The sequence below is a fragment of the Choloepus didactylus genome, chromosome 12 (genome assembly GCF_015220235.1).
Source record: "Choloepus didactylus isolate mChoDid1 chromosome 12, mChoDid1.pri, whole genome shotgun sequence".
Lineage (NCBI taxonomy): Eukaryota > Metazoa > Chordata > Mammalia > Pilosa > Megalonychidae > Choloepus > Choloepus didactylus.
This window is the reverse complement of record NC_051318.1, coordinates 43,854,853-43,926,941: the sequence shown is the minus strand read 5'-3', so window position 1 is coordinate 43,926,941 and position 72,089 is coordinate 43,854,853.

The following is a 72,089-nucleotide window of genomic DNA, read 5'->3' as shown; positions in this document are numbered from 1 at the left end:
TAACAGAGTTGAGTAAACTAGTAAACTATTATCTTAAAATTCTTTAATTTTCTCTGTATTTGTTATTTTTCCTTTCTCATTTCTAATGTTTTTATGTTTTGAGTGCATTTTCTCCTTTTCTCATGAATGGGCAAGTCAGTGGTTCAATTTTTCCCTCTCATAATGTTATTAACAGTCTTACATTTTCTGTTCTCTGATTTCTTTTTGCTACCATCGTCATTAATTTTTTTCTTCTATATTCTTTGGGTTCGCTGTGTTGTTTTTCATAATTCATGGATTTGAATATTGAATTTACTATTTTCATTCGCAGGAAAAATATTTGAGGTCATGTTATTTTTATTTTAGATACTCTGCAATTGTGGGTTTTTTTTTTTTTTTTCTTTTCATTCCTATTACCCCAAGCATACTATAGAAAAGAATAGCATTAAAATGTCAAATGCTTGGGGCGGGGGGGTGGGGGGGTTGTTTCCAATTTTGACATTATTTTTCACTTTATTAGATTGTGGTTTGAGACTATGATCTGAAGTTCTTTTCCTCTTTGGAATTGAATGAGTGTTTCTCTTTGGCTAATATATGATCATTTATTTAAACAGATTTAAACATTTAATGGTTCCAGAGACCATTAAAAAGAAAGAATGTTCTCCCTTTGCAGATTATAGCTTTTAGTATAAGTTTATTTATTGAATAGAATAGATGATATTTCATATATTATTTGGATTTTTATATAGAGATTACTTTTATATACATGATATTTCAGGAGCAGAAAAATGATTTCTTTAATTCTCTCCCTTCTGTTGCTGTTCCATCTGTTTCTCATTTCAATTCTTGCAAGATGCAAAGACCCTGAGATTTAAAAAAGTCTCTTCCTGTCATCTTTATACATGAAAACTGTGTGAATGGACTAGATATAAGTTACTGGAAAAAAGTCTTTTCTCCTCATGACTCCAAAGTGTCCACTGTTTCCTTTTCTTGAATAGTACTCTGTGGAAGTCTCAGACCAGAGTGGATTTTCCCCTATATGTGATTGTTCCTTTTTCGGAACACTTTATATTATTCTTTCCTTAACATTAGAGTTCAGAATCTTCATTAAGTTATGTCTCTGTCCACTCTTATCTATTAATTCTTCATGAATTCTTACTATACTTTTAGTAACCCCTATCAACATTTGTGGCAGATTGTGTTTTCCAAAATAGCCACAGAAAAATCATCCATCCACATGCTCTTCTTAAAATGTTCCATTGTCCCTCTTTAAGAGGTAGCGTGTTTGTTCCCTCCCGTGAAATGTGGCCAGACTTGAGATGATGAAAGAAGTTTCTCTAAGGGACTTTGAAAAGTGGGTTTTAAAGCCCTATGTACTTCTGCCCTGTTCTCTTAAAATACTAGCTCTGGAAGCCTTCAGTCCCCAGATAGGAAATCCAAATTCCCCAAGGTCCTCCCTCACTGAGGAGACCCAAACTAGCCCATGTTGTGAGGCCACAGGGAGAGACCCTAGAACCTTTCCATGTTAAGAAAGAGATGCCAGGCCAGCCCCAGGTATTCAGGCCTCCCCGCCTGCTGTTCCAGCTCTAGCTTCCATACGTGTGTCTCTGAGTCAGAACTACCCAGGAAATCATGAGAGATGAAAAAAAAAATCATTATTTTAAAGCCTTTCAGTTTTGGGGTGATTTCTTATACATCATCAGATAACTGATAAAATATGCATATTCAAATATTCCTTTATTTTTGCAAAATTTTCTTCTGTATTTCATCAAATATTTTTTTCTAATAAAATTTGTTGAGTTCTCTTCCTGAGCAATTCTGATCACCCATATATTGTATACATATTGCAGTTCACACATACGATCATCTTTCTAAACATATTTTGTCTTATAATTTTTCTTTTTGCAGTGTATGTGATCTTATTTATTCTACCCCTCCCCATATCACTTCCTTGCCTTTTAAGTGGTTGTAGTTGTTGTGCATGTTCCGACTTTTACTGCACTAGTTCTTCTAGTTTCTTCTAGTGAGGTTTTAAAGTATTTTCATGTAAATCATCCCTCTGTATCTCAGGTTGGAGAACTAAATGCTGTGTGTTTGCTTCTCTGCTTTACTCTTTTTTTAAAAATGTTTTTATTAGAGAAGTTGTGGGTTTACAGAACAATGGTGCATAAAATACAGGATTTCCATACATCATCTCAACTCTAACACTTTGCATTTGTGTGGAGCATTTGTTACAATTGATGATAGCAGTTTTTATAATTGTACTTTTTTTTTAACAGTAGCAGCTTATGAGTGTTGGAAGTGATGAATGCCTTGAGACAGCAAGTAAGGAATGCCTTGAGACAGCAAGCAGCTAATGTATGGACTTTCATATCTCAGTTCCAAATCTGTTCTATTCTCTGCTACAGAAGCTGTGGCCAATCCCTTGGGATAAGATAGCAGCCTTCAACTGTCGGTCATTACATTTACCAGTTCCTCCAGAAACTATCTTCTCAGACATCTTACTGTGCTTTCCCCAACACCTTTCCACTTTTTGCTTCCTCTACAATAAAATTTGACACCAGGCCACCTCTCTGTTTAGGAAGCCTAGGTAGAGTTATGATGACACAGCTTCTCAATACCTCCTTCAGGGCCAATTCCATGCTCTCCCAGAAAATGGGAATAGACCTCAAACAGAGTTCCCCTCAGAACATTTAACTTTTGGCTCCCCATTATTCCAGACCTTGTCCTTCCAAAATGAGGACTACTGGCAGGATGATTCACAGCTCCAAAATGACTTTAAACGACACCATATTTGCCATCTAGGAATAACTGTTGAATCTCAGACTATTCTTTCATTTTTTTCCTTTCCGTGTATCTGGAAGATATGCATGGGGTTATGTAAGATCCATGAATATATTATATTTTAGCTTTCCCCTCTTTTCATATATTGTGCATATTCTGAAAAATTTCAGGAAAGAGCTATGCCAGTGTTCAGTAACTCTTCCATTGTACTCCTCAAAATGAATCAGCCCTTTTTAATATGACATATTTGTGATTATTTCTTGCTTCTATATTCACATATGCTGCCAAGGAGCTCACAAGCTTCCAGAATTTTTATTAAGAATTTCAGATATTCCAGCAAGGAAATTTATCTCTGCTAACAAGATCAAGTGAATAACTGGAACTAACCATGCCTCATTTCATGCTAGATTGCTTCCTCTGTAGATAAATGTGAAACATCCCTTTTTGGACAGAAGTGTGATTCAATGGAATTGTGTTGCCTCAATTCTTTAAGTGCTTTGTGAGTGGCAACCAGGGAGAGTAAACCTTTCCTGATTGATGTATGTCAACTGTCATGAGCTCTATGGATGTGTGCAGTGATAAAGAAAGTGACAGTTGAGACTCATGCACAAAAGCATCTTCTATAGAGTCTAGTGCAATAGATGCAGTGTTTACCCTTCTGAGCTGTGGCCTGTCTCTGGCCTTAAGATCCTGCATTAAGACAGGCTGTCAAAGATAAGACAGGATGCTAGAGAAGCCCTGTTACAGGGCACCTCAGGTAAGGTTTTAATGGCTATCTGTTCTGGAATAAGAATCCTCCTGAGGCCTAGTTTTTCCTCCTAGTACCATGAAGTAATATCTCCACATTTCTTAAATGACACTTCCATCCAGGAGAAATTATAGTTCAATGTACTAATTGATACCAATTTCTCATGGAACAATTTTATGCAAAGTTGTTTGCTCTGATTTTCTAGACACATAAAAAATGATGTAACTGTTCCTGTTTCACCAGATAAAGAGTTGTCTTTCTATGTAGTTATGACAACAAGAAGAAAACAACCTTGGATTCTATACAATTAACAGGATGTGTGTGAACAGTTAAGGTGAATGTACCAGTTTGGATATATTATGTCCCCCAAGAAAAAGCCATGATCTTTTAATCCAATCTCCTGGGATATTGGGATTAGGTTGTCTCCATGGAGATGTGACCCACCCAACTGTGAGTGACACTTTTGGCTAGGGTGTGACCTCTGATTGAATGTTTCCATGGAGATGGGGTCCCGCTCATTCAGCATGGGTCTTGATTAGTTTACTGGAGTACTTTATTTATTTATTTATTTTTAATAATTCAATTTTATTGAGATATATTCACATACCATACAGTCATACAAAGCGTACAATCAATTATCCACAGCACCACCATATAGCTGTGCATCCATGACCAAAATTAATTTTTGAACATTTTCATTACCACACACACAAAAGTAATAAGAATAAAAATTAAAGTGAAAAAGAACAATTAAAGTAAAAAAGGTCACTGGTCACTTTTTTTTTTTTTTGCCCCCATTTTTCTACTCATCCATCCATACACTGGACAATGGGAAGTGTGGTCCATATGGCTTTCCCAATCACACTGTCACCCCTCATAAGCTACATTGTTATACAATCGTCCTCAAGACTCATGGGTTCTGGGTTGTAGTTTGATAGTTTCAGGTATTTACTGCTAGCTATTCCAATTCATTACAACCTAAAAAGGGTTACCTATATTGTGCATAAGAGTGCCCACCAGAATGACCTCTCGGCTCCTTTTGGAGTACTTTAAAAAAAGCCACGCAAGCCCAGATGCTGGCTGCAGGTGAGACAGACGTTTTGAAGATGGCTGTTGAAAGCTGATGCTGACATTTTGGAGAATTCCATTTTGAAACCTGGGAGTAAGCAGACACCAGTTGTGTGCCTTCTCAGCTAAAAGAGGTTTTCTGGATGCCAATGGCCTGTCTCCAGTGAAGGTACCCTACTGTTGATGCCTTACCTTGGACAATTAATGGCCTTAAGACTGTAACTTTGTAACCAAATACACCTCCTTTATAAAAGCCAATCCATTTCTGATGTTTTGCAAAACGGCAGCATTAGCAAACAGGAACAGTGAACAATCAATGTTCCCTCTTGTTTGCAAACATATTCAGTTGGTGCCACTGAAATAAAATACATGCCACTGCATTAAACTAATGCAATAATTTGTGCCAAGCAAACAGGTGATGGATAGAGTGAGACAGATTAGGAAGATAATAGATGGATGATAAATTATAAGATAAATAGACTGATGGGATGGAAGTTTCCATTTTTTATTTTTCTTCCTTTCCCCGAATATCCCCATATGTTTTTCTATACAGCACAATAATATTCTTTTCAATATAATATTGAGTATATATACATATCTGCTCAGAACCATTTTTTATTTTACATTGCTCAGTCTTGATCTATATCTCAGTGGTGTCCCAAGGATTATCAGTGAGGCACAAATGTTCACTGAACACACAGTATGTGTGTTGAGAACCATAGCATTCATTTTGATTTGGTTCAGAGAAAGCAGGATATCCAGCTCTAGCCCCAGATCTAAAACATAAGAACAAAAACAGAGAGATGAAATACGATATGACAAAGAAAATTATTTGTGAAAATTTCCAAAGGCTCACTCCAGGTTTCTCTTCCTTCTCTCTCCCTGCCTCATAGGGATTTCATCTACTTATGTAGGCATTTCATTTTATTCATTATTCAAATATGTACTGAGTGCCTTTAATGTGTCATATATTGGGCTGGGAGCCAAGAATGCAAAGAATACCTACCCTCTGTCCTCAAAGAGTTTGCAGTATAGTGGAAGAGATGACCAAATTGATGATATATAGTAAGTATCATTGTAAAGTATGTTTAATAACAAGCATATGAGGCATGGAATAAGGACATCTAATCCAGATAGGGTTGGGGGAGTAGGGAGGATCCCTGGAGGATTTGATATTTAAGCAGAGTTTTAAAAGATGAAGAAGAGCCAAACTAATGAACAGGGGAAAAAATACATTTCAAGTAGATAGGACATACTGAGCAAAGAAATGAAAAAGAGAAACAGCACGACAAATGTTCAGTGTTGCTGAAGCAGAGTGTGGCAAATAATGAAGGTAGAGACAGAGGAAAGGGGAGTCTATGATAGAGAACTTAGGTTTCCCTGTCAAGAGACTTAGATTGCATCCTCTGGGCAATGGAAGCCACCCCAAATTTCTGTTTTAGACCATCTGATGGCTCAGTGCAGGATTGATTTGGCGGGAACAAGGCTGCAATCTGGCAAACAAAACAAAACAAAACAAACAAACAAACAAAAAACTGGTTAAGAGATGGTTGAAGTGGTCAGGATGCAAGATGATGAGGGAGTGACCCAAAAGAGCATTTGCAGAGAGGTAGAAGAGGGAGACAGATTTGAAAAACGTTTAGAATGCAAAGTTGGCATGCTTTGTCACCACTTAAAGCTGCCAAGAGGGAGAGAGCAGAATAAATCTCCCAAATTACCTGATATACTGCACAAGAGTCCCAACAATTTCCCCTGCTATTATTCAAGGACCTGTAATCTGACCTGAACAAGTTCAAACATCCTCAGTGGTGAACATTTTAAAGGTGGGAGGATGTGAGCTCCTCTTACTTGCATGAATGTCACTCATATGTTTCCAAATCCTAAGAAACATTTCACTGATGTGGCATCTGAGACACAGAATTGGAAATAGCTGGTGCAAAGTTCCTTGAATTTTCCTACATTCTCTGAAGAAGCCTGGCCAGTTGTCTTCTACCACGTGCAACCCTGGGGCAGCTCCATATGTATTCCTTAAAAGTGCATTATAAGAAAGAAGGCAGTTCATGAGATGGTGTAGCAGCAGCCATCAGAATCCATTTGCTTCCTCTGTGGGGCCAGATGTTTCTTCCTATGTCTTCTGCCATTGCTGCAATAGCACTGCTACAATCGCTCACTACATGTCAAAAATGTACATGAAAAGAAAGGATACTCTGAATCTGCTACCAAGAGAACCAAAAGCAACTCCTGGGGCCAGCTGCTTCATTATGCTCCAGCATGTGTGGCAACTGGCTTGCTCATACCATAGACAGTTAGAAAAATAGTAGATAGGCATGAAATGTAAGAGACTCTTCTCCATCCATGCCCCAAAGCTTCATTTTCTCAATTACATACAAGCCAAGAGTGCAAAATTTTCTTCTTCAATTTTTTAGCTGGTTCTGGAAGGAGAGCATCTATTTCCATATGCTCTATATTACCCATTGTATTGCTGCTTCATTAATACACTCGTGGTAATATTAATGATAATAGCAATATTTAATGCCTAGAAAATATACTTGCAAATTTAAAAATGATGAATTAACGAATAGCTCTTCTAATATAAAATTTCTGTAACCTTTAAAAACCATCATTAATGAGGTATAGACTAACAGTCTGAGACAAAAGCCATAAAACTTCCTTAACACAGAGTGATGACACAAATTGAGTCAAGTAATTAGACCTAAATCAATAAAGCTGTAAGAAATAGTAACCTGAACATGGAGAGGAGCTCCAAAATCTTGTCTAGGAGGAGAGAAAATTCCTTTTAACATACTGTCTCAAAGCCACTGCATAATTGGGAGTATCTAATTCAAATACAGCAATAGGGAAAATAAGGTTAGCAATGCATAACCAAAACAACAACAACCACTGCTAAAGCAGCAAAAGCCACAGCCAAGAAAATAGTTTCTATTATAGAATCACAGAAAGAAGTTTAAATGCATAATTACTGTGCTATCTTCTAAATTAAGGAAATATGACTACTTGTATGGCACTAAAGTTTATCATATCACAGCATGCTTCTAGTTTGTAACATGGTGATTACTGAACTAATGTAAAAAAGCATTCCAGGAAGAGTACATCAAGTATGATGTACTCATTTTATAGAGCTAGCCAAGAACACGTTACAAATGAAAAGCGATGAAAAGAAATAAATTCATTTTTCCATTGATATGGACCTTATTTATTGTATTTTCATTCTTTTTCAGAATTGCCATATAAACATGCAGTCATTCTTAAGTGGTCTTGTCCCTCACATTTTAAGAATTTTGTCAATACTGATAAGATTTCAGAACCAGCTCAAGACTCCAAAATATCATTCATTTGGATCAATAGCATCCAGATTAGTGGACTAATAAAATTTGGTTCACATAAGATAAAATTATTTTTTTAAACATTAATTTCTCAGTCTTTCCTTTTTTATAGCTAGGGTGCGGGGAGTAGGTTATACAGGGGCTGAAATATTGGTCCACAGAGCCCCGGCAGCAGCAGAGCTGAATTTATGGAGGCTGACGGTTTTGGACATGGTCACCTCCTTCAATAAGAGCCTTGCCTTTTTATCCTAGTGGGCTGTGCAAATACTATTATTTTCTCTGAGAGTCATGGTATGAAAAATTCGGGACTAATGTTTTTTTAGGAAAAAGGTTTTAACTTTTGATTGTGTGTGTGTGTGTGTGTGTGTGTGCATCTCCAAATTCAACTTTAATATTTTGTTTTACCTGTTTGTTCTCAATAAGTGTTTGGCTCTTGTGTAGACCCAGATGGAAAGAATGTTCTTTACTTAGTCAAGGTCGTCTAAGAACAGCCTCTGAAAGAGACAACATGACTTCCATATTGCAATTTAATAGTAGTATTCTACCGAGAGGAATCTTATTCTCTAGATCTCTAGTGGGAGAAAACATCAAGTTTCAACCTTGGTAGCCATTTTAGCTCCCATTGATACACATAGTAATTTAATCACAAATTTTTCTCATAGTAAATGCACTCACTCATTCTTACCCTTCTTAGTTACTTGGAACAGAAGAAAAATGGAGGTAGAACAAAGTGCTATATGTGACAATTATAAAACATTCTCCCTTAACCGTGGAGTTAGGATCTTGTCTCTCGTAGGTTGACCCTATGGCCAATTTCAGGTCTTTGAGGTAAATGAGGACGCTGAGCTGGAAGCCGCATTTGCCAAGCAAAAAGTCTGCTTGACAGAACCCCTGGAAGCGGAAATTGGAATTGCTAGGGAAAACCGCACAAAGAGAACAGACTTGTGGGAATAAATATTTCCAAACATAAAGGTCATTTGAGGACACCTACAATCTTGAAGCCTCAAAACATGGTTTAATTAAGAACAGGCTCTCCCCTCATCAGAAACCTCCGATGTTCAGAATACGATACAAACTCTCTACTTTGTTCTTGAGGCCCTACCTGATCGGGTCCCCATCCACACCCTAGATCACACCCTCAGCCTCTACACTCTAACTCAGCAGACTCATCATCCATAGTGAAGACCACAGGGGCACAATAAAATGCCTGCAGGTAAGCCCTGGAGGCTCCAGGGAATCTTCCAAGTTCCTAGCCTTCCTTCTTGATCTGGGATTTATTATTTGTATTCCATTGCTGGTGTGTGGATTTTCTTATTCTTCCCAATTCATTTAATTGATTAATCTGTTGGATTGACTGCTTGATCCCTCCCCATTTCTACCCTCATTTTGCAATGCTGAGTTTTGGTTTTCCCAAGTTTCTGTTAACAGCAGTCTGGAAAAACTTGTTCTCCTGCAATCCCAGGGCCAGCTTCAATTCTCAGTAATCTCTATCCAAATGAGTTCATTATGCATATTAGTTCAGGCTTCCTAAGGACTAGTCTATCACATAAAATGTTCTAATACATACTTTACGGGACCTACAATTTCCTTTTCCAAAGAAATTGTAAACCTAAAACTTCTATCTCTATTAACAGCTGGGTCTCAGTTTCTCTATTCTCTTCTGAATATTTTTTATTTTTACAGACTATGATCAGGACATTGATAAATTTTCATCTCATTTGAATTCCTTCAAATATAGACAGAAAAATTTTAAAGACAAAAGAAACATATAATCCTTCTACACCAAAAAAATTCTCCAGTGAACCTAATTTCTTCGTAAAGATTAATATAATTTTTAGCTATTAATTCACTGATACCTTGTTTTAAGCAGTGATAATTATATTTATTTTCAGTCTTATATTTTTAATTACCTTTAGAGATCACAGGGTGTGGAAGATTGTATTTTTCAAGCATAACCATGCAATATCTTCCACATCACATACTCTTTTGATAGTGTGAACTTGCTTCTCCATCAGGTGGTGGAGTCCACGTCTCCTCCCCTTCCACATGGGCAGATCTGTGTGACTGCCCTGACAAATAGAATGCAGCAGAAGTGATACTATGTAACTTCAAAGGATACATCATAGAACAAAACAAGAATATAAAAATTACGTAAACCCAACCTAACTAAAGAAAGGGCAAAAGTTAAAAAAAAACTTCTAAGCAATGGTTCTCAAACTTCAGTGTGCATGATCAGAATCACCTGGAAGCCTTGATAAAACAGATTTCTGGGCCCCAATTTCAGAGTTTCTAATTCAATAAATCTAGGTTGGTGTCTGAATATTTGCATTTTCTAGTTTACAGGTGACACTGATGCTGCTGTACCAGGGGACACTTTTTGTAAAAATTAATGAAGGGGAATTTAAATTCATACAACAGTGTTGTGTTTGTAAAAGTTAAAAAAAGAAAAAAAAAAAAAAAACCTCAATGTTCCATGTCTTTAATGGTACATAAAACTGGAGAAAACAAAAAAAAAAATATTAAAAACTAGTAGCAAAGGAAGCTTTTGAAACCAAGTCATTACTCCTTAATGCTTCCCTCAACAAACTACAAATTCAACAAATATGTTAATTATAATCAATAAATAAGTAATGTAAATATAATGCAAATATATTTGAAATTTTTAAATAAAGATGCATACAAAAAAGTAATGTAAATATAATACTAGTTATTATAATTATCATATGCTATTCTTTAAATTCCATACATCTTCCCTTGGTCAGACACCTAAAAATGACCTTTAGATCACCAGTACTATAAAAAAACATAGAACTTTGGCAAGGAAGGACAGTTTAAGAGACCATAAAGACATGAAAACGAAGAATCAAACCACATGTTTACCCATCATATTCAAATGATGCCAAACGCAAACACCTCATCTAACCTACCTTGGCCTTGTTCCTAAATTGTAATGTTTTGCGATTAGTCTTTTCCTGGACAATTTAAAGAATGATTAGCTCAACTCCATGACTAATACTGTTAAAGTTACCATGAAAGAGTGAGAATTAAGCCTGAACTATTCAGCAACCACATTTATAAGCGATAATAACTGAGCACATCACTGATCCTCAGCAGTGGTCTTCTAAATGTTTAATCAGGACTGCAAGATTGAGTGTTACCTGAAGGGTTACAATGCCAAGGGAATTTTTTTTTCTTTTTTTTCTTTTGCCTTTAAAAGGAAAAGTTTGGGGTGGGAGGAGATATTCACTACTGTCTGCTAATAAAAGAAAGTACGCTCTTAGTATTTTTAAATTGTCAGTCATTCTTTCACACTAGAAAGAAATCCATTACACATCTTTCTAATTGTTAGTCCATATACTTAATATTAACAACACTAAACAAAATCATTAATGTTGTTCTGTCACTTTCCAGGTTCATTTTACTTATATATACTGGTTCTCAGTAACAACTAGAGCCTTTTCTCTTCTTCCCACGAGAAAATGTTGAATCTAAACAAATACAAAGAATTGTGCATACAATACATGGGCACTAGTTGTATCTGGCACTGTTCTCAAACATCTAGATAAAATGTCCAAATGTAGGTTGTTCTTCACAATAGCAATTATCTAAGGAACTGATACACAATGAAATATTTCAATTATTTTCCAAATGCTTAGCTCTTGCAACAATAATAAACCCAGGAATCTGTATGTGTATTATGATATTATGGATGCAGAAGAGGGAAACATTTGCTTCTAGATAAAAATCCTCTAAACACCATAATATTTTAAGGGATTTTACTTTTTCTTGGCTTACCATTATGTTTCCATAGAGTTGACACACTATCTAGAATGCTAACAAGGATTATTTTTTTATTCAACAAAAATATTTTGAGTACACTCTAAGTGCCAAGTAACTTGATAGGCATCAGGTACATGCTAAAAAAACAAAATATCATTTTTTTTAATCTCAATGGTCCACATTATATAGCGGACTGTTAAACATGAAAATAAATCATTGCAATATCTTTTGATGAGTGTTATGTTAGAGATGAGTACTCAACAGAGACACAAAGAAAAGTTAATAAATCACTGTGTTTACTCTCGTGTATTAACTCTTCACAGAAGCATTGGATTTAAAAGGATCTAGGAAGAATACTCATAGGAAATGGATTAATTTTCATGAAAGGGAAGGAGATAATTGTGGTATTTTGCAGATTGTCTTGTATCACTGGAAAGGTTAGAGTTCAACTGTGTAGCTAGAGAGTAAGTAAAATGGAAACTCTGGGCTCTGTCTCAGTTAGAGGATTGAAGTTGCATAAAGCTAATCACACACTTCACCAGCTTCACATTTGAGCCTCTAGCAGCCTTTCTTTTTTTTTAATATTCATTTTATTAAGATATATTCACATACCATGCAGTCATACAAAACAAATCATACATTCGATTGTTCACAGTACCATTACATAGTTGTGCATTAGTCACCAAAATCAATCCCTGACACCTTCATTACCACACACACACAAATAACAAGAATAATAATTAAAGTGAAAAAGAGCAATTAAAGTAAAAAAGAACACTGGGTGCCTCTGTTTGTTTGTTTCCTTCCCCCATTTTTCTACCTATCCATCCATAAACTAGACAAAGGGGAGTGTGGTCCATATGGCTTTCCCAATCACATTGTCAACCCTCATAAGCTACATTTTTATACAATTGTCTTCAAGATTCATGGGTTCTGGGTTGTAGTTTGATAGTTTCAGGTATCTACTGCCAGTTACCCCAATTCATTAGAACCTAAAAAGTGTTGCCTATATTGTGCGTAAGAGTGCCCACCAGAGTGACCTCTCGGCTCCTTTTGGAATCTCTCTGCCACTGAAGCTTATTTCATTTCCTCCTTTTGGTCAAGAAGATGTTCTCCATCCCACGATGCTGGGTCTACATTCCTCCCCGGGAGTCATATTCCATATTGCCAGGGAGATTCACTTCCCTGGGTGTCTGATCCCACGTAGCGGGGAGGGCAGTGATTTCACCTTTCAAGTTGGCTTAGCTAGAGAGAGAGGGCCACATCTGAGCAACAAAGAGGCATTCGGGAGGATAGCAGCCCTTTTTGATGGTATGTCAAAGATGGGCACTATGAAAGTACAGAAGAAGAAACTGTTTGACTGCTCTATGAATTAGAACCAACAGTTATTTAGATTAGATAAGACATTTATGGTACATTGAAAATAAAGTGAATAAAAACACATTTACTTAAATCTCATTTGGACGATAGCACTCTCAGATTTGGCAGTTGTGTGATCTTAACAAATATGGTTTTGTAATGAATCAAGGTTTAATTTATGGATCTTCCACATTGTATTGTTTAGAAATTGGTGCCCTTTTGGGAAGGATCCTGTTGTACTGAAATTAGTGTATGGGGGATTGGTATAAGTTTAATGGATTTGGGTGTTTAGAATACATTTGTGCATTCAGTTCATCAAGAAGACAGGCTGAAGCCTTAAAAAATAACACTATCACCATCTGCACAGCAACAGTTAGTATTCATCAAAATATATAGCCAAAACAACCAATGGAAGTCCCATCAAATCTACAAAGTAGACCTGTGAGACCCCAAGCCCAATTTCATTGCACTAAAATATGAGGCCAAAAGAGGTTAAATATTTCATCTAATGTCATATTTCTACCATAAGCAAAACACAACTAATACCAGATCTTCTGAATTCAAATCCAATATTCTATCAGCCACACCATAAGGTCTCTGATTCCATGACTATTTATTTGTATAAAAGAGAATACTTTCTTTCTCTTGTATGTGGACATCGGCCATCAGCCCAGATTGGATATGAATGTTTCACACCTCCCTGGGCATTGTGATAGCTTACTATATAAATCTTACAAAGTATTTGTCTAGTCTGCAACCTTCCCTTTTTTTTCTAGGAATCCATCTCACACTTCCAAGGGCTGGACTCTGGCAGCTACTTGACTGAAGCCTCCAGTTGATTAGGTTAGAGGTGGACATCAAATTTGAATTGATTTGCACCAGTAAGATTCTCAAGCCAGGATTTTGAAATTGGATCTAAGAGTTTCTAGTCCAGTCTGAGCTCTTCACTTGAATTAAAATAATGTAAACTGCAGGACTGGCAGCAGCAGCAGAACTGTAGGCAATGTGTTAGTAGGAGGAAAGAATAAAACTGACATGCATAGAGAAGCAGAGGCAAAAGACCGGGTAGCCTCAGGGAAAGAGTACATTGGTTCCTAATTATTTTCCAGTTACTCATGGCTTTCCAGTTTCAAGGCTTATTTGTATTTTGTACTCTTGCATTCTGTAAAATGTTCCTAAATCCTCACAACAGATTGGTACCAGGAAATGGGGTCTCAAGTAACAGACTCTAAGGAAAAATGTAGTATTGGCTAAGGCCAACAGAACAGACAGAATTCCTTCTTCAATGCATACACAGCTGACAGGCTTTGGAAGTACATTGGAAGGATATGATAATGCGGTTGTTCTTAGATAGCTTGAGAATGAAAAACCAGAAAGAGACAAACTCTAGTCCAGGCTTGTTACACTGAAAGTGGAGAAAATTAAGGGATACTACATAGAGAATGCTTATGTCTAGATCAAGAAATTCGTGATAAGAAAATTTTATGATTCACATCTGTAGCATTCTGGGTAGGCTAACTGCTATAACATACAACCTAAATACCTCAGAAGCTTAATGTACTAAAAGTGCATTTCTCACTCAAGTGAAATTTGTGTTCAGGTTGCTCCCTTGGACAGATACTCTACAAGTAATAAGTCGGGGACCCAAGCTCATTCCATCAGTGGCTTATACTTTGTTGGTATAAACCATCTAGTAGTTGGAGGAGAAGAGAAAATCAAGAAATTTGGAGCCTTGCAAGTTACAACACTGCCTGCTTACACCCCAAATAGGAAGACTTAAGGCTGAAAATTTGCACCAACAGGAATTAGGCTTTGAAACCTGTATAGTCCCTAAGGAGGCCATAGTTTCCAAAATCAATTTCAGTGCTGGCCATAGAGGATAATAAAAATGGAAGCTTCTTCTTGAAGGAAAGCCTAAATCAACAGAGAACAACAAACAAGGCAGTTATTTGTTTGCTCTAATTTACTCCAATTTGCTCTAAAAGAGAAAAATCAGGTTCTAATTTAAAAACAGCAGCAACAACAACAATTTGCCTCATTCTTTGGGTTAGATTTCACAACTGTTATGGTCCAGTTGCTCATTCTTTTGGTTAGATTTCACAACTGTTATGGTCCATGACTTCTACGTCTTTACCATTTGACCTGTTTGTGCAAGGGAGTTTTGTTGTGGTTATCTTTTGCTGGTCCACAATTATGTGGGGGAAAAGATGAAGTATATACCGCATTTTTTAGTTTAAGGTTACTGGATCAAGATGCCACCTTTGAATATGTTGGAGAAGACTAACAAACACTTAGAAATCTTGAACTTTTAGTATGTAGTGATTAGATGGGACTTTGGGTTAACTCTAAAGAGTAAAATAGAAATTTGGTTGCCAAAATGGAAGACTGTTGCAGATGCTGGCTTGCTGAACACCTAATTAATTTCCTTTTCCTCCAGAGCACACAATTAGACTGTTCCCAGCCCCTATTGTGATTAGGTGCAGTCATGTGACTGAGTTACAGCCAGTGTTACAGGCCCTTCTATTTCTGGGCCTCATACTTTCTAAACTACAATTTTGGGATTGATCTGTCACAACACCGAGAATTATTCTTGCTAATTAACTCCCCTCTCTGTAAACAAAAAAACAAAAAAACAAAACAAAAAAAGACTGTAATGAGCTACTAGAGAGAATGTGGGCTCCTGGCAATTAGAACAGAAAAAGATAAGAAGATCCAACTGTGGAACTATTACTTAGGCCCTTCCAAATAACTGCAGGCATTTTGGTCCACAACCCAGTTCACATGAAAAATAACCTAAATACATGTTTCAAAAATAAAATAAAAATAAAACAAAGCACCTTGATCTCTAAAGATGGAGTATAACAAATCCAGTTTCCACTATTTCCAAATCTTTATTTTCAATGATGCCCTGAAACTAAGGTCATTTAGAGGAGAATATTGGAGATAGAGTAGCATTTAGATTTGCTGGTAAGACACTGAAGTCTCATACCACCCATCGCTAAATCTCATTTTTAATTCAGATAGGCAAGGATATTCGTAGATCATGACTTTTCAAGGATTCTTGAGATGGTCTATAGTAAGTCAATGACTCCAACTCAAAACTAAAGTTATAGGAGTAGTAGTGTCATAAGAATTACAATTCTACAAAAAGAGAGCCCTTGGGAAAGTCAATTTACAGCCCTCAGAACTCTCTAAGACTGGTCACAAAAGTTCTAAGAAATGATCTGTAAAGACCATGTATCACCCCAAGAGGAGAATCCTCACTCCATTCCTTTCCCCAGTGGTGCCCTGACAATACCGAACAAGAAAAACCCCTCCAACAGAGGAAAAAATAGGAGTCAGATTTATAAACCAGTGAATAGACATTACTGTAATGAACAGTTGATCTTTTTATTTACTTAACTGTGCTTGTATTTCAGGTTGTTGTTTATCCTTTAGACCCACGATTACATATGCTACCCTGGAGGTGTTGGTTTTGCTCATTTGCTAAATGGGATTTTTTTAAATGACAGTTTCCCCTTCCACCCAATCCCCTCTGTAGGCTACCAGTGGCAGTGGACTTTGGGCATTTTCTCTGAACACTATAGCTGCCTGGGTCTGTGGGCTGCCACCCATTAGAAAATGGTTAGGTGTTTTTGCAGAGGCAGTTATGTTAAAAGGCATCTGTGAATATATGGAAAGAATGAAAGTCATTTGTCTGTTGAGCAGCCAAGGGATCCTTTTGAAATGTCTCCCAGCCTATGATAACTTTCTTTCTATGGTAACTGACCCTTTCCACACACAGAAAGAAGCAATGCCTCTGACAGTCTCTTTATACTTGACTAGGGGTATGTCCTATTCTAGGCATAATTGATAGACCAGAAATGAACATAGCACTAAAGTTAAACCAATAAGATTATTTTCCCTGGAAATTTGGAGTTTGAAATTCTAGTTCAGCCTTTGCAGAGATGATGCAAAAAGAGCAGGAATGAGGCTGACATCCTCTGCTAAGATCACAGAGTAAGTAAAGCTCTTCTGCCAAGAGTGGATAATGAAGCAAATATGTAGGAAAAAAACAGACATAGGAGACAATGGGACCCAGAAAGAATGAAAGGAATTGCAACTGCATTGGCTAATGGATTAATCCTGTTTGAGATCAAATTATTCCACAATCTTTTTCCCCATCTTCCTAACAAATGCCTCTTTCCACTCATGATAGGTTAAGCTGATTTTTGTTTCCTGATGGCAGAAGTATAGGGCAGCAACTAGCCACTCCCTTTGCCACCAGTCGCTTTGCTCAATTAACTCCCTAAACTCAGCCTCACCCATTTCACTTCACTCTCCCCTTTGTGGAGGGGCCAGCATGCCCCCTGGCCGAGTCTTATGATGGTTATCAAAGGATTCATCTTAGTCCTCACCAGGCAGTCAGATTTTTGTTTTGTTTCATTTTTAGTTAAGAATTTTGCTGACTGCAAAAATTCTTTACTTTTGCTTTATTGAATACAGATTTCAAATATGTAAGGACTACCTTTATATGCTTTTATAGCTGCAATTCTGCTACTAATTCTATTTATCTTTTTTATACTTCACATTTGGCATTACTTAAGTAGGAGATACTTTATCCTGAGTGATGAGAAAATGTGATTTTTTTTTTTATCATTTGCTTTTGAAGGATTGAATTCATCTGTGCTTAGTTCAGGTTTACCATGTGGTTATTTGGGTAAATCTAGCCAGGTTTCCCACAGTGCTTTGTATTTGCTTTCCAAGGCCTCACCCAAAGGCAGGTTACAAGTGTCCTGACCACCTCGACTATGCTGGTTATTTGCCACTTTGATGAGAGAAGCCAATACTGATCTACCCTGAATAGGACCAGGCTTTAATTTTTTTCTAACTGTCCTCTCTCAGTAATAGCTTGTCTCTTTCCTCATTCGACTCAATAAAGACGTTTTATCCTCCATCTCTTATTTGAAATCACTTCTAGTGGAAATGACACCAAGGCATATTTTCTCCTGAGTAAAAAGACTCCTTTCTCTATGGTCTTTTTTTTTTTTTTCATTTTTTTTAAGTTGCCTTCTATTTTCCCAAAGCTTGAGGATCTTTTATAGAAGGGCCACATTTACTATACAATAGCAGCCATTAGGATGCAAGCTCTGCTGGCCTAAAAAGAAAGCATTTGAACACCTGAAAATACTTAGTTTCTGGTAGATTTAAAGAGCATCAACACCAGTTTTGTTTTCTTTACAACTCTGCATTGGGAGTTATTCTGTTGTGTACTTTGGTACAGGAACATTCTGCAACTAATGGAGAAAAACTAGATTTTGCTAAGTATTTCCAGTCCCATGGCCTACATTATCGCACTCCCAGACTCCCCCCAAAGAACTTACTTTATTGGATCTTGGAAAACCAGAAAGGACATACTGGTGTGCAATCATTTATGCAGGTTGACAGGGAATTTGTAGTTCTAGATGGGACAGTGCAACTGAGGCAGCTCTGGAACACCTGTCTTATTCTCCTTCTTGGACGAGCAGGTGAGCTCAGCCATGTTCATTTTATGGGGATAACAGAGGTTCAGGAGAACAAGTGGAAACCTAGGAGCTCAGTCAAGGCTGGGTCTGGTATTGGCATGCCATCACTTCTGTCTTATTTTATTAGCCAAAGCAAATCACCTGGCAAGATGCAAAGGCCAGATTTCAGGAAATATATTCCACTTTAAGAATCTGAAGCCACATGTCAAAGTGCCTGGATAGAGAGAAGGTTAAAAAAAAAAGTTGATGACTCTAATGCAATTCACCATCACCCAACTAGTCCTCTGTAACCATATCAGAAATTGTGAAATTGGGTTAGATACGTTTAGATCCTTTCTAGTGCTAATATTTTGTTTCTGTATAGACTTTTCAATTTGTTACCTTATAAATCCAATTTTTATTGCTCTATTTATCATGGCTATCTCTCCAAATTAAATTGATAACACAACATAGATGCTTCAAGATATGTGGTACATTCATTGCTCCATTTCCAGGGAGGCCCACAATTAAATTACCTTAGAAAAACTATTAGCCATTGGTTTCTAAACTTTATGGAAAAAAAAAATTATTCTTTCCCCTTAGATGTAATCCATATATCTTCAGGCCTTACCATTCTATAGAAATGAATAAGGTCACATTAGCATTTTGTCACATTACATTTTTTTGACTCTGCAATCCACCTGTATAGTAATTGCCATATCTCTAAACTCCACACTCCAGAATCCACTCAATAATTTTTAGGAGTCCCTGGGTTGTTCTGTGCATGCTTACAAACAAAGACGTTTATGTTCTCCAGTTCCAGAATCTTCATCAGCACCTTCTTCCTGCAGATATGTTTAATAAGAGTAGCAACCTTTACTGAGATATAATTGACAAAATAAAGTGAACTCATTTTAAGTGTTGATTACAAGGAGTTTTGACAACTATATACACCCATGTAACCTTCACCATAATCAACATATTGAACATTTCTTTTATCCCAAAAAGGTCCTATGTGCCCATTTTCATTAATCCTTCCCTCTACCCTCAGCCCAGGCAAACACTAACCTGTTTCTGTCACTGAAGATTACATTTGACTTTTCTTGAAGTTCATGTAAATGGAATTTTATGTCAGTCTTTGCATCTGTCTACTTTAGCTAAGAATAATGTCAGTGCCATTCATTCATATGGTTACATGTATCAGTATGTTTGTTCCTTTGTACTGTTGAGTAGGTATTCTGTTTCATGTGTGTACAGCAATTGGTTTATAAATTCAACTGTTGAATAACATTTGAGATTTTATCGGAGGTATCATAAATAAAGTTGATATAACATTTGTGTACAAGTTTTTCCATAAATAATACTTTTTAATAGCAATCATTTTAGTGTATATGAAATGGTATGTTATTGTGGCCTTAAATTGCATTTTCCAAATACTAATGAGCTTGAGCATTTTTTCTTGATTCTTGGCAATTTTACATACATACTTTTATCCTTCCCCTCTACCCTCAGTCCCAGGCAAACACTAACCTGTTCACAACAGAAGTGTCTGTACCTAGCTTTCGCCCATTTTTAATTTTCTTTTATTCTTACTACTGAGTAATAATAGTTCTTCATAGATTATGGATACAAGACCTTTATTAGATAGATAGATGAATGGATAAGATAGATAGATAGACAGACAGATAGATAGATAATGTAAATATTTTGTTGTCTTTGGGAACAGAATTTTTTTAATACTTATGAATTCTTTTTCAATTTTTCTTTTATGGTTTGTGCTTTTTATGTACTATCCCCAAATCTTTTTACTACCCCAAAGTCTCCTGTGGTTTCTCTTAAAAGTTTTACACTTTTTTACTTTACATCCATCTCTGTGATCCATTTTGAATTAAGTTCTGTGTGTAGTGTGAGGTAAAGGTTGAAGCTTTTTATTTTCTTTTGTTTTGTTTTGTTTTGTTTTTGAGCATGGATAATCAGTCAGCTCTTATAGCCCAATTTGATGACAAAATTTTCCTTTCCCTCACTGCATTACCTTAGCACACTTGTAAAAACCATGAGTTGATCATATGTTCATGGGCCTTTGTCTAACTATTCTGTTCCATTCATCTAAGTGTCTGTTTTATAGTAAGTCTTTATGTTTACTTTATGCAAAGTCTTGAAATCAGTTAATTTTAATTAATTATTTAATTAATTTTTTCTTTCAAAATTGTTTTTGCCATTCTGGGTCCTTTATTTTTCCATATAATTTTGAGAATCAGCTTGACAATTTGTATAAAATGCCTGCAGGAATCTTGTTTGAGAATGCATTGATTATAGACCAATTTGTAGATAACTGACTTCTCAAAATTTTGAGACTTCTAATTCATAAAATTGGCATCTCTCTCCCTTTATATAGATCTTTGAATTCCTTCAGCAACATTTTGTAGTTTTTAGTTTACAAAACTTGCTCAAGTTTTGTTAAATATCTTTTAAATATTTTATTTTTTGATGTCATTATAAACAGTGTTTTAAATTTTATTTCCAATTGTTCATTGCTAGTAAATAAAAATAAAATTAATTTTTTTCTATTATCCTGTACTTTTGTTAAGCACACTTATTAAAGTATAATAGTTTTGGTGTGTATTTCTTAGCATTTTCTAAATACACAATTGTGTAATCAGCAAATTAAGAAACTTTGGAATCTTCCTGTCCAAACTGTATGTCTTGTATTTCCTTTAAATGCTTTATTACTGAAGAATAAGTAAGTGATGAGTGAATAAGAGTGATGAGAGAGAGCACCCCTGTCTTATTCTCAATTTTAGGGTAAAAGCATTCAGTTTATGATTATTAAGCTTGCTATTATGTGTAAATGCCCTTTATCAGACTGAAGATATTCCCTTCTATTGCTCTTTTGTCAACAATTTTTCTCAGGAATAATGGTCAATTTTTCAAAAGGTTTTCCTGCCTCTGTTTAGGTGATCACATGGATGTTCTCCTTTATTCTGTTAATACGGTGAAATACATTCTCAAATATAAAACCAACCTTGCATTCCTAGTAAAAACTCTATTTGATCATGGTGTATTATCATCTTTTACATATTTATGGATTTGATTTGCGAATATTTGAGGTAAAAGCTTTGTTGCTATACTTATAAGGATTCTTGGTGTGTGGTTTCTTTTCTTTGACAGCTTTTCATATCAGAGTAATGCTGCTATCATAAAATGAGCTTGGAAGTGTTCCTTCCTGCTCTACTTATGAAAGAGTTTAGTGAGGATTAATGTTTTTTTTTTCCTTAAATATTTTGCTGAATTCATCAGCAAAAGTTTCTTGGCCTGGATGCCCTGGTGGGAAGATTTTGGTTACTAATTCAATTTCATTAATAAATATAAGGTTTTCCATATCATCTATTTCTTCTTGAGTTAGTTTTGGTAATTTTTGTCCATTAAGGAATTTTCTCATTTCATATATGTGATGAATTTATTGATATGCAGTTGTTTATATTTCCTTGATTTCCCTTTAATGTCTATGGAATCTGTATTGGCATTCCGTTCATTCATGACACTGATAATTTGTGTATTCTCTCCTTTTTTCTTGATTAAACTAGTTAGAGCTCCCTAAAATTTACTGTTCCACGTGAAGAACAAACTTTGGGTTTCAGTGAGTTTGTCCATTTTCTCTGTCGTTGATTTCTTATTATTTCCCCCATCTACTTATTTTGGATTTATTTTTCCTTCCTATGGAAGTATACATCATTGATTTTGGACCTTTTCTGTGCTACTATAAGCATTCAAAGCTATATTTTTCCTCTATGTACTACTCGTCTGTGTCCTAAGTTTTTATTTCTTGTATTTTTAATCTCATTCATTTAAAAGTATTTTCTAATTTTTCTGGTGATTTCTTCTTTAAATCATTTAGAGATGTGTTATTTAATTTCCAGATTTTGGATTTTTCCTCAAAATTATATTCTGTTCCTAATTTAATTATGTTGTAGTCAAAGAACATATGTTGTATGGCTTCAGCAATTTAAATTTGTTGAGACTTGTTTTATAGCAGGATATGGTCTATCTTGAAGAGCACTTCCATGTGCACTTGAAATGAAAGTTCATTCTGCTGTTGCTAGGTTGAATGTTCTAAAAATGTCTTTCCAGTCATGTTGGTTGACAGTGTTTTTGTGGTCTTCTGTATCCTACCGGACTTCTGTCTACCTGTTCTATTAATTACTGAAAGAAGAATGTTGAAGTCTCTGAATATAATTGCGGATTTAGATATTTCTCCATTCAATTCTGTCAGTTTATACTTCATGTACTTTACAGCTGTATTGTTAGTTGCATACATTTCAAATTATTACCTCTTTAATGAATTGGATATTTATCATTATGAAAAGTACCTCTTTATCCCTTGTCCTGAAGTTAGCTTTCTTAGAATTACTGCTGACATGGTATATATTTTTCATCCTTTTTAATTTTAATATACCTGCATCTTTATATGTTTAGAGGGTTGATTGAGGGCAGCATACTGACAGACATTTAAAAAATAATTCCATTTATCTCTACTCTTTGCTTAGTGGTAGATTTCTTGTAGTATTAGTAGGTGCTGAATATTTTATAACTCAGATCTTCAAATTATCACAATCTACTTCAAAAGATGTAATACCACATACTGTTAAAAACCTTACAACATTTTTCATTTCCCATTTCTGTCCTTTGTATTATGTTGTCAGAGGAGAATATATATCCAACTGCACAATCCATTATTACCTTTGCTTTAAGCAATAAATTGTTTTCATAAAGAAATTTTAAAAATGGTCTTTTATATTTGACCATTTCTAGTATTCTCCATTCCTTTGTGTAGATCCAATTTTCCATCTGGTATCATTATTCTATCTTAAAAACTGCTGTTAACATTTATTATAGTATAGATATGCTAATGATGAATCCTTTAACTTTTGTATTTTTAAAAGAGTCTTAATCTTTTTGCCTTAATTTTTAAAAGACACTTTTCTGAGTAGAGAATTCTCAGTTTACAGGATTTTATTGTTTTGGTAATTTTTTGTGCATTTTTGAGAATGTGTTCCACTGTCTTCTTTTTTTTTTTTTTTTTTTTTTTAATCATCATTTTATTGAGATATATTCACATACCACGCAGTCATACAAAACAAATTGTAGTTTCGATTGTTTACAGTACCATTACATAGTTGTACATTCATCACCTAAATCAATCCCTGACACCTTCATTAGCACACACACAAAAATAACAAGAATAATAATTAGAGTGAAAAAGAGCAATTGAAGTAAAAAAGAACACTGGTTACCTTTGTCTGTTTGTTTCCTTCCCCTACTTTTCTACACATCCATCCATAAACTAGACAAAGTGGTGTTTGGTCCTTATGGCTTTCCCAATCCCATTGTCACCCCTCATAAGCTACATTTTTATACAACTGTCTTCGAGATTCATGGGTTCTGGGTTGTAGTTTGATAGTTTCAGGTATCCACCACCAGCTACCCCAATTCTTTAGAACCTAAAAAGGGTTGTCTAAAGTGTGCATAAGAGTGCCCACCAGAGTGACCTCTCGGCTCCTTTTGGAATCTCTCTGCCACTGAAGCTTATTTCATTTCCTTTCACATCCCCCTTTTGGTCAAGAAGATGTTCTCCGTCCCACGGTGCCAGGTCTACATTCCTCCCTGGGAGTCATATTCCACGTTGCCAGGGAGATTCACTTCCCTGGGTGTCTGATCCCACGTAGGGGGGAGGGCAGTGATTTCACCTTTCAAGTTGGCTTAGCCAGAGAGAGAGGGCCACATCTGAGCAACAAAGAGGCATTCAGGAGGAGACTCTTAGGCACAAATACAGGGAGGCCTAGCCTCTCCTTTGCAGCAACCGTCTTCCCAAGGGTAAAACTTATGGTAGAGGGCTCAACCCATCAAACCACCAGTCCCCCATGTCTGTGGTCATGTTAGCAACCATGGAGGTGGGGTAGGCGAATACCCCTGCATTCTCCACAGGCTCCTCAAGGGGGCACTACATCTTTTTTTTTTTTTTTTTTTTTTTTTAAATTTCCCTTCTTTTTTCAAATCACCTGTATGAAAAAAAAAGTTAAAAAGAAAACAAACATACAATAAAAGAGCATTTCAAAGAGACCATAGCAAGGGAGTAAGAAAAAGACAACTAACCTAAGATAACTGCTTAACTTCCAACATGTTCCTACTTTACCCCAAGAAAGTTACATAATATAGCAACATTTCAGTGAACTTGTTCCTACTACAACCATCAGAAATTAACAGACAATAGTCATTTCTGGGCATCCCCAGAACGTTAAATAGCTTATCTGTTCTTCTGGATTATTGTTCCCCCTTCCTTAATTGCTCTCTACTGCTAGTTCCCCTACATTCTACATTATAAACCATTTGTTTTACATTTTTCAAAGTTCACATTAGTGGTAGCATATAATATTTCTCTTTTTGTGCCTGGCTTATTTCGCTCAGCATTATGTCTTCAAGGTTCATCCATGTTGTCATATGTTTCACCAGATCGTTCCTTCTTACTGCCGCGTAGTATTCCATCGTGTGTATATACCACATTTTATTTATCCACTCATCTGTTGAAGGACATTTGGGTTGTTTCCATCTCTTGGCAATTGTGAATAATGCTGCTATGAACATTGGCGTGCAGATATCTGTTCGTGTCACTGCTTTCCGATCTTCCGGGTATATACCGAGGAGTGCAATCGCTGGATCGAATGGTAGCTCTATATCTAGTTTTCTAAGGAACTGCCAGACTGACTTCCAGAGTGGCTGAACCATTATACAGTCCCACCAACAATGAATAAGAGTTCCAATTTCTCCACATCCCCTCCAGCATTTGTAGTTTCCTGTTTGTTTAATGGCAGCCATTCTAACCGGTGTTAGATGGTATCTCATTGTGGTCTTAATTTGCATCTCTCTAATAGCTAGTGAAGCTGAACATTTTTTCATGTGTTTCTTGGTCATTTGTATTTCCTCTTCAGAGAACTGTCTTTTCATATCTTTTGCCCATTTTATAATTGGGCTGTCTGTACTATTGTCATTGAGTTGTAGGATTTCTTTGTATATGCAAGATATCAGTCTTTTGTCAGATACATGGTTTCCAAAAATTTTTTCCCATTGAGTTGGCTGCCTCTTTACCTTTTTGAGAAATTCCTTTGAGGTGCAGAAACTTCTAAGCTTGAGGAGTTCCCATTTATCTATTTTCTCTTTTGTTGCTTGTGCTTTGGGTGTAAAGTCTAGGAAGTGGCCTCCTAATACAAGGTCTTGAAGATGTTTTCCTACATTATCTTCTAGGAGTTTTATGGTACTTTCTTTTATATTGAGATCTTTGGTCCATTTTGAGTTAATTTTTGTGTAGGGGGTGAGGTAGGGGTCCTCTTTCATTCTTTTGGATATGGATATCCAACTCTCCCAGCCCCATTTGTTGAAAAGACCATTATGGCTCAGTTCGGTAACTTTGGGGGCCTTATCAAAGATCAGTCGGCCATAGATCTGAGGGTCTATCTCTGAATTCTCAATTCGATTCCATTGATCTATATGTCTATCTTTGTGCCAGTACCATGCTGTCTTGGCAACTGTGGCTTTATAATAAGCTTCAAAGTCAGGGAGTGTAAGTCCTCCCACTTCGTTTTTCTTTTTTAGAGTGTCTTTAGCAATTCGAGGCATCTTCCCTTTCCAAATAAATTTGATAACTAGCTTTTCCAAGTCTGCAAAGTAGGTTGTTGGAATTTTGATTGGGATTGCATTGAATCTGTAGATGAGTTTGGGTAGAATTGACATCTTAATGACATTTAGCCTTCCTATCCATGAACATGGAATATTTTTCCATCTTTTAAGGTCCCCTTCTATTTCTTTTAGTAGAGTTACGTAGTTTTCTTTGTATAGGTCTTTTACATCTTTGGTTAAGTTTATTCCTAGGTACTTGATTTTTTTAGTTGCTATTGAAAATGGTATCTTTTTCTTGAGTGTCTCTTCAGTTTGTTCATTTCTAGCATATAGAAACATTACTGACTTATGTGCATTAATCTTGTATCCCGCTACTTTGCTAAATTTGTTTATTAGCTCTAGTAGGTGTATCGTTGATTTCTCAGGGTTTTCTAGATATAAGATCATATCATCTGCAAACAATGACAGTTTTACTTCTTCTTTTCCAATTTGGATGCCTTTTATTTCTTTGTCTTGCCGGATTGCCCTGGCTAGCACTTCCAGCACAATGTTGAATAACAGTGGTGACAGCGGGCATCCTTGTCTTGTTCCTGATCTTAGAGGGAGGGCTTTCAGTCTCTCACCATTGAGTACTATGCTGGCTGTGGGTTTTTCATATATGCTCTTTATCATGTTGAGGAAGTTTCCTTCAATTCCTACCTTTTGAAGTGTTTTTATCAAAAAGGGATGTTGGATTTTGTCAAATGCTTTTTCAGCATCTATTGAGATGATCAATTGATTTTTTCCTTTCGAGTTTTTAATGTGTTGTAATACATTGATTGTTTTTCTGATGTTGAACCATCCTTGCATGCCTGGAATGAACCCCACTTGGTCATGGTGTATGATTTTTTTAATGTGTCTTTGGATTCGATTTGCAAGTATTTTGTTGAGGATTTTTGCATCTATATTCATTAGGGAGATTGGCCGGTAGTTTTCCTTTTTTGTAGCATCTTTGCCTGGTTTTGGTATTAGATTGATGTTAGCTTCATAAAATGAGTTAGGTAGTGTTCCATTTTTTTCAATGTTTTGAAAGAGTTTGAGTAAGATTGGTGTCAGTTCTTTCTGGAAAGTTTGGTAGAATTCCCCTGTGAAGCCATCTGGCCCTGGGCATTTATTTGTGGGAAGATTTTTGATGACTGATTGGATCTCTTTGCTTGTGATGGGTTGGTTGAGGTCTTCTATTTCTTCTCTGGTCAGTCTAGGTTGTTCATATGTTTCCAGGAAATTGTCCATTTCTTCTACATTATCCAGTTTGTTGCCATACAGTTGTTCATAATATCCTCTTATAATTTTTTTAATTTCTTCAGGATCTGCAGTTATGTCACCTTTTTCATTCATTATTTTGTTTATATGGGTCTTCTCTCTTTTTGATTTTGTCAGTCTAGCTAGGGGCTTGTCAATCTTGTTGATCTTCTCAAAGAACCAACTTTTGGTGATATTTATCCTTTCTATTGTTTTTTTGTTCTCTATGTCATTTATTTCTGCTTTAATCCTTGTTATTTCTTTTCTTCTACTTGGTTTAGGATTGGTTTGCTGTTCATTTTCTAGCTTCTTCAGTTGATCCATTAGTTCTTTGATTTTGGCTCTTTCTTCCTTTTTAATATATGCGTTTAGTGCTATAAATTTCCCCCTTAGCACTGCTTTTGCTGCATCCCATAGGTTTTGGTATGTTGTGTTCTCATTTTCATTCGTCTCTATATATTTAGCAATTTCTCTTGCTATTTCTTCTTTAACCCACTGATTGTTTAGGAGTGTGTTGTTTAACCTCCAGGTATTTGTGAATTTTCTAAGTCTCTGATGGTTATTGACTTCTAATTGTATTCCATTGTGGTCAGAGAATGTGCTTTGAATAATTTCAATCTTTTTAAATTTATTGAGGCTTGTTTTATGTCCCAGCATATGATCTATTCTGGAGAAAGTTCCGTGAGCACTAGAAAAGTATGTGTATCCTGGTGATTTGGGATGTAATGTCCTGTAGATGTCTGTTAAATCTAATTCATTTATCAGATTGTTTAGGTTTTCAATTTCCTTATTGGTCTTCTGTCTGGTTGATCTATCTATAGGAGAGAGTGATGTGTTGAAGTCTCCCACAATTATTGTGGAAACATCAATTGCTTCCTTTAGTTTTGCCAATGTTTCTCTCATGTATTTTGTGGCACCTTGATTGGGTGCATAGACATTTACGATTGTTATTTCTTCTTGCTGAATTGCCCCTTTTATTAGTATGTAGTGGCCTTCTTTGTCTCTCAAAACATCCCTGCATTTGAAGTCTATTTTATCTGAGATTAATATTGCTACACCTGCTTTCTTTTGGCTGTAGCTTGCATGAAATATTTTTTTCCATCCTTTCACTTTCAAATTCTTTGTGTCCCTGTGTCTAAGATGAGTCTCTTGTATGCAACATATTGATGGTTCATTTTTTTTGATCCATTCTGCGAATCTATATCTTTTAATTGGGGAGTTTAATCCATTTACATTCAACGTTAAAACCGTGAAGGCATTTCTTGAATCGGCCATCTTATCCTTTGGATTATGTTTGCCATATTTTTCCCTCTCTCTATTAATATCCTTTATTGTACCCATACCGAATCTCTTTAGTACTGAACCTTTCTCCAAGTCTCTCTGTCCTGTCTTTGTTTCTCTGTCTGTAGGGCTCCCTTTAGTATCTCCAGTAGGGCAGGTCTCTTGTTAGCAAATTCTCTCAGCATTTCTTTGTCTGTGAAAAATTTAAGCTCTCCCTCAAATTTGAAGGAGAGCTTTGCTGGATAAAGTATTCTTGGCTGGAAATTCCTCTCTCTCAGAATTTTAAATATATCGTGCCATTGCCTTCTCGCCTCCATGGTGGCTGCTGAGTAGTCACTACTTAGTCTTATGCTGTTTCCTTTGTATGTGGTGAATTGCTTTTCTCTTGCTGCTTTCAGAACTTGCTCCTTCTCTTCTATGTTTGACAGTGTGATCAGTATATGTCTCGGAGTGGGTTTTTTTGGATTTATTCTATTTGGAGTTCGCTGAGCATTTATGATTTGTGTATTTATGTTGTTTAGAAGATTTGGGAAGTTTTCCCCAACAATTTCTTTGAATACTCTTCCTAGACCTTTACCCTTTTCTTCCCCTTCTGGGACACCAATGAGTCTTATATTCGGACGCTTCATATTATCTATCATATCCCTGAGGTCCATTTCGAGTTTTTCAATTTTTTTCCCCATTCTTTCTTTTATGCTTTCATTTTCCATTCTGTCATCTTCCAGGTCACTGATTCGTTGTTCAACTTCCTCTAGTCTTGTACTATGAGTGTCCAGAATCTTTTTAATTTGGTCAACAGTTTCTTTAATTTCCATAAGATCATCCATTTTTTTATTTAGTCTTGCAATGTCTTCTTTATGCTCTTCTAGGGTCTTCTTGATTTCCTTCATATCCCGTACTAGGGTCTCATTGTTCATCTTTAGTTCTTTGAGTAGCTGCTCTAGGTGTGTCTCTTCTGGTCTTTTGATTTGGGTGCTTGGGCTTGGGTTATCCATATCGTCTGGTTTTTTCATATGCTTTATAATTTTCTGTTGTTTTTGGCCTCGTGGCATTTGCTGTCCTTGATAGGGTTCTTTTAGGGTTTGTAGACCAGTTGAAGTCCTTATCTCTAATTTATCAGATCTACAGCTTCGTGGAGTACACTTTCTCTAACTAACCAGCAGGTGGCGTCCACGAGCCACCTGTTCTCCACAAGCCAGATCTCCCCTGCTTAGCCTTTTTGGTGAGTGGGGGAGTGAGTCTTGTGGGGCCCAATTGGTGTCCCAAGCTTGCGTGTGTAGTTGGTGTTGCCTGCCCTGTATGTGGGGCGTGTTTCTGGGCAGTCGAGGAGGGGGGGTGGCCCTAACAATCAAATCTCCCTGATGATCCTAGAGTTTTAAAGCTACTGCAATAGTCTAATCCTTCAGTTCAGTCCTGCCACAGTTTGTCTCTGCCACTGACCCACAAGTCTTTGGTATTGGCGTATGGCTCCTGAGACTTGCAAGTGGGCCCCTCTTCCAGGCTGTGCACCCCGGGTCCTCTGTTGAGGGATGACTGTGCTATGTCACAGGTGAGTGCCGTCCCCCCAGGGCAGTTCTGGGCTGCTGGGCTGTGTTGGGAGGCTCCCAGTCTGCTCAAATGATGGCTGAATGGGGCTCTGTTAATTCACACTGCTCCCCCTTCCCAGCTCTGGGACATTCAGCTGAGGTTGCAGGGAAGGCTAATGTCCACGCCCAGTTTTGTGGTGTGTGCCTGTTATTTGAAGCACTTCCGTCACACTGGGTTGTCTGGGGCAGCTCTGGGCTATGGGGCTGGCGATGGGCAGGAGTGTTTCCTGTCCACCAGGATGGTGGCTGTGAGCGGACACCCCCCTTTTCTTGGGAAGTTGTGTTGTTTAGTGAATTTTCTCAGCCACTGGATTATTGCCTTTTGTCTCAGAGCTCTCTTATTTCTGCTCTTGACTTGACGTGCCCAAATTTCAATTCTTTGAAGTTTTCTGTATTGAGCTTCTTAGAGTAATTGTTTTAGAAAAAGCAAAAAGGATTTAAAAAAAAAAAAAAAAAAAAAAAAAAAAAAAAAAAAAAAAACGGCCCTCCTCAGAGATCTAATGGGTTATTGAAATGCTAATAGACAAAGCAACCAGGGCCATTAAGGAAAGGTGCCCTGGGCAGAGAGATCAGCCTTGCTTCGGGATTTGCATATGCGCCTCAAGGCCTGATCTCCGCCCTTCCCCTTTCTGTGTTCACCAGAACTCCAAAAATCCTCTGCTTTTACTTTGGAGCTTCTCGTGTTGTTTTCCTTCTATGCCCGTCTCCTCTCTGCTGGGCTGGCTGCTCTTAGAGTCTCTGGTGTCTGGCCTCAGTCTATCTATGGTTGGAGTTTGAATCAGTAGAATGAGTTTCCGTTGAGAGCAGCCACTGCAATTCTCCCTTCTCCTTCCCGGAGCTGACAGCCCCTCCTCCCCCGGGACTGAGCCTGGCAGGGAGGGGCGCGGGTCCCCTGGCCGCAAAAACTTACAGATTTCGCTGATCTCAGCAGTTCCACGTTTTCATGAGTGTTGTATGAAGTATGCCCAAAGACAGATTGCTCTGTGGTGTCCAGTCCACGCAGTTCCTGGCTTTTTACCTACTTTCCTGGAGGAGTAACTAAAACATACAGCTCACCAGTCTGCCATCTTGCCCCGCCTCCCTCCACAGCTCCACTGTCTTCTTAAGTGCATAGTTTTTGATGAAAAGTTCTTATTGTTGTTCCGTCATACCTAATGTGCATTTTTTCCTCCAATTGATTTTAAAAATACTCTTTATCACTGGTTTTCTGCATCGGTTATAATGTTTGTTAATGTGATTTTCTTTGTGCTAATCCTGCTTGGAGATTTTGAACTTCTTTGCTCTGTATTCTTAAACTTTTTCAGATTTGAAATATTTTTATATTATTTTTAAAAATCTTTTCTGACTCTCTGCTCTTATGGATTCCTACTACACATTATTAAGAATGATTTATATTGTCACACATGTCATTAAATGTCTGTTCATTATTTTTCAGACATTTTTGTCTCTGTGCTTGATTTTGCATGTTTTTTATTGCTATGATTCATTATTGATTTCCTTCTGAAGTTTCTAATTTGCTAATTCCATCCAGTAAATTTTTCATTCCAGATATAGTATTTTTCTAGAAGTTTTATTTTATTCCTTTTAAAATATATCTTCCCCCAATTCTCAGTTTACTCTCTTCATGTTTTCATTGTATAATTTAACATTTTGTAAAAGCACATTTGTAATCTCATCATTTCTGGCTCTGTTTCTATTGACTGATATTTACTCTTGCTTTTGGGTTACAATTTTTTGTTTCTTGAAATATCTAGTTTTTTTTGTTGAAAGTCGACATTGTATATTTATATTGTTGACTGTCTTTTTTCATTTCCTTTCAAGGGTGTTGGTATTTTTTCTGCTATTCAGTTAAGTTATTTAGGTTTGATTCTTTTAACTCTTGTTTTATCTTTGTTAGAGGGCTTGTACAGTAATTTATACTCTGGTGATTGTTTCGCTCCATTTCTAGGGTATATTCTGTTTTTGTGTCTACTGAATGCCTTGAGTGATCAATGAGGATGATTGACTCTGCCTAGTAAAGACTCAAACACTTCCAATTATAGCCAACTGGTGCTTCTTTTTCCAATCTTATGGAGTTTCATCCTACACATATTCATACTAATATTCAGATGAGATTCCTATAAAGCATTCTGGAGCACTTTCTCTGTGTGACCCACTCATTTCCAGAGTCTGCTTCAGAACTTTTGCCTATGATTTGTTTGGAATCCTCCTTCCTGCTCTGAGATCTGGAATGTGCCTCCAGACAGAAAACTATGGATTGTAGGGATAACTTTATTTATTTCCCTCTCTCAATGATCATAGTACTGAGCATTGAGTATTATTTTCCAATATATGGAAATGTTTACTTCATATTTTGTCCTTTTTTCTAGTTGTTTATGTTGGAAGGGTAGATCTTGCCTCTGTTATCACATAATGGCCAAGGGAAGAAATTTATCACCATTACATTTTTTATCTGAGCAATGGCTTCTAGTGCATACATAGCTTTTAAGTTCTAGAAATCAAAGAACTTGTTCAAAGTGATTGTTGAGGCTTTGTTTTCCTTACCCAAATGGTAAATCAATTAAGAAATGAGACAAAAACTTAGATGAGGATAAAAAAATTCATTTCTATTACTAATAAATCTAATGCTGATGAATGTGACTTTGAAATGAAACTAAGAAGCTTCCTTACAGCAGCCCAGAGTTGAACAACTTACCAAACCCAGTGAGAGGATGAACTAGGTCAGTACAAACTTTCCCATGTGGAGCTTTTCTCTGTCAAATTTACTTTGAGACACTGAAAGCCAGAAGGCCTGCTTTCTATTGTGAGGTAGCCCCAGAGAGAAGTGTGAGGGAGGGCTGAGGAGGGCTGTCCATTTCTTCTGCCAAACTCAGCAATGAGGGAACTCACTCCACCTCTGTGAGAAACAGTAAATGTTAAGATCCAAGTTTGGTGGCATTTGGAAAAAAAAACAAGAAACAAAAAAACCTTCCACAAGGAAACCATGATGGATGGCTTCCTCCACCCAAAAGTAATATAGGGAAACTACAGGTCAAAAAGGAAATTAAAAGCTCTAGAGATCACCATCTACACAGGATAAGAGAATCAAATGCTTAGATTGGACTGTATTTTTTTAAGAAAATTAATTATTTGAACTCTGAAACCAAATAGACTCTATTAGATTACTTAGCTTTAATTAAAGTATTAAAGGTACACCTACTGCTTTACTCCATGTTTAAAGTCCATGTGCATATTATATCTGATGTGATAACCATGTTTTCAGAGGTTTTGTGGTTTGGAGCTGTATGTACCCTAGGCAAACATGTTCTTAAACTTAATCCATTCCTGTGGGTGTGATCCCATTATAAGTTGGACCTTTCCATGAGGTTACTTCAGTTAGAGACTGGCCCATCTCAATCAGGATTGGTCTTAATCCTATTACTGGAATACTTTATAAGAAAATGAAATTCAGAGAGAGAGAGAGAGAGAGAGAGAGAAATCCACAGAGGGAACAGCCAGAAACTGAAATCAATGGATTCCAGAAGGAAAAAGAGAGGCCAGAAGAGGCTTCCATGTGTCTTGCCATGTGACAAACTAAGGATCAAAGCTCACCATCAGCCAGCCCCAGCATGGCAAAGTCTTCAGGGAGAAAACATTGCCTTGATGATGCCTTGATTTGGACTTTCTCTTAGCCTCAAAATGATGAGCAAATAAATTCCCATTGTTTAAGCCAAACCATTGCATTGTATTTACTTTAGCAGCAGAGGAAACTAAAATAAAAGTTACTGCTGTTAGAATATCTTGAAAAGCATGCAAGTATGCTTACCTTTTTTCTCCTGATCTGATATTCTATGACAGTATCTAGGGTATGGAAAATCAGTTTACTCTAATATTAAAAATACTGATGGATAATGTTGCTATTTTGAGATTTTTGGATAATGATTTACACTTTTGTCCCCTAATGTATTTCTTCCATTCCACTCACCACACGCACTTCACCTGCCCTCCTTTCCTTTATAAAAGTAGATATCTTGCTCAGGTAAAGTGACGTAGAAGGACTGAAAATAGAAGTAGCCTGGAAGACTTTCTCGTGTTTTTTTTCCCCAAAACTTAAGCCCTTAGAAAATGTAGTGTGCTTGATGAAAAAAAAAAAAAAAAAAAAAATAAGGCAGATTGTAAATAGAAGGCAAGGAGAAGGACTTCCTTAGCTATGTTTTCTATACCCATTTACCACTCAAAAATCCCCATTCACCACTCAATAAATCATATATATATAAATAATCACTTAGTGTTGGGAAGGGATGGAGGAGAAGTCTATTGCGGTGGGTGGTCCCTTTCCTTTGTACAGCCAAGGCCTAAGAGTAGAATGCTTTCGTGGGTCATTGAAACCAGAGGCAGCCATAGACCTTAAGAGACCATATAGTCAGGAATATTGGTTGTCTCAGGGTAACATGAAGAGACATATGATTTGGTGAACCCCCTCCTACAAAAACATAGCCTTGTAATGTCCTAAAATTCTTACATGGCCTCAAGGAAGGAGGAAATCCCAAGAATTAATGAGATTAACTTTCCTGCAACCTGGACCATTTGGAGACCTGAAAGTGGAAATTAACTGATATATGAAAAATAAAGAGGCGTGTTTTTTCTAGCATGCTGGAATTTGTGGAATGACATTCATGTCCACTACAACATTCCAAGTGCCTACTTTTCATTACGATCCCAAACCATATTCAATTTTGAGAAATTGAGTTGAGAAGTTATTTGGGCAATCAACAGAGTTTAATATTTGTTTCTGTAACAGTATAATAGGGACTACATGGTACCAAGAGTCAGTAAGGATGTGTTTAATTCTCATCACCACTGTTGACTACATGACCTTACGTTAGACACACTTGTTCTGTAATAATCCTAATGGGTTGTTTTGAGGAAAAAAGTACAAGAAATGTCTAAGTAATCTGCAAACCATACTAGTTCAGGTATATTATTGGGGGTATAGAGAAGACCAGCATATTATATATTGGTATAATTGGAGGTAAAGTAAAAAAAAAAAGATAAATTCTTGCATGAGAAGAATATAATTTACTAGCCCTTAATTCAAGGCTATTGGCCTTTTTCACTTTAAAATAAATGATCTATCCCTATATTTTTGCACATGTCAGTCAAGCAGATGATTTATATCATTTAGCCAGAAAGGAACTGAGTGTCACCATATTAGATACTGTAGAAAATTAAACTTCTTGAGGAAGATCAGTGATTACATTTTGGGCATACTATCTGGTCTTCAGAACATGAATCTTCTTGCTCAAAGATGAATTGCTGAAATCTCTCTGAGCCTCAGTCTCATAATATGGGGACAATAATATCTAATCCAGTATAGTTGAGATAACAAAGAAAGCAATTTGTGAAGATGTTATGGGAAGCAAGAAGAGGAACATTTAGCTCTCCCGGGATGCTCAAGGAAGGCTTCCAAGAGGAGTTTGCTTAATCAGTAATTTTACAGGTGGACAAAGAAGGTTCTAGGCAGAGGGGACATCATGGACTACATTTTGTTTACAACATGGCATGTTCAGGAAATGCTAGTGTGGAGGAGTATCTTGAACTCAGATTGTACATGGTAGAGTCCTGGGATTGAGTCAGGAAGGGTAATTTGGGCTAAAAATTAGCTATAGATAGATGGTCCTTCTATGATATACAGAAAAGTTTATAATTGATCCTGTAGGCAGTAGAATTCTGAAGGATTTTTTAAAGCATAACTTACAATCTTGATATAAAAGACATTTTCTATAAAAGTGGACAAATCTGGTAACTATAGCTTTTTATGCCCCTTTATTATTTTGTGTTCCTGCTTAAGTTTAACTGTGGAATCCAGGATAACCACACTTGGAAATTAGTTTTTACCCTCATAGAAACCTAAATGTGCCAAGGATGACACGGTAGATTAGTCAATGTATAGGTCCTCCTTGTGAAATATATAGCCTATCCAACTTGCCTTGGTTTCTTAACCAAGTGGTTCCTTAACCACTTTTGTCAATTTTTAGTGGAACCATAATAGATAATCCATGTATGTCAAGCTTATTTTGAACTCTGAACCTCAGTGCATGCCTGATTCTCCAAGTCTTGTCTATCCTGGCTCACTCCCTGCCTGATTCTCATATTTCATTCTAATTCTGGACAGTTCACCTGTTTCCTGCAACCTGGTTCTGATTTGATTATTTTACAAGCATAATCAGCTCTTGAATTTATCATCTACTGAAATCTGCATTCCACATTTTGCCTCAGGCTTTTTATACAAAGAACATTCCTTGAATTTCAAACCTCTTGTGCCCCAAGATCCTGGCATAATGAGCAGTCTTATCAAGTTCTCTCCTTATCCTCAGGAAAGCCAGATTTTCACACCTTTTCAGGCACAGATGTCAAGGGGAGGAAATGTCAAAATGCAGGTCAAAGACCAGTAGGAAATATTGCTTGAATTTATGTGGATGCCAAAGTTAGACTGTCTTCAGCAAAACAGTGCCAAAATATACTCTCTTTCTCACAGTCCTAAGTAATCTAATAACCTTCAGTAGGCCAGCTATAATGTGGGCAAGGCCATCCTATGTCTCCTTCCACATTTGTATTTCACAGGAAGAATACGTAGCATTTCTCCTTCCCTGGATATTTACGGCAATCATATTACTATTTATTAGCCAGTACCAATAAGGCTGCTGCCAAAAGAAGCATGGTGGGATGGAAGTTGCCTGCAGCAGCCTGGACTGTGATTGCCTTTGAACTTTATCATCACTTATCAATCATCTGTTCTGCTTGAAATACGTTAGCCTTTCATCAAGTACCAGCAACCAATATTAGATGGAATGAAACACATCATTTTGTGTTTTTGCTTGGTTGTTTACATTTTTACCTACTTTTATCTCATAGCATAATGATCAATTTTATATATATATATTGAGATTGCTCAGATACCATACAACCATCCAAAGATCCAAAGTTACAATCAGCTGCCCACAGCACCACCGTACAGCTGTGCATCCATCGACACAATTTTTTTTTTCAATTTTTAGAACATTTTCACTACTCCAGAAAAGAAATAAAGGCAAAAAAAAGGAAATTCAGATCCTCCCATACCCCTAACCACACCCCCCCTTCATTATTGATTCACAGTTTTGGTATAGTACATTTGTTACTGTTGATGAAAGAATGTTAAAATACTACTAACTGTAGTATATAGTTTGCAATAAGTGTATATTTTTCCTTATATGCCTCTCTATTATTAACCTCTAGTTATAGTGACATACATTTGTTCTAGTTTGTGAGAGAGATTTCTAATATTTGTATAGCTAATCATGGACATTGTCCACCACAAGATTCACTGTTTTATACATTCCCATCTTTTAACCTCCAACTTTCCTTCTGGTGACATGCATGACTCTGAGCTTACCCTTTCCACCACCTTCACACACCTTTTAGCACTGTTAGTTATTCTCATTACATGCTACCATCACCCCATCCATTTCCAAATATTTAAGTTCATCTTAGTTGAACATTCTACTCATAATAAGCAACCGCTCCCCATTCTTTAGCCTCATTCTATATCCTGGTAACTTATATTTCATGTCTATGAGTTTACATCATATAATTAGTTCATATCAGTGAGACCCTGCAATATTTGCCTTTATGTGTCTGTCTTATTTCACTCAATATAGTGCCCTCAGGGTTTCTTCATCAACCCATTTCTTTTAAGATGGTTTTGTTCAAACACTGTACATTCAGTCCTAAGTAAACAATCATTGGTTCCCTGTATAGTCATGTATTTATGTATTGAGCACCATCGCCACTCTCTATAGAAGGACATTTCTTCCACAAAGACAGAGGAAGAGTCAAAGAAGGCAGAGAGGCAAAAGAAAAAGGCAAGAGAAAGAGAGAAAAACAAACAAACAAACAAACCTGATAGCTAGAAAGTGACAAAAGGAAAGATTACATTAACCTAAAGTAGAATAAAGAGTCAGACAACATCACCAATGCCAGGAGTCCCATACCCTTCCCCCATCCGCCCCCCCCCATATGCATTTAACTTTGGTATATTGCTTTTGTTATAATAAAGGAAGCATAATACAATGTTTCTGTGAATTCTAGCCTCTAGTTTGCATTGATTTTATTTTCCCCCCAATTCCACCCTATTTATAACACCTTGCAATGTTGACATTCATTTGTTCTACCTCATGTAAAAACATATTTGTACTTTTATTACAATTATTGAGCACCCTAGGTTTCCCTGCATTACACAGTCCCAGTCTATTGTTCGTCTTTTGTTCTGGTGTCCCACATGATCCCAGCCTTCCTCTTTCAACCATATTCACAGTCATTTTTTTCAGTGTACTTACATTGCTGTGCTACTATCTCCCAAAATTGTTTTCCAAATCTCTCACTCCTGTCTTTTCCTTTCTGTCTGCAGTGCTTCCTTTAGTGTTTCCTGTAGAGCAAGTATCTTGTTCACAAACTCGGTCATTGTCTGTTTGTCAGAGAATATTTTAAGCTTTCCCTCATATCTGAAGGATAATTTTGCTGGATATAGGATTCTTGGTTTGTGGTTTTTCTCTTTCAGTATCTTAAATATATCACACCACTTCCTTCTTGCCTCCATGGTTTCTACTGAGGAATTCATACATAGTCTTATCAAGCTTCCTTTGTATGTGATAGATTGCTTCTCTCTTGCTGCTTTCAGGATTCTCTCTTTATCTTTGATGTTTGATAATGTGATTATTAAGTGTCTTGGTGTAGGCCTATTCAGATCTATTCTGTTTGGGGTACGCTGTGCTTCTTGGATCCGTAATTTTATGTCTTTCATAAGAGATGGGAAATTTTCATTGATTATTTCCTCTATTATTGCGTCTGCCCCTTCTCCCTTCTCTTCTCCTTCTGGGACACCAATGACATGTAAATTCTTGCTTTTTGTCTTTAAGTTCCCGGAGATGTTGCTCGTATTTTTCCATTATTTTCTCTATCTGTTCTTTTGTGTGTAGGCTTTCAGGTGTCTTGTTCTCCAGTTCCTGAGTGTTTTCTTCTGCCTCTTGAGATCTGCTGTTGTATGTTTCCATTGTATCTTTCATCTCTTGTGTTTTGCCTTTCATTTCCATAGATTCCAGCAGTCAGTTTTTGAACTTTCAGTTTCTACCTTATGTACGTCCTGTTTTCATTATACGGTTCAGCTCTTTCACCATATCTTCCCTAAACTTTTTGAATTATTATTAGTTGTTTCAATTCCTGCATCACAGTTGAAGTGCAAGTTTGTTCCCCTGATTGGGCCATAACCTCGTTTTTCTTGGTGTAGGTTGTAGTTTTCTGTTGTCTAGGCATAGTTTCCTTGGTTACCCCAATCAGGCCTTCCCAGACCGGAATGGGCTAAGGTCCCAGAAGGAAGAAATATTCAGTATCTGGTTTCCCTGAGGGTGTATCTTAGAAAATTGGTACACCCTCTGATGCCTCTGGTCACTGTGCTTTTCTGCCCAGCAGGTGGCGCCTGTTAGCCTGTAATTCTTGACTGGTGTAAGGAGGTGTGGCTGTTTTTCCCCAAGTTCTGATGAAAGGCAGGTAGTAGAGCTGGGCCCCACCCCTTTCCTCTTTGAGAAGACAGACACCTTATGGGGAGGTCATTAGCATTTCAATGGTCTCTCTCTGCCTGTTCTATACCCTTGTCTGGGTCACAGAACTGGGAACTGAAAATGGCTGAGGCTTTCTCCACTGAGTCGAAAAAGGAACAGAGAGTCCCCTTCAGAGCTAGCCCGAGGCAACCTCTGGCTCTCCAAGGTCAGTCGTCACCCAAAGCCTCTGTCGGCTTGTTGGGGATTCGTACCTCGTAGTGAGCAGTTCACACTCGCTAATTAAAACCCCAGTTGGAGCTCAGCTGACCTATATTCGCTTGCTGGGAGAGAGCTTCTCTCTGGCACCATGAGGCTTTGTAGCTCAGGCTGTGGGGGAGGGGTCTTCTGATTTGGATCTGCAGTTTTTACTTATAGATTTTATGCTGTGATCTCAGGCATTCCTCCCAATTCAGGTTGGTGTATGATGAGTGGACGGTCACATTTGTCCCCCCCCGTGGTTATTCCAGATTATTTACTAGTTGTTTCTGGTTTTTTAGTTGTTCCAGGGGGACTACTTACCTTCCACTCCTCTCTATGCCGCCATCTTAGATCCTCCCATAATGATCAATTTAAATGAAACTTATTTGAAGCTCAGTTCAAGGTTTGGATTTTCCACTTATAAACATGATATTCTTTGTCAACAGAGTGCTATACTTTGATTACTAAAAGATAGCATGTTTGTTTACAAAATATGGAGAACAATATTTTAGTGGAGCAGCTTTATGATTTAAAAAGTAGCAAAATAGCAACATGAAATTCTATCAACATGAAATTTTCACATATACTTTGATCTAGCAATTCCATTTCTAGAAATATATGCTATATTTATACTTACATATGTGTAAAATAATATGTACAAGACTATTTCTACTAGAACTGTTTTCAATGAAAAAATAAACAATTTACATCCCCGTTAATGAGGGATGTTTAAACGTGCTGTCTTGCATTCATATAATGGAATAATATATCACTATGTAAAGGAATGGGGCAACTATCTGTGTACCATTAGGAGAGGTTGCCAAAGTATATTTTTAAGGAAATATTAAATGTAGAGCATTGTGTATGATACACTATCCTTATGTCAAAGGGATAACCAAGAAAAATAATATTTACATATATTTGTAAAACCAGGGAAGTGATTACTGTGTGTTTTAGTTTGAAGCTGTTATGCACCTCCAAAAAGGCCATGTTCTTTTAATCCATTCCTGTGTGGTGCAGACCTATCGTGGGTGGGCCCTTTTGGTTAGGTTATTTCAATTGAGATGTGGCCCACCCAATTCAGGGTGGGTCTTAATCCTTTTTCTGGAGTCCTTTATGGGAGGATGAATGACACACTGAAAAAGCCCAGAGAGCTCAGAGAAACCCCAGAGAAGCTTAGAGGAAGGACACACTCACAGAAGCTGAGAGAGGGAGCCACTGAAGCCAGAAGCTGAATGCAACAAAACCCAAGAGAGAAGGACCAGCAGATGTCACCATGTGCCTTCTCATGTGACAGAGTCGTCACTGGTAACTGGTCTTCAAAGAAAGTATCATCCTATTGATGCCTTAATTTGGATATTTTCAGAGCCTTAGAACTGTAAATTGTATGTGAGTAAATCCTTATTATAAAAGCCAATCCATTTCTGGTATATTGCATTCTGGAAGCTTTAGCAAACTGAAAACTGTGGTAGTCTGTGTGAAAGGAAATTAGGTGGTTGGAAGATATGCTTTTCTACTTTGGGGAATTTCATACCAATTGCATGTATTACTTATTTAAAAACTGAATAAATAACTTTTTAAAAACACAGGAGATTTTATTTTCCATGTTTACAGTGTTTTGAAACATGGCTTCTGACTTGTGGTCAGTACAAAATGCAGACTACTTTAAGTGGATTCTAATTCACTACATCTTCCTTTATATCTGTTGTACCCCAGAGGGAGCAACTCCTGCCTGTGGTGTGCTGTCAGCCTTGCCTCTGTCCATTCAAAATGCTGAAGATGGTCACCAAATGGCACACTTAGTAGCTTTCGCCAAAAGAGAAGCAATGCACACTCTTCCAAAATTTCATTTGGGAAATGAAGCAGACAGAAGGGATTAGAGATTGCTTTTTTATCAAGAACATGTCTCATTATTGTAGTTTCATAAAAGAACATCCTGTGGATAGTACTAATATGAATATTATCACTGAAAATAATCTCAGCAGAATTCACAGGAATTTAAATTGTACCAAAACATTGTTCAAGAACAAAAAGTTCATATGCTTGGCAATACCACAGTAATTTTCTCAGATATCTCTTTTGTTTGATGTAGTCAGGAACCAGATAGAAGGAGAGGAGGAGTTCAAAGATGAAAATAAATATTTGGTAGGACTGTGGAGTCTCTAAATCTGTTTTCATAAATACAATCCAGGGATAAGTGTACATCAATAACATTTATAGATATGGAGTAGGATCTATGGCAAGTGTGGCAGCCCAGAGCCCAAGCCCCCTCCTAAACAAGAATGAAGCCCCAAGCCCATAACAGTCTCCTTGACCAGGACAAAGGTCAAGAAAGAAAACAACCTCCCAGGAGGGAAAAGAATGTAATCACAGATGTAAAGGGATGGGGGAGGGACAGCACTGATTGTATCTCAGTCTTAAACATTAATCTTAGTAGAACATCAGGTCTTAAAACCCTTTAATGATTATACCAGAGGCCTGATGTCCTGATGCTATATGGAACGTCTTTGTTCTAAAATCATGTACATATTTCATCTTGCACTACTGACTCTCTGCACACCGCTACCCCTCCAGACTGCTGCCACTGGAGACTTTCTCCTGTTTGTAAGTCCTAATAAATCTATGTCTGCTTCAGTGACTGGTATGTTCTTTGGTCTCGTGGCGGCACTGGCTTGTGCTCTTCAGGAACTTGTTCTAAGCCCGAACAGCAGCTTTCCCTTTTTCCTAGCATTTTAGGGTATAATGAAATTAGGGATGTTTGAGGGGAGCTGGTTGTAGATAGTTGTAGGCAATTATAGTGACAAGGGTGGAGGTAATAGGCAGCAGTATTACAGAATCTTGAGAAAACATTAACCGCTAAGGTCCTGTTTTAGTTACCTGGCTTCTGAAATAAATACCATACAATGGATTGGCTTAAACAATAGGAATTTATTGACTCATGGTTTGGGGGCTAGAAGAAATCCAAAACTGATGTGTCAGCAAAGCAATATGTTTTCCCCGAAGACTGTGGCATTCTGGGGCTGGCTCCCAGAGATCCTTGGTCCTTGGCTTTTCTGTCATGAGGTGACACACATGGTGGCATCTTCCCCTTTCTCTTCAGGGTTCCATTTATTTCTGACTTCTAGCTGCTCCCCATGGCTTCTCTTTCCATCGGACTTTCACTCAGATTATAAAGAACTCCAGTTATCCAGATTAAAGCCATACCTGATTCAGCTGGGCCATACCTTACCTGAAGTAACATCATGAAGAGATGTCATTTACAATGGGTCCACGATTACCAGAATGCAGACCAAGACAAAGAACATGTCCAAACTGGGGGACACAACTCAATCCATGACAGCAAGTATGTTACTGAAGCATCATGAGTATATAAAGATGTAACATTGTGAAAAACAAATAATACTCCTTTCCAAGTTCCCTTCAGCATAATGACATTCCCCTGCCTGAAGAAAGAGAAAGCATGATAAAATATATATCTCTATTGATAGCAGTTTTGAATTGAATGACATTACATTTAGCAACAGTTTTCTTGAAATACACAGAGATGGAAATCAATTAAAGAAGGAAAGTACTTTTCAAAAAAGAACCTTTCTGAGGTGTAGACATCAAGAGGATGGGGCCTACCCCTGTTTAGACACATTTTACTTGATTTTCTTATCTACCCACTCTAAGCAGTTGTTATAAAATCAATGTCTTTTTCCAAAACATTTTTAGGACTGCTCCCACACTATCAGTTTCTATCTTCCCATACTCTTCACTAGCACAGTCATGCATGCACACGCATACGCACACACTTCTTAATGTATTTTGCTATTGGATTCCAAGTTCTTTACTTTGGCTTCCATTTTGTTTTGTCCCCTTTAGGGTTTGTGGGGTTTCTCTATTTGCTTCTTTTGGTTTTGAGGGAGACATCTGGTCTGCTTAAATATATGTTTGGTGTCAGACAAGCCACATACCTGTTTCAACATTTATTAGCTGTATTATTTTCCTATTATTGCTGTAACTGTTGCAACACAAATTTAGCAGCTTCCAACAATACAAATTTTTATTTTATAGTTCTAGAAGCCAGACATCGAAAATGGGTTTCATTGGGCTAAAATCAAGCTGTTGACAGGACAGCATTCCTTCTGGAGGATTTAGGGGAAATTGTGTTCCTTTCGGTTTTTTCGGCTTCTAGAGGCCATCTGCATTTCTTGGCTTTTGGCTTCTTCATCCATCTTCAAAGCCAGTGTAGCACCTTCAAATCTCTCTCTGACCCTGACTTCCAGCCTCCTTCTCTCACTCATAAGGACAAACCCATATTTGGGTCCACCTGGATAATACAGGAGAATCTCCCCATTTCAAGACCCTTAAGTTAACCACATCTGCAAAGTCCTTTATGTATGTATTTACAGGCTCTGGAGATTAGGACATGGACATCTTTGGGGGGCCATTATTTGCTTACAACATTAACTATGCGCCATTAGACAATTATTTGTCCCCTTAAGCCTGTTCACTTGTCTGGCAATATGAGATAATATTTTTCTCATAAAATTTCAACTGTTCAGTCCACCATCCTTTGTTGGGATACTCCTAGATTTGCCCTATAAACACTGGTGTGCTCCAGGGCTGAAATCCAAGTCCCATTGTTCTCTTTATCTATACACTACACATAGGTGAATCTCCATTTCTTTGGGTTTAAAATACTCTCTACTGTCTGATGACTCCCAAATTTATATCCTCAACTCTGATTGCTTTCTTCAGTTCAAGATTCAGACACCCTACTATCTATATGACTCTACACTAGTTGTCTAACAGGCAACATCAGATATGGCAAATTAACCCACTTATGTATGCCCTCTCCTTTTTGGGGATGCTGACCTCCACAAAATTTCACAATACACCCTGTTAAGAAAATAAAACTAAGTTACTCTATGCTCACTTCAATAAAGGAGACACCTTGCAATATTGTCTAGTAGTATCTCTAGAGGGGAAATTCAGCAGTGAGATATTTATAGGATTTAGGGATTTGTGCTCCAGTGGTGTAAGGTAAGTCATTAAAGGAAGATAACTGATTGTAAATGGGAAGTTTATAACAAAGTATTACAGTTCTGATTAGCGAGGCAAAGATCCTGAAGAACATTCTGAAAATTGAATCTTTGTTTTATAAGCTATTTTTTTAGCCAGCGTGAGAAGACTCTTGTCACGTAAAAACTGATTTGCAGATAAATTGGTTTTCAGAAATATCCTGAAGCAAATAGCAAAGTAGCCATCTAAACTTTTCTGGGCAAAGGTTACCTAGAAAAATAACTAAGTCTTACTGACACAGATTTCTTCATTTCTTAGTCCTGATAGGTATGTCATATTGATACAGGTGGCCACAATTTTACCTCCTTTTTGGTCATTCTTCAGCCTGAAATGAAGAATAACAGATCAAGGATTAACAAAGATATGGCCTGTTTTTGTATGGCTCATGATCTAAGAATGGCTTTTTACATTGATAAAGTGTCGTGGAAAAAAAAAAAACAAAAAACAAATACACAACCTAGACTGCATGTGACCCTCAGAATCTAAAATATTTACTATCTGGCCATTTACATAAAAAGTTTGTCCACCCCTGGACAGATCATTAATATCTGGGATATGTGATCAATCCAGATGTACATCACTGTTTAAAGAGACAGCATTGCATATCTGGCTTCTGAGGGTGATTATTACAATCACCGTATAAATCAGTTTCCCCCATTCTTTTTCTGGATGAGATTCACTTGAGTCCCTTTGGTGGTACTGCAGTTCTGTCCCATTAAATGTGCAGCATGTAATCCTCTTTATTGAATACTAAAACATGAACAAATACTAAGAGAAGAGACACCTAAAACCAAATCAGAAGCCTCCACTAGGTTGCCAAGTGTTATGGCTCTCAAGCACAGTGGCTAGGTTTTTGCCATTGGGCCTAGTGAAAGACTGGAGTATCTCTGAAAATTTATGTGATGTTAAGTCAGAACACTGAAGGCTTTTCCAGATTGTTCATATACAAATAGATAGAAATAATTTGATAATTAGGAAGGTGCAGAATGAGGATCCAATGAAGAGCTAATTTTAAATTGCAAAATTCTATCCATATTTAAGTTCCCAAAGATGACATTTTGTTACCAACTACTTTAAGTCATATAGAGATGTCATAATTTCAGAATATATGGGAAGTTATTGCCTACAGTAGCCAGTAAAATCCAGAAAATACTAGTCTCTTAGAAATTAGCCTAAGAAAGTTTAGAATGTTTACATACTATTGGGATGAGCTATTTGCTCCCTTGGGTAAATTGCGTCCTAGATAATGTACTTTATTCTGACAAAATTGTAAATTTTATTTGAAAATTCCATGCCTTTTCTGAGCTGAAATAGTAAGTATATAGATAGAGCCAGTCTTAGAACTCAACTCATCTTTAGAACATAGCAAAATGTAGTTCACATATTAAATAAAGGTGGAATCATAGAGAAATGGAAAGCCCTTAAGGTCCTGGTCACCTGCTTAATATACGAAGGTATTTCAGCAAACCCTTGAGGTGTAACTGTGAAGGTTAATTGTTGGCCTTCCCAAGATAAGCTTAATAAGTATCAACTGTCTTCATCTAAAGGGAAACTAAAGAAAACAGAAAAGGGAACTGTAACGGTAGAATATGGAGCCTCACGTGACAATGAGGATAAAATAATGCTGGGTGTGAGTATCACAAGGAAGCAGGGCATCAGTATTTTACTTACAGACTCAAGTGCTGCATAAATTCTATATTTTCACCCATTAGTTGTTAACAGACAGAACAAGGCTCTTACAAGGGCTAAAGATATAATTAACCCTTTCTCTGTTAAACCTTCAACTAATAGATCGTTAGCTTTTGATTTTAGAGGGTAGTGTGCAAGCTTAGGTAGGGGCTTAGATGGATCAAGATGAACCTGCATGGATTCACCCTCAATAATTTTGCCAGCATCAATCCAATATTTTGCCCACAAAGAGTCTGGCACTTCATGGAGATCTTCAACTTGTTCTTGAATTAGACAGCAAGTTACCAGTAGGTCAATGTCCAAAATTCTATTATCTGAATCTGAAAGGGGAATTCTCAGGTGTCTTACCAAAAAGGCCATTTGAAGATCATTTAATTTGGCAATTCCATTTTTCAAATATATCCCTCCTATTAAGTTAGTGGGAATGGTGTCACAAAGGAAAAAATAAGGGTGACAATTATGGGCTGATTAGGGTGAGTGCCTGTGGAATAGTTGAGATGCCCACCACTTGTTTAGGTTTTTGACTCAAGGGAGAGATTGAAGTGCTTTGAAATAGATAAATTGGCTTTTATGTCTGTGTTCAGGTGGAGGTCAGGTGCAACACACTGGGCATTCAAGACCATAATGCATGAGAAAAGATAGTTGATTGCTCACAGGTTCCAGGGAAGGAGTGGTGCCATGAGGGGTCAACCTGAAGAGTGATCAGTTCAAGTGGCTTAACTAGCAGGTGAAGAGCACACAAGCAGTGAGAAAGAGACTCATTGGCTTTATTGTATAGTCCAGGAGTGGAGATTAGCAGATTTCCTGTGGGGGTCAACTACTGGTTAGCATAAAACAAACACTTGCAAAAACATAAAGGGACCAGGGGTCTGAGCTTAGTGGAGATGGTTAGCTTATCATTTGGGACCTGCTGTGGGTTTGGGGGGAGGTGTGTGAGTTGGTATGAGGGGTGGTCACAGATGTGGATCTGTTTATCAAAAGGCCAAAGATCAGTTTTAAGGCCAGTGGCTCAACCAACTGAGATGAATGCTGGGGCAGCACACAAAAGTTTTCATAGTTATTACATGTGGGATGATGGCAGTGATTATGATTGATATTATAGCACCCATAGCAATAAAAACTTTGCAAAGTTTCTGCTAATATTTAAAGTTTTGCTTGCAAATTTAAGGATAAAGTGGGAAATTGGGAACTCAATTCCCCCTTGGAATAGCTTCATTGATCAACCACTTCATTTCTATTCCTTCAAGTTCTTAGCTAGCCCTGAACAATTATTTTTCCAATGCCCTTTCTACTTAGAGTAGCAGCAGCTGGCTATATCAAAAGGTTTTTATCCTCTGGTGCTTGATTATTGCAGGATGTTTAGTTGTTTCATATGTAAAGTTATCATTTTATCCTTGGTCGTATTCTGCTTTTGTTCTAAGCCTCCTTCAAAATGTTCAGCAAGGTGTTGGAGAGCTTGCAAAAAATCATTTTCCCATTCCTGTTTTTGCTTATGAATTAAATTCCCTGTTTTTGGATTAAGGCTGTTCACAAAAAGTGAGGAAAGAGCTGGGATCACATCTGCTTCAGGATCTATCCTGAATGCTGTCCAAATTGTTAAAAGACTATTGTCCGGCGCTGCCCCGCTCGGTCCCCGGTTCCCGGCCGGCGAGGGGAAACAGGGAAGGAGAGAGAGAGATGCAGACTGCGCGAACTAACCTGGTCATGAATCACGACTCGAACCACACGGCAGTTGTGAAAGCAAGCCCTTTACTACAGCTAGATGAACATTCTGTGTTACTGGTTCCCACACGGGGCACGGCGCCTCGTGGGAGAGCAGCCTCGATGTGGCCGTCAGGCACGGCTCCTTGTGGGCTGTCTCACCCTACCCCGTCCGGGTAAGACCTTTTATACACAATTAACAACCAATAAGCTTCTAGGCTAGTATCGCGTATACAGGATTTCGATTGGTAGGAGCGGGTGGCGGATACATGCGTCACTATGCGGAAACAGGATGCAGGCGCCATCTTGGCTCACTCGATGGGCGGGGGTAACTCTAGAGCAGGCTGCAGCGCATACGCTAGGCCCGATTCGGGAGGCGGCTTTCCACATCTCCCCCTTTCTTATTTATTTTTGACCCAGTGTCTCCAGTGATGAGCGTGCTCCCGTGAACCCAAATGGTTCACAACCTCTTTGGTGCTTTGGGGAGTCTGGACTAGGCCTCAGCCATCCAGCGGCGGAGCCTCTAGCACCAACCAGAATGCTCACGTCATATGGAGACCGGAGAGTCCGTAAGCTGGAAGCAACGTGACTCTCCCTGCAGTGCTTTGCCTGGCAACTGGGGAACAACGACGGGGGCAGGAACAGCAGTAACCAGAGTCGGGGGTGTCACTAGGTGTCTCTGTGCAATGGCTAGGGTCCAGTCTGGCCACAACTAGGACTCTGCCCTAGAGACCCACCTGAGACAAAATTATGACTACTGGTGTCGCCTTTTACACCCGAGAAACAGCCATGCGATTCGCTACAAATTTTGCTCCAAAGCGCCCCACCTGAGGCGACCAGGAAGGGGTATGGTTAATAAATCGGTCACTATCGGGGGTAACAGAGGTGGGAGTCATAGCCATCATAGTGGTAACACGCAATTGCTGCTGCGCTTGAAACAGGCGTTCTAGCAAACATTTAACAACGACTAATCCCACCAATAATCCCACTGCAATGAGGATCCAATTAGTTAAATTGGGCCAAGAGAACCAGGAAGAAACACTGTGCAATAGTTTCTGTAGAACCTCGCCTAACCCGGAGAGATCGACTTTAACGGGTTTTAACTTGATCCCCCCAATTGTGTCTAAACTAGATTCCACCTGTTGGGAGAGATTAACAAATTCAGGAAAATATGACCTTTTCAGCCAATCAGAGACTCTGGAAATGCTTCCGGTCACGTTGGCCCTGACAGGAGTGACACAGAGTTTAACCGTAAGCCACCGGGTGTCACATGTTTGCTGAAGCACTCTCCAGAGTCCATCTATTTCCAGTCCAAGTTCATCTATCTCCGCTTGGAGTTTCTGAATGGCCTGGAAATTTAAGTTCAGCATCTGATTGTGGCGGCGTAGCACGTCTCGGGTAAGGTTGACCAAGCCATTTACCGTTTCCATCGTTATGGCGAGCTGCCGATCTGTCCATGCTTGTAGCACAGCCTGCCCGATCGTTGGGACAAACAAAGAGGAAGCTACACTGGCAGCATTCGATAGCCATTCTTTTATGCCTCTTGGACGCCTAGACTTAGAGAAGGGGATATTGTTAAGTGAAACAACTTGAGAAACAGGGCCAACCCAGTCGGTTGCCTTGACGGGGAGCCAGACATAACTTGGGCGATACACTAGGATAGCGGGGCGGCGAGGCATCCGGGTCTTTGGAACGGTTGCAGACTGTAGGAGCAAGCCCTGGAAGGAAAAGGCACCTTTGAGTCTCCTTTTTACTCAAGATCCCTTCACAAGACTGGCGGCTCTTCCCTGTAACGTTAAGAAATTCAAGCAAGACTCCCTTACTTAACTCGCCATTACCAGTTTCACAAGTAGCATTCGCCGCAACTGTGGTGTTGACAACCTTGACAGAGAGGTTAGCAAAAGAGAGGATCAGTGTGTCATTGGTGAGGGGGAAGGACTCGTTGAAGCTTGTGGAGGAAATATAGTTCCACTAAAAAGAAAAAGGCAGATTAGAAGGATTGCTATAGGAGAGCAAAGAACAGAGTTACCGATCCTCTTTTTGGGCAACCGCGGGGTGGTCAGTCCTACTATTATCGTCTTGTCGGTCGTCGCCATCATCAGCAGGGTCGGAGGCTTGGTCTAATGGTTCAGGTTGTATATTCGTTGGCGTTTCTGACAGCTGTTCCTTGGCTTCTTCAGGTGATGTCACAGTTCTCACCAGTCTTTCCGGAACCCACACTGGTTGACGTCCTGGTTCCTGGGGAAAAACACAAACAGAGCCTCTGGCCCAGCTGAGCACCGGGTCAGGGCCTTTCCACTGCCCCGACAGGACATCCTTCCAACGGACTAGACCTCTATGCGGAGGACTCGGGGTGGTGTGTTGCAGGGCAGGTGTCATTCCTTGTGAATTTTCGTTTAAAAAATTATATGTGAGCAAGGCTACAGACAGTCGAGCTTTTGGGGACAGGCCGTGGCCTATACCCTCTTTCTGTTTTTTAAGCAAGTCTTTGAGAGATCTGTGCGCTCTTTCAATGATTCCTTGCCCCTGAGGGTTATAGGGGATGCCATGTTTTAATTGGACATCCATGTTGTCACAAAATTTTTGGAAGGATTTACTAGTGTAGGCAGGCCCGTTATCCGTCTTTAACGTCTTTGGCTTACCCCAAGCTGCCCATGCAGCAAGGCAGTGTGCAATGACGTGGGAGACTCTTTCTCCTGGTTCAGCAGAGGCAAATAAAACTTGGGAGCATGTGTCCACCGACACATGTAAGTACTTGATCTTACCATACTCTGAATGATGAGTGACATCCATCTGCCAAGTATCCCCTGGGGTGAGACCCCTAGGGTTGACCCCAACCGAGGGGACTGCTCTCTGCTCTGCACAATTGTTGCAGGCTCGGACAATATCTCGAGCAGCTGCACGTGGTATGCTGAACCGCTTAGCTAGGGTACCTGCGTTGATGTGAAACTTGGCATGGAATTCTCGGGCTTGTTGATACGGTACCAGCGTCAGAAAGATGTGCAGCTGTCGAGTGGCTACATCTGCGCTATGGTTCCCCTGGGCCATAGGGCCAGGCAAACCTGTGTGGGCTCTAATATGGGTTATTTAAAAAGGGTGTTGCCTGGTCCATATAACCTCCTGTAGTTTGGCAAAGAACGTCCTTACTGTAGAGGAATGTTTAACAATGCCCACCGTTTCTAAAATTTGTACAGAGTTCACAACATAAGCAGAATCCGAGACGACATTTAAGGGCTCGGAAAGGCTTTCCAGGACTGCAATGATAACCTGCAGTTCTACCCATTGAGGCTTTTGTGGTTGGAAGAGCACTGTTTTAGGAGTGTCCCCCTCCACACAATACGCCCCTGTTCCAGAGCTGGAGCCGTCCGTGTATACGGTGGGGGCGCCTGCTAGTGGCCTAGGAGAGGTTACTTTGGGAAAAATCACTGGGTGCCGGGTGACAAACTGCAAGAGAGGAGCCTTAGGGAACTGATTGTTAATGGGACCAAGAAATGTACACCGGAGAATGGCCCATTGATCTATGCATCCGGTGAGTATCTCAAGCTGCTGGGAAGAATAAGGCACCCTGAGATTTTTGGGCTGCTGACCGAAATGCTGCACAGCCCTTTTAATGCATTCTAGGGCCAAGTCTGCAACCGCTGTAGGATAGTGCTCTAGGACTTTTTTGGGGGAAACTCCAGGGTGGACCCAGAGCAGCGGCCCCCGCTGCCACAGTACCGCAGTGGGCTGTAATTCTGTCGGCAGCACGCAGGCTTCAAAAGGCTCATCAGGGTCTATTCTCTTCAATGCAGCGCCACTGAGCGCCTGTTCCACCTGGCATAGTGCTCGCCTTGCCTCTGGAGTGAAGCTTCGAGGTGAGTTTATATTAGAATCCCCCTTCAACAGGTCGAACAAAGGTGTTAGTTTGACATTGGGTATTTTTAGGTATGGACGGATCCAATTGATATCCCCCATGAGTTTTTGTAGATCATTGAGAGTGTGTATATTGTCTAGCCTGAGAGACACCTTTTGGGGGGAAACATGAGTGGGTGCGACTTTCGCCCCCAGGAAAGTGGTAATGTCAGTCATTTGGATTTTTTCAGGGGCAATCTCTAGGTTAGCTTCTCTAAGACTAAGGACTAAATGTGACAAAACTGTTTTAAGAAGATCTGTGTCTCTATGGGCTAAGAGAATGTCATCCATATAATGGATGATTTTCACTTGAGGGAACTGCTGCCGAGTGCTAGCTAGCTTCGCAGCGACATACAGCTGGCACATGGTAGGACTATTAGCCATGCCTTGGGGCAGGACTGTCCATTCAAAGCGTTGACAGGGCTCCTCTTGATTACTAGAGGGCACAGTAAAGGCAAACTTAGGGGTGTCTTCAGGGTGGAGCGGAATAGAAAAGAAGCAATCTTTCAGATCTATGATGAAAATCGACCAGTGCTCCGGTAATGCCGAGAGGAGGGGCAGTCCCATCTGAACGGGCCCTAAAGGCTCCATGCAATCGTTAATAGCTCTTAGATCATGTAGCAGTCTCCATTTACCAGATTTCTTTTTTATTACGAATATAGGGGTGTTCCACGGTGACGTGGAAGGGGCGATATGGCCCTTTTCTAGTTGTTCTGATACTAGGGCGTGCAACGCTGCAAGTTTTTCCTGTGGCAAGGGCCACTGAGGCACCCACACCGGAGCCTCGGTTTTCCATTTTAGTTTTATAGGTGTGGGTGGGAATCTCTCCTCAGTGGCCCCTATGAAAAACCCAAGCCTCGTCTGTCAGACTTGGGGGCAGCTTGTATAGGCTCCGCACGTCCGTGCAGTGAAGCTCCTAAACCCTTGCCGGGGGTATACCCCATTTCTTTTAGCAGTCGCTTAGAGGTTGGGGAGTAGCAGCTAATTAAAGTAACGTCCATTTGGGTCAGAATGTCTCTTCCCCACAAAGACACAGGCAGGGCTAATACATAAGGCTGGAAACTGCCTTGGTGTCCTTCTTCATCGGCCCAATGAAGGGCAGCTGCACTGAGCATGGGCGCTGAAATTTGGCCTATTCCTCTAATGGGCTCTTCCGCCCTGCTCGTTGGCCAGGTGGGGGGCCATTCTTGTTGTCTTATGATAGACCGATCGGCCCCTGTATCGAGCAGGCCCAAGAAAGATCTGCCTTGCACCTTAATGGTTAGCATAGGTCGAGACTCCAGGGACATATGGAGTCCCTCAAAAATCGCTCCACTGGATCCGAACCCTTTTTCCCCTCTCTGTCTGATTCTGCTTGGAAAGACTGCATGTAAGCTGGGTAAGAGCAGGAGCTGCGCCAGCTTATCACCTTCTGCAATGACTAAGGTGCCCCGCTGAGATTGAACCATAACTTGGGCACGGCCTGTGAAATCTGAATCTACAAGTCCTGGTATAACTGTTAATCCTTTCAGGGCCGTGGATGCTCTTCCCAATATGAGCCCTACAGTACCAGCCGGTAAGGGCCCCTTGAAGGAGGTCCCTACTAACTGGACACCCATGGAGGGGGTTAGTACGAGTCTGGAGGTGGCACAGAGGTCCAGTCCTGCTGAGCCGGGGGACGCACGAATTTGATCGGATCCTGTGTTGTCGAATGGCATGCAAGGGGGTCCGTCGAAAGGGCGGACCCCCTCTTCCCGTTTTTTGGAATCTGCTCGGGGCGGCCAGAGAGGCGTCTACCCTGCGCATCGAAAACCGATTTACAGTCTTCTGCGCGGTGGGGGCCTTTGTGGCAACGGCCACACGGCCTGGTTGCTGCACCTGGTTCGCCAAACCGTTGAGTGGCAGGGGGCTGACGTCTATTGGGACAATCTCTCTTAAAGTGCCCTGATTGGCCACAGCCATAGCACCCGTTAGACTTTGCCCCTAAGGTTCTCGGGCTTTTTGTAGCCACCTGTAGGGAGCTGGCTAGCATGGCAGCTAGACCTGCATTAGTTAAAGGGCTGCCAGCATCTCTACAGAGCCTGACCCACTCTGTCAAATTTTTTGCTCTGTTTTGTGCCAGGATAACTTTGCACTCCTTGTTGCACTGCTCAAAAATCATTTGCTTAACCACAGTCTCTGCTACTCCTGGATCTGAGAAGATTCTCTCAGCTGCGGTTTGCATCCTGGCTACAAAATCCGCAAATGGTTCTGTGGGGCCTTGGTGTATATTGCTGAGTGAGGCCTGAGCCTCTCCCTCACCTGTTAGCTTTTTCCAGGCACCCACAAAACAGCGGAAGATCTGGGCATAGACCTCTTGTGGGAAACCCGTTTGGTTCTGGGCATGGGCGCCTCTCCCCAACAGCATGTCAGCATTCCACCCGCCACGTCTCCCCGCTGCATTCCTTGCGGCCTGCTCTTCAGCTAACTCCTCAAACCATGCTTTCCAATCTATGAATCGGCCTGACGGCAAGCAAGCACGGGCTAGCTGAAAAATATCTGCGGGTGTATGATTTAGAGCAGAGAGGTTCTCGATCATGTTCAAGGTATAAGGGGCATTGGGGCCATACTGATGGACGGCCTGCCTCAATTCCCTCAATAGTTTGTAATCATATGATTCGTGCCGATTGCCACCTTGGGGATTGATAATAACCGGGTACATTTCTGAGACTGGCTGCGGCTCAAGTGGCTGGTAGCCACCCAGCATGCCAAAAGGTCTAAATGTTGTGAAAGGGTTCCATCTCCAGAAATGTCTCCCACCACTACCTAATGGCAAAGGGTCCTGAGGGCCTGTATACTCGGGCGGGGGGTACGGCAAAGGTTGCCCCTCCCCTGACCGACCCATCGGGGTTTCCGGGTCTGGCAGCAAAGGATAATTACATTTACTGGGCATGGCCACTAGAGGGAGCTCTCGGCAAGGTCCTTTGGTGGGACCGCCCAAGGCGTCAGTTGGGAGCTGGGGTGTCCCTGGGGGTGCAGCGGTAGACATTGGCGGGGCGGAAGGCCGCACGGGTGTGGCGGGAGGCTCCTCCCACTCAATTAGCGGGGATGCTTCCGCCTTCTCGTCAGTATCGCTATCTGACTCTGAGTCAGAGTCACTGGACTCCGGCGGTTTGCCCTTACAGGAGCCGTCCGCTGACGAAACTGACTGGGTTTCTTGGAGCGCGCACCGTGCTTCTTGCAAGACAGAGGACGGGCTTAGGCCGGTAGCCGATTCTAGTTCAAGGACCGCACGGACGGTCTCCCATATGGGTACTAGAATCGGGTCCATACACACGCCCGTCTGGCGCGCTCGGTCTATGTCGCGACCGAGCTTCATCCAAGAGGGTAGGCTAAGGCTGCCGGTGCAGGCAAACCAAGGGGCAAAAGTATCAACATCATCAAGAAAACGCTGAAGGGAGCTTTTCCTGACCGAGATACCCCGTTGTTTCAAAAGGTTCTTTAAGGGAGCTAAGAGAGGTGAACTTCCGGACTGCCCCATGATTGCAGTCGGCACTATACTTCAGTCACTCGGAGAGCTCTTCCAAGTCCCCCGGGGTCACCTGAAAACCCACGGGCCCTAACTATCATGTAATAAGACGCACTCACCTTCTCGCGTTGATCAGGCGCGGGAAGTCCGCCATAAGCTCGACGCGCAGCGCTGCTCTCCTCACAGAGGGACCGTCGAGAGCAAGGCAGGAGGAGGAGCTTCCCCGTACGGGCCACCACTTGTCCGGCGCTGCCCCGCTCGGTCCCCGGTTCCCGGCCGGCGAGGGGAAACAGGGAAGGAGAGAGAGAGATGCAGACTGCGCGAACTAACCTGGTCATGAATCACGACTCGAACCACACGGCAGTTGTGAAAGCAAGCCCTTTACTACAGCTAGATGAACATTCTGTGTTACTGGTTCCCACACGGGGCACGGCGCCTCGTGGGAGAGCAGCCTCGATGTGGCCGTCAGGCACGGCTCCTTGTGGGCTGTCTCACCCTACCCCGTCCGGGTAAGACCTTTTATACACAATTAACAACCAATAAGCTTCTAGGCTAGTATCGCGTATACAGGATTTCGATTGGTAGGAGCGGGTGGCGGATACATGCGTCACTATGCGGAAACAGGATGCAGGCGCCATCTTGGCTCACTCGATGGGCGGGGGTAACTCTAGAGCAGGCTGCAGCGCATACGCTAGGCCCGATTCGGGAGGCGGCTTTCCACAGACTATCCCTGATGTCTCCAATGCATTCATACTTTCTTTCCTTGTGGTATTGGATAAGAATCCATTCTATTTTCACAAGGCAGACTTTAGGGATAGCCTCCAAATGATTTGGTCCAACTTCTAAAGCTTTTCTAAATGTCTCTAATTTTCTATGTATTTAAGAGTCTCAAGTCATTCTAGGAGATTTCCTACTCCACCTTTCCTTTCTTTTTTTTTTTTTGCATCAGAGGTTCCCACTAACATGTGAACTAATTGATATAGATTGAGGGTCTTTGGATTATATTTTGCATAATGGCAGCATTAGCAAACTGGAACAGGATCCACTCCATAGGAATTACAGGCATAAGTTTATACCAAGACAGTCTCAAGAGCACTGCCATGATCAGTAACAGTGGTAGTTGCCTGATTTCATCTGTCCAGAATCTAACTAATAGACTAATCATCAATGACTGAAATTCTGATAAAACCCCAGACTCCAGAGAGATGAAAGTAAACAAAGTAATTCTCATGAATACAGATACAGGACGGGAAATTTTAGAATGCTTAGAGTGATCCAAGACAAGTGTCTGAGAGATTTCCAATGAGATCTTTTGGACTTCTTCCAAGGATGGACTTATAAAGCCAATGCCCATCTTCTACCTATAGACTCCCTTTTATAAATTTAAAACATACAGAGACAAGAACCAACACAGACAAGATAAAAAGTTGTATTAGTTGCAAGACAAGTTTCCATCAAGGGCCAGAGTTTACAAATCTTATTAGTTAACAAAGGATTCCTAAAAGGAATTCCATTTCCTAAGGGGAAAAATAACTTAAAATTTGTAGCTCAATGAAAAATAGATCTCAGACCAAAAAGACTTACCCACCATTCAGGTTAGAGAATCTCCTTAAATGGAGGCTCAGGGGCCTCAGTGGAACAGATTATTATCTAGTTAAGGGTCTTAGACTGTGGCATTGAGGGGACATCTCAGTTGGATCCTGGTAAACCTCCAGATGGTTTGAATCTTCAAAATATTTCCAGTCAACCTGTTGAGTAAACTAAGGGTATTGAAACTTACTGCAGTAAGGGAGGAAGAATACCACTTTGACAGAATCTTAGTTTCTCAAAAGGGGTGGTTCACAAGTGAGCTATTTATAGGATTTTAGTTCCAGGCTTAAATTGTATAAAGCAGGTCTTTCACGGAAGGGATCTTACTGAGATTGAACAAAGTTCAAGAGGTAATAGTTCAGGACTGGTGGACATGGTGAGGAAAGGGTCTTGAAGCAAGTCTTGAAAAACAAACTGATGTTTAATAAGCAAGCTGTTTGTCCAGATAAGCAGGCTACTGCTATCACAGATAAAGTGATTTACAAAAATTTCCTGAAGCAACAATGAAGTTATTTATTGAGTTACAGCTTTATTTATTCTGGGCTTGAACAAACAACTAAGTGATGCTAATACGTATGCTCTCAGTTCTTAGTCATAATAATTATTTCATATTGATTCAGATGGCAAAATTGCTTAGTCATGTAGCCACTAGCTAAAGACACATGCAGGTAATTGGGATCATATTTCTTGGTCTTGGACAATGGGATGAGAGTGGAAGTGACAAGTGCAACTTTAGGGTTGTGCTCTTAATAAGTAACAAATATACACTCCTTCTTCCCTTTCTCTATTCCCACTACTTGAAAAGTGATAGAAGGATCTGGAGCAGCCATCCTAAACCACAGAAAGGAAACTTAATTCTGAAGATAGCAGAGCAACAAAATTACAGATTCTTAGTTCACTATCATCCAGCTATCATCTCAGCCCTGAACTGCTGACTGTTACAATGAAATAAAACTCTACCTTATTTAAACCCTGGTATTTGGGATAATTTATGGCAGTCCAAGAAATAGCTCAACTAAAATTGCATCTCAAAATTAGTATGCCCATCTACCTGACAGCTTGATTTTTCTTTTCCACTTAAAAAGGACTTAGTCCATCAACATATCCTATCAGCAATTCTTCCAAACTTGTCTACCCAATTCTCTCTGAATCCATGGTCAGCACTTGAGTCAAGTCACCATTGCCTCATGCCTTGAGTACTGTAGTTTCTCCCAGTCATTCTTTGCTTCCACATTTGAACCCTGTGCAAACAATACGTTACCTTAGTCGAGAATGGTCACTTTAAAGCATAAAACAGATCATGCCATTCCTCTATGTAAATCTTTCCTTTGTATCTTAAAAAAAGACATCCAAACTCTTTATCATGACATACAAGCCGTTACATGATCTAGCCCTTGCCAAACTCTCCAGCATCAATTCTCACCTGTCTCTTTATTCACCACACTCCAGGAACACTGACCTTCTTTGAATTTCTTGATAATCTCAGGGAACTTCCTTCTCTGGGCCTTCTGAGCCTGTTCTTTCACTACCTGGAATGTGCCTTCCCCTAATCTTCATTGTGGCTGTCTTCTCATCATTCAAGTCTCACTTCAAATTTTACCTTTGCATTGAGACCTTGCTGACTACCTAATCTAATATTACTTCCCCCACTCCTCTTCCTTGATGCTATCTATTATAGTACCCATATTGTATTCTTCTTAGCACAGCACTCTCTGAAATAATCTTATTGATTTTGTTTTTTGCACCTTGTTTCTTCTTTATTGTCTGACTTTCCTACTAAAATGAAGCTCCATAAAAGCAGGGGCTTGTCTGCCTTGGTCATCATTGCATTATCATTGCCAGAACAGTGCTCAGGATATAGTACATACTCAAATATTTCTTGAATGATAAATACATGGAGAAATGTATGCTAATTGCTTATACAAAGCCTGGCATGTAGCTGAAGATAACTATATCATTGGAAATATTGTTGTTATGTTGTTGATGGGTTGAATTATTAGTTCTATTCTATAGAATTGTCCAGGGCCTAAGGTAAGAGTGCCCCTCCACGTGCCCTGCTCCTCTGGAAACCATCAGCAGAGCTTTCTCCTTTTCCTATACCCAGAACAAAGGAGAGGGATCGAATGCCAACTCACTTGGGCATCCTCAAGGAATCACAAAATATGTGCCTGTTTAATTTATTACATTTCCTGTACTAACAATTACCACAAAAATCTAAATCAGCTACTTCATAGTTCTAAGTCATTTGGATACTGCTTCAATGTTTATAACAAAATTTTATGTGTCTTGCACATTAGATCCTCTAAATGACTCAAGAACTGAAGTTCATAGACCACTGACTGTTTAGAGTCACAAAGCAAAAAGTATTACAAGAGAAACTGAACTTTGACCTTTTCGTTCACAGTCCAGTGCTCCTTCTACCACACGATGGAAAGGAACTATTTAAGATAGACCTTTGATTCTTAAAGGTGGGAAAAGAAAGTAACAAATGATTAGCTTTTAAGCCTCTGGAATATAAGGTCCCAGATCTTAAGATCTAAACCTGTGAAGTTGAGAGAGAGTCTAAAGATCAAATATATATAAAGTAGTCTAGAAAATGAAGTTACTATCTGGTATTTGGATAAAGGTTGGGATTTAGTTCTCTTTGTGTTGGAGCCCAAAATTTCGCCAGGATCCAGAACCTGGAAACTAAATATGGTAGGTACCAATGTGGAGTCATGAGTTTCTTTGCCTTTCAGATAATTAATGCTGTTCTCATTTTGTGTCAATTTCAGGCAGAAAAGAGTAGAGCACATAGATTCTAAATCCAGCAAAGCAAACTCATTAAACCACAGCTAGCACATACCAGGCAATAGTACTTATGGAACAATGGAAATTATAATAATTCAGTGAAAGGAGAAAGAGAGAGACACAGAGAGACTTTAGGTATCATGTGCTCACTGAGTCACAAAAAATTGAATTAGTAGATCATTGTTAGTAAAACCAGTTGTGTTTAATGTTATGCCAGAGATATTTCTGATTGTATTTCTATTTCCAGGAGTATAGTTGTTCGAAAGAGAACTATTGGCCAATTAGAGAAGAAATGAGAAAAAAGAATTAACAAGGTAAAGAGTCCAAAGTGGCAAAGGAAATTTGTACTACAGAAAGCGTACGAGTACCCATCCTAACCACGGTTATTTCTGAGTTGTGAATACTTAGACAAGTTATTAAATCTCTCTAAGCTTCATTTTCCTCATCTTTAAATGTGAGATTGCAATACACAGTGCATAGTATTGTGCTCAAAAAATATATCGTTCCCTATTTAGGTCCCCTGAATGGTAGCTTTTCCTGACCTTTTTCATGTTTTTCACTCTATAAAACCATCACTACCTACAAAAACCTTGGAACAATACAGTGTACTATTAATAATAAAACCAGTGGAAGGTTGTGTAATCCCAAAGAGATATTTCTCCTTTCCATTCCCACTTTCTAAATTACCTTGACTCTTTTTAATTTATTTAAAATCAAAATTATTTTTTCTTTTATCTATATGTCAGCTAGACAAATCTGGCTTACCTCTTTTACATATAGATTAAACATAAGGTAACAAAGTTTGGTGGGTCATGGCACAATGGAACCATGAAAACCAGCACTATGTTCCTTGGATAATCTAGACTTGGAGTTAATAAACTCTATCTTAAGGTCAAAATCGAAATGGTCTTGCCAATAAGAGGAGAGTAAAATAAAAATGTACATTAATGCCTAACCCTGTTTAAAAGGGAACAACATAACTGTGCTAAATATAAGGCAAAACAAGATATCTAACTGCATATCACTCACTCAAGAACATGTCAATAAATCCTCCTAGAATCATAGCATATGCTGATTTATTATTGTGGGTATTTAAAAAATTAGTTGATGACAGATTCCAATTACTTGATGAAGTAAATGAATAGTTAAGACAGTGATAAAAGAAGAAGTTTGAAATTATCTTTTGGGATCATGAAATTAATGAATAAAAGTAGTACTCCTTAGAAAGTCATATTTTCATGGAATAATCACAGAGTTAGAATGAACAGATTGACCAAATTATGTTTATGTTTTGAATTAGCGTGAAGTTAAAAATGTATTTTATAAAACGTAAAAAATACTCTTTTTAAACTTAAAAAAATTGGTTTATGGATCTGCGTAAGAGCAAAACAGTATCTTAAAAGTGAAAATTTTCCATAACTCTGGTATTTACTGTCAAAGATCCTCCAGGATGTTTTAGGTGAAACAAATATGTAAGTAGCTCAGAAATGTACGTTTTCTCATGCACGTAAAACAGCCAGATGTTTTCTTCTTGAGAAAAAATTATCTTTTTTTGGAATATGTTTACTCTCCAACTTAAATACCCTTAATGGTACAATAACAGTTGTTTTCTGGTAGCATCTTTAATATTTTCCAAAATCATCTATAAATTTAGGTTTCTACAAAAGTATGTTTTCTAAAAGCTATTTCAGTTCAAAAAGTTCTAGGATACAAAGGATACATTATTATATACGTGTTCACTGTTACAAAATTCAAAGAAACTTATGAGAAAAAAACACAGTTTGTAAGAATCTCTCTTCTGTGATCCTATATCACTCATGTTTTCTCCTACCTTATGATTTCTAAATTAGGTATGAAAATCTAAATTGCACAACCAATTCTTTATATTATATATTTGTATGTGCAATTTATAAATAAAATTTGTAGTAATCATCAAGGAGACAAAAGGAAATTAATGTTACAGTGGGTAATGGTGAGAGCCAGGAACTGAGGCAGCCATTCACTGTGCTGCACCCCGATAGACATAGATTAACCAGCATAACGAATTAAAGACAAGGCCAAGAGAAATGAATTACTAAAAATGTAAAGGAAGTGAGGGAGATAGGAAGCATTTCGTTACAGCAAATATTTAGCACTCTAGTATTAAAGTGATGAAAGTGAGATCATCTGAGTAGCAAACATCGTATGCTTCATTGTGAGAGTTCAGCAATGATAACAGAAGTTGCTTAAAGATAAAAATCATACAATTAAAACATTGTATTGTTTATATTAATACAATGTGAAGGAAACAAATAAATGATGAGTCTCACCTTTGGGAGCATAAAATCCAGTGAGAAAGGCAGGAAATAAGTGAATAGAAAAGGATTTGTAACTTTAAAAATTCAAGGAAGCAAGAAGAAGGGGCAGAACAACTGGATAAAGATAATGATGCTCTTTTAAATGTAATAATGGTGATTATTTTATGATGGGAATAGGGGAGTTTACTCTACTAAAATGAATGAAGTCATTTTTCTTAAGAGAATAAAAATCTGTGTAATAAATATATATATGCATTTCTCAAGAGTAATGGTAGTAGCTAGAAGTTATTGAGAAATGAAAAGAGAATAAAAGTAATTTAAATAAATGTATTAGAATTGTTAACACAGCAAAAATAATGATTTAGGATTCAAACTTCGATGTCTTTCAGAATTATATTAGAAAAACAGCCTAATTAGAGCAAAATTATTATGTGATCAAAGATTTATTTTTAATGTAGGTATTTGTTAAATCCACAATAGCATTGCTTTGTTCATATATATATATATATATGTATGTATTAGTTAGGGTTCTCCTTGGAAACAGAATCAATAAGAGATGTCTCTTATTATCAAATTGTAAAAGTGACTCACGCAACTGCGGGAGCGCACGAGTCCAAATTCTGCAGAGCCGTCAACAAGCTGTCAACTCCAAGGAAGACGTCCGACGAACTCCTTGGGAAACGAACCGACAACTTTGACGAACTCCTCAGGAAACGAACCGGCAACTTTGAAGAACTCCTCAGGAAACGAACTGACAACTTTGACGAACTCCTCAGGAAACGAACTGGCAACTTCGACGAGCTCCCCAGGAAAAGCTTCACTGAGCAGCTGAAGAAGAAGTGAAGGTTCTCTAACCGTCCGGCTTATAAGCCTCCAACTGATCACCCAGACCAAATCCAGCCAATTGCATTCTCTCACTGTGGAAGCACACCCCTTGATGAGTCATCAGTCAGCTGCAGTCAATTGACTGATGATCCGACAAACCAACCAGCCTCAAATAGCCTCACAGGAATCGTCAGGCCAGTGCCTGCTTGACCAGACAGCTAGGCCACCTAGCCAAGTTGACACATGAACCCAGCCATCACAGTCCACCCCTTGTCAACTTGGCAGTCGTACACATCACCTAAAACCATATCTTCAAAATGAACGTTACAGCTTATGCCATATGATAAGGGGATAAGACAGAGAAGAAAGCAAAAATATTTTCTTCACAGACAAATACAAACATAATCATCACAAAACAAGGAGGAAATATTCATATCATCATAGTCCTCATTTCTGTAACTGGTCACGTGGCCGTAGTTCATATTTATCACGACCTTCTTCCACTACCCATTCCATGTTCCCTTTACCCTCAGCAAGCACTTCAGCTGGCCGTGGTTCTTTGCCTGGTGGGGTGACCCAAACCTTCATTCCTGAAGTTTCTTGGCCATTGGTAGTCCTGCCTGGATTGGGTTGTTGCAGTTTTCCATTGACTTGAATCACGGGGCATGGTAGTACTAAGAGACGCCCCAGGGGATCTCCTGTATGCCAGGAAAACTCTTCTTTACTTCCATTGTGTAGTTGCAGTGCTATTTCCCCTTGATAGTCAGGATCAATCACCCCAGCCAGTACAGTAATCCCCTTACTTGCCTGTTGATTCAGAGGCATAAGAAGCCCAAAGTGGCCAGGTGGCAGCCTTAACTTCCAGTTCAATGGGATTATTGTTGTGTTTCCTGGTGGAAGCACTCCTCCTTTTGGAACCAAGACTTGTAGACCAGCAGAGCTTAAACTTGCAGGGACAGGAAGCAAAAATTTCCCTAGTGGATCACTAGGAGTGATAGTGAGTGGTGCTACTCCTGTTTCCACCCCTTGATTCCTGGACCCATGAATCCTGGCTATGGGAGAAACAGCACCATAGAGTGGACGCTGATTCAGAGCATACACAGCCTCCTGGAGAACACTGTCCCAGCCCTGCAAGGTATTGCCACCTAGTTGGCACCGTAATTGAGTCTTCAATAGGCCATTCCACCGTTCTATCAACCCAGCTGCTTCTGGATGATGGGGAACATGGTAAGACCACAGAATTCCATGAGTATGTGCCCATCCCCTCACTTCATTTGCTGTGAAGTGGGTTCCTTGGTCCGAAGCAATGCTGTGTGGAATACCATGACGGTGGATGAGGCATTCTGTAAGTCCACGTATTGTAGTTTTGGCAGAAGCATGTCGTGCAGGGAAGGCAAACCCATATCCGGAGTATGTGTCTATTCCAGTAAGAACAAATCGCTGCCCTTTCCATGATGGAAGTGGTCCGATGTAATCAGCCTGCCACCAGGTAGCAGGCTGATCACCCCGAGGAATGGTGCCATATCGGGGACTGAGTGTGGGTCTCTGCTGCTGGCAAATTGGACACTCAGCAGTGGCTGTGGCCAGGTCAGCCTTGGTGAATGGAAGTCCATGTTGCTGAGCCCATGCATAACCTCCATCCCTACCACCATGACCACTTTGTTCATGAGCCCATTGGGCAATGACAGGAGTTGCTGGGGAAAGAGGCTGATTGGTATCCACCAAACGGGTCATTTTATCCACTTGGTTATTAAAACCTTCTTCTGCTGAAGTCACCCTCTGGTGAGCATTCACATGGGACACAAATATCTTCATGTTGTTTGCCCACTCAGAAAGGTCTATCCACATACCCCTTCCCCAGACTTCTTTGTCACCAATCTTCCAATCATGTTCTTTCCAAGTCCCTGACCATCCAGCCAAACCATTAGCAACAGCCCAGGAATCAGTATACAGACGCACCTCTGGCCAGTTCTCCTTCCAAGCAAAGTGAACAACCAGGTGCACTGCTCGAAGCTCTGCCCACTGAGAGGATTTCCCCTCACCACTGTCCTTCAGGGATATCCCAGAAAGGGGCTGCAGTGCTGCAGCTGTCCACTTTCGGGTGGTACCTGCATATCGTGCAGAACCATCTGTAAACCAGGCCCGAGTCTTCTCTTCCTCAGTCAACTGACTGTAAGGAACTCCCCAAGATGCCATAGCTGTGGGCTGGGAAAGAGAAGGTAAGGTGGAAGGAGTGGGGGCCATGGGCATTTGGGCCACTTCCTCATGTAACTTACTTGTATCTTCAGGACCTGCTCGAGCTCTATCTCGTATATACCATTTCCATTTTATGATGGAGTGCTGCTGTGCACGCCCAACTTTATGGCTTGGTGGATCAGATAACACCCAGCTCATGATAGGTAACTCAGGTCTCATGGTAACTTGGTGGCCCATGGTTAAGCGTTCTGTCTCTACTAAGGCCCAGTAGCAGGCCAACAGTTGTTTCTCAAATGGAGAGTAGTTATCTGCAGAAGATGGTAAAGCTTTACTCCAAAATCCTAAGGGCCTGCGTTGTGATTCTCCTATAGGAGCCTGCCAAAGGCTCCAAACAGCATCTCTATTTGCCACTGACACTTCCAGCACCATTGGATCAGCTGGATCATATGGTCCAAGTGGCAGAGCAGCTTTCACAGCAGCCTGGACCTGTTGCAGAGCCTCATCTTGCTCCGGTCCCCACTCAAAACTAGAAGCTTTTCTAGTCACTCGGTAAATGGGCCGGAGTAGCACACCTAAATGAGGAATATGTTGTCTCCAAAACCCAAAGAGGCCAACTAAACGTTGTGCCTTTTTTTTTTGGTTGTAGGAGGGGCCAGATGCAGCAGCTTATCCTTCACCTTAGAAGGAATATCTCGACAGGCCCCACACCACTGAACACCTAGAAATTTTACTGAGGTGGAAGGGCCTTGTATTTTTCTTGGATTTATCTCCCATCCTCTGCCACGCAAATACCTTACCAACAAATCTAGAGTAGTTGCTACTTCTTGCTCACTAGGTCCAATCAACATGATATCATCAATATAATGGACCAGTGTGATGTCTTGTGGGAGGGAGAAATGATCAAGATCCCTGCGGACAATATTATGACATAGGGCTGGAGAGTTGATATAACCCTGAGGTAGCACGGTGAATGTAAACTGCTGGCCTTGCCAGCTAAATGCAAACTGTTTCTGGTGGTCCTTGCTGACAGCAATTGAGAAAAAAGCATTTGCCAGATCAATAGCTGCATACCAGGTACCAGGGGATGTGTTGATTTGCTCAAGCAATGATACCACATCTGGGACAGCAGCTGCAATTGGAGTCACCACCTGGTTAAGCTTACGATAATCCACAGTAATCCTCCAAGACCCATCTGTTTTCTGCACAGGCCAAATAGGAGAGTTGAATGGGGATGTGGTGGGAATCACCACCCCTGCATCCTTCAAGTCCTTAAGAGTGGCATTAATCTCTGCAATCCCTCCAGGAATCCGGTATTGCTTCTGGTTCACTACTTTGCTAGGCAGAGGCAGCTCTAGTGGCTTCCACTTGGCCTTTCCCACCATAATAGCCCTCACTCCAGGAGTCAGGGAACCAATGTGAGGATTCTGCCAGTTGCTGAGTATGTCTATTCCAATTATGCATTCCGGCACTGGGGAAATAACCACAGTATGGGTCCGGGGACCCACTGGACCCACTGTGAGACGGACCTGGGCTAAAACTCCATCAATCATCTGACCTCCATAAGCCCCAACTCTGACTGGTGGACCAGAGTGACGTTTTGGGTCTCCGGGAATTAATGTCACTTCTCACCCAGTGTCTAATAATCCACGAAATATCTGATCATTTCCTTTTCCCCAATGCACAGTCACCCTGGTAAAAGGCCGTAGGTCCCCCTGGGGAAGGCTGGGAGGAAGATTAACAGTGTAAATTTTTGGCAGTGTGACAGGGTCCTTCTCCAAGGGTACCCGGCCTTCCCTTCATTCAAGAGGCTCTGGATCTGTAAACTGTCTCAAGTCTGGGAATTGATTAAGGGGCCGTGACTCTCTGTTTTTGTAATTCAAGGGAGATTTTTGTTCACATGGCCTAGAATTCTTCTGCTTATATAGTTCAAACAAGAATTTAGTCGATTGCCCATCTATTTTACTACTTGGTACTCCATGATCCACTAGCCAACGCCATAAGTCTCTGCGAATCATATTATTTTGATTGCTGCTTTGAGCCTGTTTTCCATTATGGTAGCCCTGTCCACCTTGTCTGTGGCGATTAATTGCAGCCACTTGGCTTCTGCTGACTCGGGACCCGATTATCCCCATTGTGTTTAAGGATTCCAGTTCAGTGACAGCAGTTCCTACAATAATATCTGACCTACAGAGAAGGGCGACTACAGAGCTCTTCAGGGATGATGGAGCTAGTTTCACAAATTTATTCCTTACAGTCCTGGTAAAAGGTGTGTCCTCTGGACATTCCAGGGCTGTGTGAGCAGGTCTTCCATGATAAATCCACTCTAACATTCCAATCTCTCTAAGCCTTTGAATCCCCTCCTCCACATTATACCAGGGCAGTTCTGGCATTTCAACTTCTGGTAATGCCGGCCACCTTTTGATCCATGTTTCAGCCAGCCACCCAAACAAACCGTTAACACCCTTTCTAACCCCTCGAGCTACAACATTGAATGCAGAATCTCTGCTTAGTGGGCCCATATCAGTAAATTCAGCCTGATCCAACCTTATATTCCTTCCACCATTATCCCACACTCTCAATATCCATTCCCACACATATTCCTCTGGTTTCTGTCTGTATAAGTTGGAAAACTCATGCAGTTCTTTTGGAGTATAGCGTACTTCCTCATGGGTCACACTTTGTACCTCACCCTTTGGGGCTTGTTGGGACTTGAGCCTAGTTATAGGTCTTGAAGCAAAAACTGGTGGTGGGGGTGGGTCATGAAAAGAGTTAGAATTATCTCTCAAGCCATTCACCTCAGGGCACTCTGTTGCATTTTCATCTCTTAAAACAGGATTATTCTCTCCAGACAAAAGAGTGAGGGCTGCTTCCTCAGGGGAGGTGATTACAAGATTAGCAGGCATTGAAGGGTCAATCTCCTTAGGTGGGAGTTGCGTGGCAGGCTCCTTAGGGCAGACTGGAGGCAGAGAAGCTGTTTCCCCAGGACAGCCCTCTACAGGTAAATCTAACAATGACCCAGCAGAATCCAGGGTTCCAATATCCTCACTGTCATTATTATCAATCCATATGTCTCCATCCCAAGTTTCTGGGTCCCATTCTTTTCCAATCAATGCCTTTACTTTAACAGCAGACACCCTGAGAGGTTGACATTTTAGTTTATGCTGTAAATGTGCTACTCGCACAATAAGAGACTGTGTCTGATTTTCAGAAACCTCCAGTCTGCGGGCACAGGAAATAAGATTTTCTTTCAGGGCATAGATGGAACCCTTTACATCTGTCATACGGCATTCAAGTTTTGAATTTGAAGCCTTTAGCTCATCCCTTTCTCTTACAACTGTATCCAAAGTATCTAAGAGCAGCCAGCCAACATCATTATACTACTTAATACTGCAAAACTCCGTGAAAGTGTCGAAAACGCTGTCACCCAGAGCCTCGCTTTGTACTAGAGCACAATTAGGAGAATCAAATGGTGCTATTTTACGTATTTCCTTTGCCAACTTCTGCCATGGACTCTTAGTACCCTCTTGATTATTGGAAATAGAGTCATTAGTGCCTCTGAATCTAATCAGAGTAGAAAACAAGTTGTAAAAGCCCATTTTAAGATTCCGTTTCTCAAGAACCACTCTCGGTACCAAGTTGTATTAGTTAGGGTTCTCCTTGGAAACAGAATCAATGAGAGATGTCTCTTATTATCAAATTGTAAAAGTGACTCACGCAACTGCGGGAGCGCACGAGTCCAAATTCTGCAGAGCCGTCAACAAGCTGTCAACTCCAAGGAAGACGTCCGACGAACTCCTTGGGAAACGAACCGACAACTTTGACGAACTCCTCAGGAAACAAACCGGCAACTTTGAAGAATTCCTCAGGAAACGAACCGACAACTTTGATGAACTCCTCAGGAAACGAACTGGCAACTTTGACGAACTCCTCAGGAAACGAACTGGCAACTTCGACGAGCTCCCCAGGAAAAGCTTCACTGAGCAGCTGAAGAAGAAGTGAAGGTTCTCTAACCATCCGGCTTATAAGCCTCCAACTGATCACCCAGACCAAATCCAGCCAATTGCATTCTCTCACTGTGGAAGCACACCCCTTGATGAGTCATCAGTCAGCTGCAGTCAATTGACTGATGATCCAACAAACCAACCAGCCTCAAATAGCCTCACAGGAATCGTCACGCCAGTGCCTGCTTGACCAGACAGCTAGGCCACCTAGCCAAGTTGACACATGAACCCAACCATCACAATATATATATGTCATTTTTGTAGAATATTACATTATACATAATGTGGAATCTATGTTTAGAAAAATGCTGATGTAATTTATATGAGATTATTGGATTCACATGTCGGTAAAAACTGTTTGTATGGTTTGTGTTTGTTGTTTGATTTTTGTTTACCTTTCCATACTCCTAGGAATAATAGTGGTCTTTTGCAAGCCTGGAATTTCAGAATTTCCCACAATTTTGGTTTTCTCCAAAAGGTAAACTGTATAACTCAGTACAGATGGTACTTTAGCATTAAATGAAACTGCTATATTTGTTCTTTGTGCTTTTTCTAATAATAATCATGCCACAACATTCTTCTCTGCTAGAATTTGTAAGAAGATTTAGAGGGAGTTTTTGTATGCCATATAAAATAATAATCATAATCTTTAGAATCTAATTTCTCCTTCACTACTAGTCTTTAGAGTGATCATTCAACATTTCCACCCCCTAGCTCCTGTACTCCTACTTAAATCATTATTTAAGGCTTCTCTGAGTCCTTTATCTAATCATCATTTTGCAAAGTTCTTAAGCACTACAGCCTCCTGAAATAGCTACTAAAAAGTCATATAGTTAATTTCTGCACAAGGATTGGACACCGGGTTATTCTACTATAAAGTATTAGTCTCTTCATCCCAGGCTTGCAGAGAGAACACACAATGATGCCATTTACTTACCAAGTCCACAGTTATTGGAATGTACTACTTGTCATTATTCAGGAAGCTGAGACTCTCCTGTCATGAGATAGTGGTGTCAAATGAAATTGGCACATTCAGGGGATTTATAGCAAAGTCAGTTTTTCTTTAGTAGGAATCTCTTTGAACTTGAGAACCCAACCCTGGGAATGTTAATCTACAAAGCAGTAGAATGGGTGTGATGGAGATTGATAGATCTACCCATTGAACATGTAGCAGACATCTGAATCTACCATATCTTATCATCTTGCATTGAATCCACTCCTCACAAAAATGCTTCATGGACAGCAATTTACTGAGGGTTAACCACAAAGCAAGCATTAGTGAGTGCCTATGACAGTCTTCATCTAGAAAACATGGGAAAAAAACATTTTGTAGTACATGGTACTAGAAGGTCACTATTATTTTCTTTATAGACCTCTTGTTCCAAATAATAAAGAAGACCCTCTCTTGGGTCACCTCCAATATTTAGTTTCCTGTGAAGCAACCTCAATAAGGGCTCATTTACAATTACTTAAAGTAAGTCTGACAGAAGAATGCAAGGAGTGAACTCAATAGTTCCACTCTAATTTCTGTATAGCTATACTTTTAAGCAATTAAATGTTGTACATGATGGGTGGAAAATGATTATTTAAAGTTCGAAGCTAGTCAAGTTACAATTGTTTAAGCAGACATGACTGGCCTTGTGTGTTTTTTTGAAGTTCAGAATGTAGCCATTAGAAGTAGGGAAGGAATTGATCAAAGATCAGACTTAATATTGGATTCTGTTTACACTATTTTTAAAAAAAGGATGGCTTAAATACTTCCTTACCATTACCTCCCTACTTCAAGAATTAAACCCAACCATCCCCACCCCAAAAGGATATATAAGAAATGTATTGCTATTACTTGATAGATAATACTTTCTATACCTCATGTCAATATTGGACTGAGGTGAAGAGATAGCATTAATAAACAATTTTTATTTATTTCAATCATTATCTCAGACATACCAAGATTAGGACTTGAGAATCCAATGTTTTTATGAAAGAAATGTAAAATTATCTACTCTGAATTATTGACTAGAAAAAAATTTAGGACAAGAACATTGGCAAAAATGGCAAAGAAAAGACTTCCAAAAGTTCTCTCCTCCAAAACAGCAATGGAAACTGGAAAAAAAAAAAAAAAAGAAAAAAAAAATCAGATCCAACCTTTTCAGGAATCTGGAAATTAACCAAAGGATTGTAGCAATCTGGGGAAATCTCAGTAAGAAGAGTGATGTGTAGTGTTTTGACTAATCTTAGGCCCATCTCCAGCTCTATATCCCATGGTAGTCTTAAAAACCAATGAGCAACAATCAGTGAAATCCAGCATCCTGGCCACCCTGGAGAGAGCAGAATGATGTCGTAGCTTCCTCAAAGCCCCTTTCCAGAAATTTGTCATTATTT